The sequence below is a fragment of the Apodemus sylvaticus genome, chromosome 1 (genome assembly GCF_947179515.1).
Source record: "Apodemus sylvaticus chromosome 1, mApoSyl1.1, whole genome shotgun sequence".
Lineage (NCBI taxonomy): Eukaryota > Metazoa > Chordata > Mammalia > Rodentia > Muridae > Apodemus > Apodemus sylvaticus.
In genome coordinates this window covers 60,049,503-60,118,664 of record NC_067472.1, presented here as the reverse complement: position 1 = coordinate 60,118,664, position 69,162 = coordinate 60,049,503, and the positions used below count along the sequence as shown (strand labels likewise).

Sequence of the window (69,162 nt, the reverse complement as noted above, 5' to 3'; positions counted from 1 at the left end):
CACGGACCTCAGCCATTCCTGCCAAGTGCCCAGTGTGGACCTTGAGTGGATAACTCTATCACTGAGTGTCAGAGGCAGAATCAAGGAGCTATATGAGCTTCAGGGCCCTTGGGGTTAGGGTGGGGATGTTGTCATGGGGACTTTGGTGGCCCCTTCCCATTACTCGATGTCAAGAGAGGAGGCTGTGCCCTCCACCCAGCTGGTGGGCAGACTCTCTGACCATGTGACGGCGGGGGTGGCTGTGTCCGAGTCTGTCTGTCTCCTTACTAGCCTTCTGCTTCTCTGACTCTCAAATGGTTCCTTAATTGGCCATTTGTCCCTTAAATTAGGGGCGATTAGGATCAACCCTCAAGCAGTGTTTCAGAGGGTGGCTAAGGGGTCTGAAGTCCCTCACTGGGGCCCCAGGCTCCACTGACTTAGTCACAAAAAGGTCAGCCCTCTGGCCTGGCATAGATGTCTGGCTGACCTCTGACCTCAGCTTGTAAACCTGACTGTGGAGATTGAGACTGGAGGGACTCCGGGCATTACTGGACAGTGCCAGGGCATGCAATGGTAGGCAGACTTCTATGTCAGATCCTTCTGTGCCTCCATGTCCTGGGCTTTGCCTGAGGGTGCAGCCCAGTCACAGGCAACATAAATACACTGGGCCCAGAACAGTTCTTTTGCCTGCTTCTGGGACCCAGGCAAGCCTACCAAAGCTTTGACAATAGGGTCAGCTATAGCCTCCACAGTCCTAGCAACAACTATACCCAGTTCCTAGGTAGGCAGCTGGGTCTCCCAGGCCCCAGGCGAGTCCCTAGGACAGCATTTCTCAATCCCTTGGAAGTGGCATATCAGCTACCTTGCATACCAGATAGTTACGATTCATAACAGCAGTAAAATTGCAGTTATGAAGGAGCAATGAAATAAGTTTATAGTTGGGAATCACCAAAACATGAGGAACTGTATTAAAGAGTTGCAACATGAGGAAGTTTAAGAGGCACTCCTCTAGGGAAATGTATCAGGTTTAATTGGCCCAGGGAACTTCCAGAGCTTCCATTGTCTATCTTCCCTCATCCTGGACCCGAGCACAAGGTTGTGTGTATGTATGTGTGTGCATGTATGTGCGGGTGTGTGTGCATCTCTGAACAGTCTGCCTCTGTACGCCTGCACACAGGCGGGCATGATCCCACACATCTGATCAGGCAGGCAGGCCTTGTACAGCTGTGCAGGTTGTGGCCTGCACAAGGACTCCTGGCTTCTGTCCAGTGTTCCCACTGTTCGACATGCTACAAGCCCAGTGCAAGCAGCTTCCTTTCCTGCAGGACAGATGCTGCGGCAGCCGGGCAGCAAGACTTCAGAGCTGTCAACTCCCCCGTTTGGGCTAGTGCCTACCATCTGAAAGGCCTGTGTCAGCTCCCCTCCTTCACCCCCTACACCTGTCTCTCCACTTCTCCCTCCCCCCATCTCTAATATTTTTATTTTCTGTGCATTGGTGTTTTGCCTGCCTGTATGTCAGTGTGAGGGTATCAGATCTTGGAGTTACAGTCATGAGCTGTCACGTAGGTGTAGGGAATTGAACCCGTGTCTTCTGGGAAGAGCAGTCAGTGCTCTTAAACCACTGAGCCATCTCTCCAGGTCCTTCCTCTAGCTCTCTTATCACCTATGATGATTTTGGGGCTGTCAGCTCTTACTGTGTGCCCCCACCAGAGGCAGGCAGGAGCAGGCAGTGATGTTTCCATTACCCTGGGCATGACCCACAGGACCAGGCCAGGCTGCCCACAGGAACATGGGTCCATCTGACACCAGCCTCTATGAGTTGACCACTACAGCAGGTGGCCTATTAGGCAACTGAGGAAGGGGTCATGTGACCGCTGAGCTGGTTGAGATGAGCACCCAACTTGAGACTCTTTTAACACTTACAACCTTAACAGGCCATGTTATCCCAACTATTGGGGAAGCTGAGGCAGGAGGTTGAAACATTTGTGTGAGCTATGGGATGACTTCAGGGTTAGCCTGGGTTACTTAGCAAGACTGCCTCAAATAAAATGCAAAGAGGGCTGTGGATTGTGTCAGTGGTATTGTACCTTTGATGGGACTCACAATAGTGAAAAGAAATAAACATTACATAAAATAAATAAACAAGAACTGCCAGAAGCCATCCTAGGAGGAGGCATGTCATGGACTGTGACCCCTGAAGCATCCCTACAGGTCCTTTATGTCGCCAAGCTCAGAGAAGACCAAAGCACTTAGTTTCCAGAGCTGCCTGGCCTTTGGTGGCTTGGCTTGGCTTCAGCCTCAGTTCCCTCCCCATGGGAAATGCAGGGCCCTTCCTCCTGATGGCCCTGTGTAGTGTGAATTCCAGGCAGCCCTGACATAGTAGGTAAGTGGTAGAACTGAGACTATGATCCCTGTGGGATAGAAGGTGACAGTCTCACCTGGTGTTGGTGCCCAGTGCTGGTGGGTAGGCAGGTGTCAGCCAACACTCACCCTGGTAGTGTACAGGGTCACACCCATCACTGACTCTGCAGAGGCCACTCAGCCCCTGGAAGGTGCCTGGATGGCCCCTCTGATGGCTACTTCTGAAATCTAAACCCACTCCCAAGCTTTGACCCGTTCAAAGCTCAAGACTGGTCCAGGTCCCCAACCCAGGGGCCCCAAGGCAATCATCTTGTGGAATGCCACACCTCAGAAAAGTAGCAGCCCTCTATGAATTGGCTCTCAGTGTCCATAGCTGCCATCACTTCTGGGCAGCTTCTGGGCCTCTGAACTCTCTTGAGATTGCAACTCTGTTCCTGGTGGCAGGTGGGTGGCCTCAAGTGCTTTAGAGTTGGCCTGTAGCACCCCGGAAGGACAGAGCAGTCCCTCACCCAGGACAACCTCAGAGCCCCGGTGGCCCAGCCATTTGTCACCAAAAGCCAGAGCAAGCATGGCTACTGTCCTGCACGGCTCAGAGCAAAGTGCCCAGGAAAGAGGCCCCTCCCTGGATTCAGACCTCCAGGTGTGACCAAGGACCATAAATGACATTCTTCAGAGTTGTTTGGAGGTGGGAATTAGAGGCCAGCTGTCAAGCCATAGCCATGCAAAGCTTGGTGATGGTCTCCAATCTATTAACATCCAAGTGGAAAGTACTGGTCCCACCCCTCCATAGTCACCCAGCATTCAGAACACTGAGGAAGGAGGGCAGAGCACAGGGTGACAGCACAGAGGGGGACTCTGGGAGTCATCTTAAAGCAGATGCCCACAGGACAACAGCAGCCATCACCAGGAAGGGCCTGGTCACCCCAGAGCCCCCCACCCTGTGCCCTTCCTGACCCCAGCCTGGCCTCCCTGCCCCAGGGAGCCTTCCTCTGCCCCTTTCACTACAGCTTGCTTTGTAGTTTAACAGCCCAGACACACCTCTCTAGAGAGCCTTTCATCTTAATGCTCTCTCTCTCTCTTTCTATGTGTGTGTGTGTGTGTCTGTGTAGTGTGTGTATGTATGTGTTTCTGTGTATATGTGTGTCTGTATGTGTGCTATGTTTGTATCTATGTTTCTGTGTGTGTCTGTGTAGTATGCATGTGTGTCTGTATATTTCTGTGTGTCTGTGTCTGTGTCTGTATGTCTGTGATTCTCTGTGTATTTGTGTGTCTGTTTCTCTATGTGTATTTGTGTCTGTATGCTTGCATATCTGTGTGTGTGTGTGTGTCTGTATGTGCACATTTTGCCCTTTCCTCCTTCATCAAATCTCTCAGAGTCACTCCTGTGGGTGTAAGAACTATCCATGTTCTTCGTTGTATAATATTCCACACTGCTGTTGTCTATTTCTCTCTGCCTCCTCGAAGAACCCATTTGGGGTCACAGTGATGTAAGAACTTGGGATTCCTCAGTTGGGAGGAAAATGCCTGTGGTGGCAGTCAGAGCCAACAGACCTCCATCTGTACCTCACAATGACAAGCGCTGATTTTTCAGCAGACTTCCCCACCTCTCATAATTGCATGAAAATCTTGAAAAGTAAAATTAGGCTCAGGATGTAGCTTGGCAGGTAAAAGGGTTTTACCTAAGGCAAGTATGGGAACTTGAGCCCAACACCAGGGCCCACCCGGAAAGGCCAGGCGCCGTGGCACACCCAGTCAGGGGATTCTAGGGCTCTCTGTTGGGCAGTTCGGCATTGGGTCAGCGAAAGATTCCATCTCAAAGGAAGTTGGCAGCATTCCTGAGAACAGCACCCGTGGTCTTTCTCAGACTTCTACCTACATATATACTGCAAGGAGATCCCTGAGTTCAAAGCCAGCCTGTCTACAGAGTAAGTTCTAGGACAGCCAGGGCTATGAAGAGAAACCTGCTCTCACACAAGAAAACATAAATAATTAAAAAGAAAGGACAAGTTTGGTTATGCGCAGATTAAAAAAAGTGTACATACAGTGCAAGGACAGTTCAGGACAATGCAGGACAGTGTGCGGACAGTGCAGGGACAGTACAGGACAGTGCAGGACTGTGCAGTGACCGTGCAGGGAGAGTGAGGGGACAGTGCAGCGACAGTTTGTGACAGTTTGTGACAGTGCAGGACACTGCGGGGACAGTGCAATGACAGTATGGGTACTGTGTGTGGACAGTGCAGGATGGTGCAGGACAGTGTGGGGACAGTGCAGGGACAGTGCAGGACAGAGCAGCACAATGTGGTGACAGTTTGAGGACAGTTCAGGGCAGTGCAGGACAGTGCGGAGATTGTGCAAGGATAGTGCAGGACAATGCAGGGACAGTGCAGGACAATGCAGGGATAGTGCAGAACAGTGCAGGAAAGTGTGGGGACACTGCAGGACAGTGCAGGGACAGTGGGGGACAGTGAGGGGACAGTGCGGTGATAGTGTGTGGACAATCTGGGGACAGTGCAGGACAGGGCAGAGACTATGCAGGGACAATGCTGTGAGAGTGTGGGGACAGTGCAGGGACAGTTCAGGGACAGTGCAGGATAGTGAGCCCTCCCTAGAAGATAGCCACAACTGCCACCAAACCCTGGTGGCAGTGTGCTACAAGAAGGTGTTCCTTGTGGACCAATAGCTAGTGCCTGCTCCAGTACCACGGGTTTGTGATTTGTTCCACCTTGCAAGTTACCATGGGCACGCTTCAGCCTCTGTCCAGGGGCCAGCGGTCCTCCCCGCTGCTGTAATCTGGCTCAGGGTGTCTGGGTAACACCAGCCTGCTGTCCGTTTTCTTGCGGTGTAATCCAGGCTGGCCAGCTGCCTGCTCCTCCGCTGCCCACCACAGCCCGGCTTCTTTCATGCCGTGGATACTCACGGAACACCTGCAACGCCTGAGCACCCGCCTAGGAGCTGGCGAGCAGCTGAATTTGATGGTGGTGGTGGTGGGGGGGTGTGTGGGAAGAGGTCACTGCCTGCCCTGTGAGGGGACAGGTACAAAAGGGAACTCTAAGGAGAAAAATAAACACACAAACTAAAGGTCATGCTGCACCGCGGTGGAGTTGCAAGCTGGGCGCTCTGGCCTCACCACACTCAAGGTGCCTCTGAGGAGCCTCCAGTTATCCAGGCATGACCACCATGATGGCCCCACCCACCACCTGTCAATCACCTGAGGAGTTGTGTGGCTCACTGTTTGTGCCTTCCTGAATACCTGGCCTTACGGCAGGGTTTCTTTCTGTGCAACCCTGGGCCGTTCGTTTATCTTTGCAGTCCAGGCTTCCTTGTAACCTCCTTGGTAATTGGCCAGTGGAGTGGAGAAATCTCGGTGGTTAAAAGTACTGTTTACAGAGGACCAATCTCTGTTCCCAGTACCCATGTTCTGAGGCCCAAAAAGTTCCTGCAGCTCCAGCTCCAGGGGCTCTGACACCCTCTACTGGCCTCTGTGGATACTGCACCAATGTGCTCACACCCCCTCCACAACATAATTTAAAAATTAAGATTTTTTTTAAATTAAAAATAAAAGAAGCCAGTCGGGGAGTGGTGATGCATGTTTTTAATCTCAGCACTTGGAAGACAGAAGCAGGCAAATCTCTGTGCGTTTGAGGCCAGCCTGGTCTACAGAGAGAGAGTTCCAGGATAGCCAAACCCTGTCTCGAGAAATAAACAAATAATAAAGAAAAGCCACAGCCCTCGTTGTAGTGTGTAGTGTGTGTGTGTGTGTGTGTGTGTGTGTGGTGTGTGTAGGTAGTTCTTAACCTTTTCTGGGCCCTCCCCTTGCTAGCTAGGCCTGGCAACGAAGGAGAAGCAGCTGCTAGGCCCGGCATGCACATCCAGCACTGAGAAAGCAGAAGCAGGTGGATCTCTGGGAGTTTGAGGCCAGCTTGGTCTAGTCACTGAGTTTCAAGTAAGCCAGGGCTACACAGTGTGATACTGAGTCAAAAGAAGGGGTTGGGGGACATAAAAACATTTTCATCATCCCTGGAAAGGTTCTACAGAGTGGAGAGCAACCTGGGGAAACTGAGGCCCAGAGGAGACCCAGGAAGTTTCTGGGTCTGAGGAAGACCTGGTCAGCTGACCTGCTGTGTGTCCTGTGGATCCCCTGTCAGCCCCTCAGCAGCTGGACCACAGGTGGTAACTCCAATTTGTTCCCTACCCATTAACAGCCTGAACTGGGAGCCTAGGCCCACCAGCTTCGGGAGCTGACACCCCTATTCTTATGCAATTCCCCCTCCCTCAGCCCTGCAAGTGTCACCTGGCAAACATCTGTTCTGTGAATCAAAGCCTTGGGGACTCGCCAGGTTTGCCGGGTCCCTGAGAATCTCAGGAGCCCTTTGGAGACAGCAGCCGGAGCTGCGAAAAGTTAAAAGGCTCCTCAGCAGGCACAGAGTAGGCCGAAAGCGGCTCCAGGAGGTCACCGCCGGGGCTGCCGAGGCAGCGGTGGAGCCAAGGCTCAGGTTCCACCCAGGGCAGCGCCTCTGACCCTCGAAGGAAAATACCAGGAAGGTTCCGGCCGGAGAAGCCTGACTGGAAAGCCATTGTGCAGAGACCTAGGGCTTTGTTTAGGAGGAAGGTGACATTCAGGGACGTGTGAGACGAAGCTGTCCCTGTGCCTTTGACCACTGGAGCTTCACTGACGTCCCCAAATGTGCCTACTCAGTGCTGACTGATGGAGTCACTCAACCACGTCACGGACTCCTTTGTCTGTGGCCCCGGGTCACTTTGAAAATATCGCTTGTAGGCTTCACAGCTTCTGAGCTGTGACAGGAGAACAGTCTGTTCACGATGGGGAATGTGAGAGAAAAGATGGGAAGGAAGACAAGAATGAACCAGCCTCCTTCTTTGCCCAGCATGACTGTAGACCTTCACGGGCTGAGAGCCCAAATACTCGCCCTGCGGCAAAGCCCATAACAGAGAGAGGCTTGCAGACAGCACTGAACTGGGTCCCAATGAATATGGCTGCACACTTAAAACATTATTTTGAGACATTGTGGCCATTTCTGCCTTTGGGTGTGAGCACCTGAAAACCTCGGCACAGCCTACATCTTTACCCGCCTTACCCACCGCCCGGGGCCTGCAGTTCTGGACTCTTCTCTTTCCAGATGGGCAAGGCTCACAGGCTTTTGTGGGTCCATCTTGGTCCTGGTGGGAACTGGAGATGGACCCTTAGCACAGGGGGTTGGAGTGGGTACCTCAGTAGGCACTGGAAAAGGACAGCCCTGCCACTGGGGGTCTCCACTATCACCTGCCAGGCCAGCTGAGGGGTAGGAGGAAGCCTTGTCCTTCAGCTCTAGCTGTGCCAATCCTGAGGGGACCTCCTTTGTGCTCAGGTGCAAGAGGCTTCCTAGGTGTACCTGGGGAGAAGCCAATGGCTTTGCAGAAGATAGGGGGTCCGTGAAGGAGTCCAGCCTCCTGGGCCCTGTCCACGCCCTCCATGTTGCTCCTGACTATAGGACTATAGGACAGTATAGTATAGGACTATACTGCTCACAGGGAGTTCCTTGATGATGTCCACACTCTGGAGAGCCCCGTGCCCATCACTTCTCCCTCAGGGCAATGAGGGAAGCACCTGGCAGGTGGGGAGGAGCACTGACTGGTTGGCTTATCCTGGGCCTAATGGTGGTCCCCAAGATGCAATCTTCCAGGCCCATAGGTGGATGTCCACATTCAAAGGAACTTTCTGCAGGGAATGAAACAAAAAAAAACGTCAAGATAGGCTGGGTGAGGTGGCATGCACCTTTAATTCCAGCGCTTGGGAAACAGAGGCAGGTTGATTTCTGTGAGTTTGAGGCCAGCCAGAAGTACACAGTGAGATCTTGTTTCAGAAGGAGGAAGAGGAAGGAGGAGAACACACACACACACACACACACACACACACACACACTGGCAGCATCCTTGTGGAAGGTAAGGCTAAGCTCAAAGACATACAGCCAAGAGCATGACAGGGAGAGCCTGGAAGGAAGCGAAAGGGCAGAGAATGCTTGGAGATAAAGGCCAAGGACAAGGAATCCTTCCCTGAGCTGAGGGGGACTTGGACCATCAGGAGGCAGAGAGGCTGAGGAACAAGGCCCCAGAACCTAGAAATGAGTAAGCCTGCCTGGATCTGTTCTTTATTTTATTTTAAACCCAGGTCCTCTGGAAGAGCAGCCAGTGCTCTTAACTGCTGAGCCATCTCTCTAGTCCCTACCCCGCTTATTATATCTGTTGTTGTTGTTTGTTTCTTTGTTTTGTTGTTTTTGTTGCTGTTGGTTTGGTTTGGTTTTTCAAGACAGGGTTTCTCTGTGTAGCCCTGGCTGTCCTGGAACTCACTCTGTAGACCAGGTTGGCCTCGAACTCAGAAATCCACCTGCCTCTGCAAGTGTTAGGATTAAAGGCGCGTGCCACCACTGCCCAGGTGTTTTGTTTTTCAAGACAGTGGTTTTGTGTGTGTGTGTGTGTGTGTGTATAGCCCTGGCTGTCCTAGAACTCACTCTGTAGACCAGGCTGGCCCTTGAACTAACAGAGATCTGCCTGCTTCTGTCTCCAAAGGACTGGGATTAAAGGCGTGCACTAGCACTGCCCAGCTTTGAAATGTCTATCGAGCTGAGAAAGGCATTGAACTCCTGTCCTGCCCTTACCTCTAAAGAGTTGAAATGAGCGGTGTGCGCCATCACATCTGACTCTTGCTCATGTCTTGATCCCTGGCGTCCTGCCTTGGGTACACTGAGGAGTCAATATCTATGAAAGCCATTGTTGCTCAACGGTCATCGGTTCTCCACTCTGGAAGGGGGCCATACAGGGGCCAGTGGCCCTGTGTTCAGATCCCAGCCCTGCTGCTTACCATGGCCAATGTGAGGGAAATTGTCCCTTCATGCTCAGCATAAGGATCTGCAGTCACTTGGGAAGATAGACAGTTTCCATAAGTAGCTGTGGCCATTCTCACAGAGGCTGATCATTGCTTGGAGACTATGGAGGGTTCTGGAATAGGAAAAACACCATGCTGCCCTTCAGGAAGGTCTTCAGAGTGAGCCCTGGTGAGTAGGCAGTGGCTTGTGGGTCTTCAGATGGTGCAAAGTATGTCTGTGGCCATAGTTACTCAGATCATCAGATAGGATAAGAACATGAGTCAAACTTCAGCACTGAATCCCTAGGGATATCATATAAACACACGTAGAGCCACCAGGCCCCAGTTCAAGAGGAACAGAGACTGTGACTCTAAGTGTCTTATGAGGAAACTTCCAGAAGGATCTCTTAAAACAAACAGAAGGCGTGGGAATCAGGCACTGAAAATGGGGAGATTGCTCTGCCCACAGGGATGCATTTCTACCCTAGTGATTCCACCCACCTTGCTAGGCTCCTAGCAACATCACCAGCGCCAGTTCTATGGGTGACTGAGCCACATAAGTTAGGGCCTCACAGGCCCCAGCTTACTGGCATCCTCGACACTGGGCCTCAGAGGGGTCAACCTCCGAGCTCTGGCTAGCACTGCACTCCACAGTCTCCATTTAAAGGACTGACAGCCAGCACAACCCAGAGGAATGCAGCCTAAAGGGGCACAGGATACCGAGCAGAGGAGGCAAAGCCATCCAGCTATTGGATCATTTCCTCTCCTGACCTGTCTCATGGCTGTGGGATGGCGCCCTGTACAACCTCACCCACGCATTGGCTCTCACACCCTGGCCTGCTCTCGGTGGGAAGCCAACGTGAATGGAACCCCTCAGAAGAGCACATCTCCTTGGGGATGGGAGCCCTTAGTGGTGAACCCAGGGATAACTGGCCGTGAGTTTCTTCACCAGCCCAGCTCAGCCCGGGCTTGCCTGTGGTGGGCTTGCCTGTGGTGGGCTTGCCTGTGGCGGGCTTGCCTGTGGCGGGCTTGCCTGTGGTGGGCTTGCCTGTGGTGGGCTTGCCTTCATTCTCTGGGGGCCCAGCCAAGCTCAGCAACAACGGCCTCTTGTATTTTCTAGAGGGCGAAGCTGGGTCAAAGGTCACTTCCAAGACACCCAGGGGATCCTCCCGACAGATTTTTGTAGGTATGACTTAAAATAAAATATACCCTCTCACAAGTTTCCATTTTCCAAGCTGAAAAAGAGTCCTGGAGACACTGGGTGACATCTACTTCCAGGAGGTGAGTATGGGAGCCCTTAAACACCCGGGAAATGGTTTGCTGGGTTCATTCTGTGTAGTGTGTCTCAACAATGGGGAAAAAGAAAAGAAAAAGAAAAAATACACGTATACAGCAGGTTCTAAATTAATGCATCTTTAAAATTCAAACATAACTCCACCCTCTGTCCTGATTTGAAGGGAACAGTCACTTATGTGCCTGTGCCTACGCCATAGTGCATATCCAAGGTCAGAAGAAAACCTGTGGGGCTCAGTTCTCTCCTTCCACTCCTTGGAGAGTGAACTCCATCTTCAGGCAAGCACCTGTATTTGCTAAGTCACCTTGCCAACCCTCTCAGAGCACCATCTGAGTGTTAACAAGTTATTCCCACACTCATGGTATGGAACATTCTGGTGTCCTCCAGCTACCCTCTTCTCCGTTAGCGGTCTGTCTTCTGCCTTTGGCTGTGGACTGCTCTTCTGACTCTTTTCCTAAGTTTGACACTGATGACTCAGGCCTGTCACCCCAGCACATGATAAGCGGAGGCAGGAGGATTGCCTTGAGATCAGAGCCAGCCAGGGTCTCATAGTGATTTCCAGAACAGCAGAACAGTTAGGGATAGAAAGAGACTCTGTTTCAAAACAACAACAACAACAACAACAACAATAACCACCACCACCACCACCACCACCAAGCAAAACAAAATCCAAAAGCCAAAATCAGGACCTGAAGTCGAGAGGAAGATTTTGAGGAGGACTCTGGGGGAAGGGGGAAGGGTGTCTCAGCAGTTAAGTTTATTTGTGCTGGGCGTTGGTGACGCACACCTGTAATCTCAGCACTTGGGAGGCAGAGGCAGGTGGATTTCTGAGTTTGAGGCCAGCCTGGTCTACAGAGTGAGTTCCAGGGCTACAAAGAGAAACCCTGTCTTCAAAAAAATAAAAAAATAAAAAAAAGAAGTTTTAAAAAAAATTTTAAAAGAGATTTATTTATTTCATGTATGTGAGTACACAGTCACTGTCTTCAGACACACCAGAAGAGGACATCGGATCCCATTACAGATGGTTGTCAGCCACCATATGGTTGCTGGGAATTGAACTCAGGACCTCTGGAAGAGCAGCCTTAACTGCTGAGCCAGCTCTCCCTCCCCAGTTAAGAAGTTTACTGCTCTCCCAGGGGACCTTAATCCATCTCCCAGCACCCATATCCCCCAGCTCACACCCAGCTCCAGAGGTACGTCACACCTCTGGCCCGCTTCTCTGAGCACCTTCATTCATCAGTACATCCCCTCACTCACAGACAGACAGACAGACAGACGATTTTTAAAAAACTATGTGGAACTTTCAAAGAATAAAAAATTTTGTGGGCTTTTGTTTTGTTTTTGTTTGTTTCAATCAGCAAAAAAAAAAAAAAAAAAAAAAAAAGCCCCTAAGCCACGCCCTTCTGGCTATCTGTCCTGTATGGGCCCTGAGAAAACAGCAGAGGCCACAGGAGTTCTGCCCACCGCTCCCCACACCACAGTCTGTGAGGTGTCAGCTTAGAAACCCAGTCTCAGCACCACACAGAGCTCTAAAGATTCTTGGGGACTAGATCTGCATTCAGAGGTCACAGAGAGCAGCCGGCACCCCTCAGCGCTCATCAGGAGTCTAGAGAGTAGTAACAGCGCCCCCTTCTGGCCAAAATCTCTTCTTTTTCTTTTCCCCTTTTTTTTTCCTCGACTTTCTCCCGGGGACACCCCCAAAACCTAGGAGTGGTGATCAGAATCTTCCCGGCGCGCCCCCTCACGCTCTGTCTATGTAAGCCTCGGTTTCCTTCAGGATTCACTCCCACGTTGCTGTAACTATAAAAGGCCAGTTAGACTCTCGCTCTCTGTGTGAACAGCCCAGGCTGTTCCATACACGAACAGAGAACAGAGGACTCCCATGCGCATTCTTCCACATAAGACAGGTCAAGCCCCAAGGCAGACTGATGTAACTGGGGCAGAGTTCATCATGTGCCCAGGGAGTGGCCGGCTGTGGATCCGCTGCCACCCCTGTGCCCTGAGACAGACCATCCTGCCTTGTCACATGCAAGGCTCCATCATCACTTCTCCACGATGTGCGTCCTTGGGGGCATCCTGTCACTTTCCAGGGTCCCATTTTCTACCCTCCCTGGAGAAGAATGTTCTTATGGGGGCCCTACAGACGTTTCTCTGAGCACTCCATTACCAACAGCGCCAACTCCTGGGAGTCCACGAGAAGGGAGCAGAGTGGGGATGGGGTGCTGCCACCTGCATGCCACACCCTTAAGCCCAATTTCTGGGGGGGGGGGGGGAGGACTCCTCAGTGAAGCCTCTGCCAACCTCCCCGATACCCTACATTTATCACGGACATTAAAACAAAAGCGGCAGGAGAAGACAATTAAGATTAATAGCCCGCGCTGTCGATTGAGAATCACAAGGGAGAAGTAATTAGATTTTACAGGAGACACCGTTCTCTAAAACAAGCCTCACAGCATGGGGGTCCCCGATCCTGAGAGCCTTCGGTGATGTCTTTTTGTAATGGCTTTCCTGGTGACATTCTCCCAGAGCTCCGTCATTAATGCCAGTCACTGATGGCGTCTGAAAGTGGCGTGTTCCTCATTGAGATTCATCAGATCTGCCATTTCTTTACTGTCCCGCCCCTGCAGACAGACCTCCCATCACCACGGAGCTAGGCCAGTACCTTTTTACCCAAACCAGCCTCCCGGGGCCCCACACACAGGAGTTGGGGAATTGGAGGCATAATGAGAAAGGATAAGCGGTGAGCCGAAGCCCCCCTGCGAGGACCCTTTCTTCCGGGCCGGGGAATTCTCTGCAGGCTGCCTCCTTTCTTTGCAAGAGCGGCTCAAGGAGAGGCCCCCATTCTCCCCGCCACCTGACCCACCGCCAGCAGCGTCCACCGTTGCTCCTAGCTGGCCCCCTCCTCAACCGTACGCAGCTGTCCCCCGCGCACAGACTCGGGGGGCCTGATCACCGACCCAAGAGGGGACCCCGCGGCCTGCGGTGCCTCTGCGCGCTGGTCAGCCCACCCTTCTCAAAAGTCGCAGCCCCAGTGACGCTCGCCTTGTGGAGTCCACCCGCGAGGCAGACAACCACTGGCAGCACAGTGAAGGCCGAAACTGGGGCTGAAGCGCCACCTAGTGCGCGAGACATGTTCCCACGAGGTCTCCCCTATGTATGGCAATATTCATGAATAGGGAGCCTAGGTCTGGGGCCGGGAGAATGCGGGAGGGTCGGATCCGCGAAAGCATGCTAAAGGAGAGATTCAAGACTCAAACGGGGCTGCGGAGGCAGATCTCTGTGTGCCTTGTAGTCTCTAGTGACTGTCCCACGTGCATCCCTCTGAAAGCTCAGGGCCTGAAGACCTCAATAATTAATAGTAGAAATTAAAATAGCCTATTCAGTAACCACCAAGATACTGTGCATTGAACACTTGCTCCCTTGGCCGCGGTCGCAAAAGTGGGGGCTCCTCCTCTGCCAGATCTAGCCTCCTGGGCGGGGTCACTGGGCTGGGGCTGAATGGGTGTGTGCGGGGGGCGGAGACTTGATGCAATTAGAAGAAGAAATGTTGGGACGCAGGATTCACCCACCCGCAGGCCGAGACGAAACGTATATAAGGCCGTGTGCCCGGAGCCGCCCCGCCGTCGGAGGAGCAGCGCTGCGCGCCCCGCGCCCCAAGCGCCCTGTTGTTTTGTGGGCTGTGCCTGCCCTGCGCCTGCAACTCGAGTCCCCGACGCATCGCAGTCTCCGCGCCACCTTTGTAACCGCCTTCACGACCCCGAGGTACCATGGCGAGAAAGTGGAACGGGAGTATGGTGGCCCGAGCCTTGGTCCTGGCCACTCTGTGGCTGGTCGTGTCTGGGCGTCCCCTAGTCCAGCAATCGCAGTCTGTGTCAGATGAAGATCCGCTCTATCTCTACGGCTGGGGCAAGGTTACCCGCCTGCAATACCTGTACTCCGCTGGTCCCTACGTCTCCAACTGCTTCCTACGCATCCGGAGCGACGGCTCAGTGGACTGCGAGGAGGACCAGAGCGAACGAAGTGAGTACCATCCAGCGCGTCCCCTCGGGTCCCTTAGGACCCAGGAGCACGTGGGTGTGTGTCACCGGGGCCTTAACATCCTCCAACCCCTGACTTCCAGACTGGAGGTGAGGAAGGGCGATGCGGTGCGGCCCCACCGCACCCACGTGTTGCTGGGTCCTGGTAACTTCTTCCTTCTCTTGCTCGCAGATTTGTTGGAGTTCCGCGCGGTCGCTCTGAAGACGATCGCCATCAAGGACGTCAGCAGCGTGCGGTACCTCTGCATGAGCGCGGACGGCAAGATCTACGGGCTGGTGAGTGTTCCTCCACGCGGCGGCGGGGTGCTCGGGGCCGCGCTGGGTCCCTATTTGTCTTTGTTTTTGTTTTTCACCTCCTGCTCAGGTCCAAAAGGAACGTCGAGGGCAAGGTACCAATGACAGTGGGGCTAATGTTACTCTTGTCCGCCCTGCATAAAGTGATGGAGGGTTCCCGGCTGGAGCGGGGGAACAGGGAGGCCAGCGGCGCTGCTAAGCCTCGCGAAGGCCTGGCTGGCTGCTGAGTCCTATTCAGCTTTCGGCTCCTTTGATACTGAAGAGGAAAACCCACCTCTGCCCTTTTCACCTTTTCATCTCCAGACTTTACGTGTGTGGTCCTCGATTTCCTCCCTCTCCCTCAAGTAAAAAAAGAAAGAAAGAAAGAAAGAAAGAAAGAAAGAAAGAAAGAAAGAAAGAAAGAAAGAAAGAAAGAAAGAAAGAAAGAAAGAAAGAAAGAAAGAAAGAAAGAAAGAAAGAAAAGAAAAGAAAAAAGAAGAGGAAAAAGGAAAAAAAAGGAAGGAAATGTCTTTTCAATCAATTTCTATGTCCTAGGTACATCACGGTGTTGTGTAAAAATTAGATACTTTAGAAAACCCCCAAGATTCTCACCAGCTTGGAACCTGGAGGAGCGGGGTGAGGAGCGCTAGCTAGGTTCGCTGCAACCCCTGGAATCGGGAGTATGTAGGCTAGTGCTCTGTAGGAATAGAGTTCCGAGAAGCCTTCAGCCCCTACCTCAGGCAGTCCCTGTGGAGGCTGTGTGAGGTCCCTCGGCTGACGCCTCCCATCTAGCCCCGGGCTTCTGGGAGAAGCTGGGGTAGAAAGAAGTTCTCCTCGTGGGAAAGGATGGCTTACCGGACTCAACGTGTTCGTTGTTTTGTTTCTTTAAGAATCTCAACATTGTTTGTGGCTCTTATGTCGATTTATCCACCTGAAACGTTCAGAAAAGAGAGAGAGAGAGAGAGAGAGAGAGAGAGAGAGAGAGAGAGAGAGAGAGAGAGAGAGGCGGGGGGAAGAAAGAAAGGAAGGAAGGAAGAAAGAAAGAAAGAAAGAAAGAAAGAAAGAAAGAAAGAAAGAAAGAAAGAAAGAAAGAAAGAAAGAAAGAAAGAAAGAGAGAAAGAAAGAAAGGGTTCTGTAGAGAAAGGAAGGGCTGCCTAGGAGCCTGTTTACCAAGGGGGGTCCGCAGCCCGGCTGAAAGCCAACAGACCCCAGCCGGGCCCTGGCCCGAGCAAACCTCCTGCTGGTGTCTTCCTGAAGTCTTTATTTGTGACGAAGGTATTGGGCAGGGGTCTGATCCCCATTCTGCACTAATGTAAATAGTGTAGGAAAGCCCATGGGAGCTATGCCCCCGCCCATTTCCAGTGCCGCCCTGGATCTGGTGGGCATAAGTCATCACAACTCTCCTTTTTAAAAATAGAAACCCCATAATCCATTGTTGCTATATGAAAAAAAGGGGTGACCAGTTGTCCATATGAATACTCCAAGAGAATTCATGTAAACTGTGTTTATCAACAGTTCACATTTTTCAGGGAACATGGCCCCAATTGCCTGGTGGCTCTGTCCTAGTGCCTTCAGCCAGGGCAGGAATTAGCCTGTTATCAGAGCCTTATCTGCCCAAAGTCTTCCACCTGCAGTTCAGTGACCTCTGTATGCACAGCCTGTGTTTATTGAGCCATGTAGGCTCCCCAAGGGGATGTGGCCCCAGTCTGGGCCCAGACTGCCACTGGTACCTCAAGCCTGGGACTAGGAATATTCTGGCACTGGGCATCAGGATCAGGGACAGCTTCCTACAGCACTCATTTCCGGCCACCCATAGAGTATGGGTTTGGTTTATCTGCAGGGAGCTGTGGATTATCGGGCAGATCCTGGCCAGCTGCTTGTGAGGGGGCTTCTTTTCTCACAAGGGTAGGAGACTCAACCACCTCAGCATTAGAAAGGTCAGGACAGGAAGGATCTCTTTTATCCCCAGTCCCACGCAAGGCTGCAGTTACTACCCAGAAAATGTAATCTGACTGGGGCAGAGTCTTGGAAAGCCAAATGGTCAGATTTTAACATCACTAGTTAAAAGCCTGGAAGACTTGCACGATGCCAGATTCTGCATGCATAGTGCTCAGCCTAAGGTTGGGGTGGATAATTGGCACAATCCAACCTTCTGGAAGTGGAGGCAGGAGAATTGCTGAGAGGTAAAGGCCACAGAGTGAGACCCTGTCTCAGAAAACACGACTGGGCTGGGGAACTAAGTTGGTGGAGTGGTTTGTCTAGTGTGCTCAAAGCCTTGGGTTCAACTGAGCACTGCATAACCCCAGCTCAGCGGGACTCATCTGTCATCCCAGCACTTGGGAGGTGGAGGCAGGAGGATCAGGAGTTCAAAGTCAGCATGGTCTGGGAGGTATCTGTTTCAAAATGAAAATCCAGGCCTGACATGGTTATAGATGTCTTTAATCCCTGCACTTGGGTGACAGAGGCAGGTGGATCTTTGAGTTCTAGGCCAGCCTGGGCTACATATGGTAAGAATCTGTCTCAAGAGAAAGTTGCTGGATACTTCTGGGATGAGCTAACAGACAACCTCATGGAGCCCAGGCTGGTCTTGAGTTCTGGATTTCGAGCGCAGCCATGCCTGAATTTCTGTGTGCTTAAAGGCAGTTGGTAGAAGAGCACACTGCTGGTTACCATGGGGACGGGCTCTGTGGTGCTTGCTCATGCGCACAGCCTCTTGTTTCTTTCTCCAAAGATTCGATACTCGGAGGAAGACTGTACCTTCAGGGAGGAGATGGACTGTTTGGGCTACAACCAGTACAGATCTATGAAGCACCACCTCCATATTATCTTCATCAATGCCAAGCCCAGAGAACAGCTCCAGGACCAGAAACCCTCTAACTTTATCCCTGTGTTTCACCGGTCCTTCTTTGAAACCGGGGACCAGCTGAAGTCTAAAATGTTCCCTCTGCCCCTGGAGAGTGACAGCATGGATCCGTTCCGGATGGTGGAAGATGTAGACCACCTAGTGAAGAGTCCCAGCTTCCAGAAATGATGGGGTTCCAACAGGTTGGAGAAAGCCCCAACATCCCGTGAACTTCTTCCCCTTAGGAAGCTGTACATATTCTAAGTCTCACGTGGATCCTGTCGTGTTAGTGGCTAGACTTGATCATGAACCTAAGTTGACAACCTGCCTGGCTGCCATCCGAGCCCCACTCACTGCCTTGGGAGGCTGCTGACTTGTGCCTGGGTCACTCCAGTTCTGTTCGAATGCCTCCACTGATGGGGAACTGGCTCCTCTGAAACATTCTTAGTTTTGAGCCAAATCTGTGACTTGGATAGTTTTAGCCAGGCAGCCAGAAGATATGAAGTCAGGTAACAAAATTCGTGCATAGAAAGTGGGCTCTGAAGTGTATGTTCCCTACATGGATCTCATGGGATCTTAGTTTGCCCCACTCCCCGCCCCCTCACCCCCTCAAGTGTCTCCTGGCCAGAATTAATGAGGTTACAAACTTGGAACAAAAGGCAGCCTAGAAAACCTTGGGAGCCTCGCAGGAAGGTTTTAGGGTTAAGAATTGCAGCTGACTACGAAACTTCCCTTCCTTCACCTGTAAATAGACGTGACCCTTAGCTGTGTGCATACCTGTGCTGCCACTTGTGCCCCAGGAGCTTGTCTTGGTCCTGTGACTCCAGATTTCCAGGGCTTGGATCTGCTCCTCAGACCCTTCCCAGAGTTCACCGGGGCTCTCCAACCCCAGAACAGGTAGCTTACGAGCCATCCAGTTGTGTCCCCGGCTCCTGGCTCTTAGCCCTGCTCACCAAACATTGTGAACCAACGCATCTGCTGCCTGTGTCAACCTGTGCCCTCTCATTTACAAACAAGCAACAAGATTAGGAAGCCCCAAATTCTGCAGTGGCAGCAGGGAAGCTGTGGAGTCCTTTCCCGGCGCTTACGTGGCAGTGTGATATTTATAAGTAATTTATTGTGTGTGCGTCTTCTATTTTCTTACTTTATTTATGCCCCAGATCATATTTATGTACATGACTTGTTTTCTACATTAAAAAGGAGTTGGTTTGTATCAAAAGTTATTTGTTCTCCAAGTGGGGTGCAGAGAGCAGGCACAGGAGGGGGCCGCACGGATGTCAGGGGCTTAAAGGGGGCCTGGTGCCTTCGTTGACAATGGGTGCCTTCCTTTCTAGCTGCTAGGACCTCTCATATCCAACCTCCAGATGAGGCCAAGTAGAGACAGTCACTTAAGTCAGAAAGCCCACCCACCACACACACCCTTCTCTGGGTCTTTCTAGGACAAGACTTCTCTATTATACAGCTCTGGCTGTCTTCGAACCCTAAGTAGACCGAGCTGGCCTCAAACTCAGAGATCTGTCTGCCTTTGACTCCTTAGTGCTGGGATTAGTGGCATGCACCACCAGGCCCGGGTGTCACTTAAAGACAGTCTCTACGTCCAGCATCAAGTGCAGAGGGAACCTAGCTTCATGCCTATGTCCTGATGTCTGTCCAGGCTGCCTCATTGGGGAAGTCAAAGCTTGCTTAAACTTTTTGGCAAATTCCTCTGCCATGTAGCAACCAAGTCTTTACCATGGGGCTAGCTAGCTATCTGCTGCCTACCTCCCCACACCCACACCCCCACCCCAGAAGCAAGGCAGGCTGGGAACGCAAGCCTGATTGACGCTGGTGCTGTGGTCAGATAGAACCAGGAAGCAGTGGTGGGTGACGGGGACAGGTCGATGTGGCCATGTGCCTCAGCTGGTGGCTTCAAGAACAATGACTGTTGAGTCTTCTGATTGAGGAGGGGCAGGAGCAGGGTGGCTCTGAGGGGACAACGGAGGGTCTTTGCTTTGTGAGAGGAGCAGAGGGGAGTGTCTTCCCCACGGGAAACAGAGCTCAGACTTTAGCCTTTTACCTCTTTTGAATTAGGAACTGACTCTGGAAAAAGCTTCCAAGGACCAGAAAAGGAGAAAGAGGGTGGGGGTGGGGAGAGGCGGAGTGGCCCCGGGAATTGGAGCCAGAGATGGAAATGGACCTGTCCTGTGACACTGCTGAGGTTTGTATTTTGTCCTGGTCCCCATTTCCTGCCAGACAGCTCCTGAAGTCCTGGGAGTCTCAGAGAAGACGCGTCTTTTGGTATGCTAATGGTCTTGCTGAGCTGGAATCCTCTACTCTGGGTGAGCGCCACCTTCCCTGACTTCAGGGAGGCCGGAAGAACTGACGTTGGACTGGCCTAAAATGCCAAAGCTGGCTATCTGACCCACCATACCTATTCCACAACGTTTCCATTAGCTCCTGGGAGCCTCTGAACGAGCAGCTCAGGTGGCACACACGAGGTCTGGGAAACAGAGCCTTCTCCACACACCCTGACTGCCGGCCTCTGCCCTCCAGTGCCCTTCACAGTCAGAGCCCGGTCTAATCCCAGCCCTTGGGGGGCAGGTTCCGGCAGATCTCTGAGTTTGAGTCCAGCCTGCTCTACATAATGAGTTCCAGAACAGCCAGAGACCCTGCCTCAAAACCAGAACAAGACAAAACAAACACCAGTCTGCTGATTAATATAGCAAATTAGTGGAAACCCAGGAAGAGGGGTTTTAGATGGGCACCGGAACTTGTAATCAGCGGGACCAAAGCCTGGGAGGACTTCTGAGCCGGGGCTGGCAAGTCACACCAGCAGGCTCTGTTGGTGCTGCCTCGGGCAGGCATGGCAGAACCCAGGTGTGGAGGAGGTGAGAGGCCCGGAAGGGATCTGCACTGTAAACAGATAGTAGGGAAAACTGAAGGTATACCTTTTCTCATTCCCGGACTCCCCTCCCCCACAGCAAAGACCACGTTGAAAGGGATGTTGCTGGGGGCGGGGCTCTGCCAGGTTGTAAGTAATCACATCACATGCTGTGTCTTTTTTGTGCTATTTTGTTTTTTGTTTTGCTTTTTTGAGACAGGATTTCTGTGTGTAGACTGTCCAGGCTGTCCTGGAACTTGCTCTGTAGACCAGGCTGGCGTCAAAATCACAGAGATTTGCCTGCCTCTGTCACCCAAGTGCTGGGGTTAAAGATGTGCTCGCTCTGCCACTCCGGACACTTGATGCTCTTTTATGGCCTGTTCTTCACAGAGGTTTTCCTCATCTGCTTTTTTTTTTTTTTGGTTTTTTTTTTTTTGGTTTTTTTGAGACAGGGTTTCTCTGTGTAGCCCTGGCTGTCCTGGAACTCACTCTGTAGACCAGGCTGGCCTCGAACTCAGAAATCCACCTGCCTCTGCCTCCCAAGTGCTAGGATTACAGGCGTGCGCCACCACCGCCTGGCTCCTCATCTGCTTTTGCTTTAAGGGATTACATCACTGCAGGGCAAGGATTCCTGCTGTGTATGCTCATACTTGTGATTTCGTGTTTATTGTTTTCTGAGACAGGGTCTTCTGCCTCAGTTTCCTATGTGCCAGCAGGTAATTTTGTATCATTCCTTCCCTCCCTCCCAGAGTCCTCCCTACTTTACTCTTGCTTTCTGCCCCAGCCCTCCCACAGTGCTCCCACTGAAGACAGTGTGAACCACAGGACAGGCTCTGCAGATAGGGACACGTGGGCTGTGTTTGGTGTCCACCTTGATAAAACAGCAGTAAAAAAAAATAGTTTTAAAGTCTTTTTTGAGGGAGTGGGATGGAAAGTGACTTATGGTCTCACTCTGTAACCCAAGCTGATCTGGAACCTGCTGTGTAGCAGAGAACTGGCTGCAATGCTGCCTCATTCTCCCAAGATGGGATTATCTGAGGCATTGTGTCCAGATTTAGACTCCTTTCCCCCCAAAAACTGATTCATTTACTTTTATGTATATGGGTGTTTTGCCCGCAACAGAGGATATATACACGGTGCCCTTGGAAGTGGGAAGTGGGCATCAGATCCCCAGAGTCACAGATGGTTGAACCTGGGTCCCCTGCAAGAGCAGCATGTCCTTAATCACTACATCATGTCTCCAGTTCGTGGACGGGTTAAAGTTGATGCTAGCGATGAGAGCCAGGGCCTTGGCCAACGGCTGGGGATCTCGTCAGACGGGGTCTGCTTCAGGCTGGCGTCCAGCTCTCTGACCTTCTGCTTCAACCAAAGCACTGGAACGATAGCTAGAAGTGTCTACCCAGCTGCAGGAAATGTGCTCTGTAGAGAGTGAGTTCTATTGTCACATGCTGGATACTGTATGATGTCGTATGCTGCACTCCGTATGCTGCTGTTAGTTTGGTGAGGAGGTAATGTTTTATGTCTAAACAGAAAAAACAAAAATCTCAGGGCTGCAGGGAGGGCTCATCAGATAAGAGCATCAGTTGCTTTTGCAGGACCCAGGTTCCATTCCCGCTGGCCACACAGCAGGTCACAACAGCCTGGAGCTCCAGTTCTAGGGCACCCGAGACCTCTGGCCTCCATGAACACCTGCACACATGTACAGGCACACACACATACATGCAATTTATTTTTAAAAAATCTAATACATAGATAATTTTGTGGTGGTGCTATAGAATCAACCCTCACACCAGGACCTCACACACAGTAATAGGCAAGAGCTTTGCCCCTGAGCTACAGTGTCCACCCAACAGAGCAATATCTGTATCTGTCAGCAATACCAAGGTAAGTATTGTAGGCTGTGAGCAAGTGTATAGTATTGTCATCTCTGTCAAAGGCCTGAGGGAGAAAACACTCAGTACCCACATGTACAAGTCTGTCTACAAATACCTGAAAAAAACAAAAACAGAACAAAACCCAATGCAGACAGAGAGGTGAGGTGTGGGGTGGTTTTGGAGATAGGGCTTCACTGTGCAGCTCTGACTCTCCTGGAACTCCCTTGTGTAGACCAGGCTGGCCTTGAACTCAGGGAGATCCTCTTGTCTCTGCCTCCTGAATGCTAGGATTATCGACATGTGCCACCTCGTCTGCAGATGTGTAGGGTTTTAATGCTATTCTCTGGGCTGGAGATGGGACCCAGAGCTTCACAAGCCTATATGCGCTCATCGCTGAGCTGCGCGTTCCGGCTCCTGTCCCAGGCTTGCCCTCTTTGTGCCTGCCTCCCGGACGATGTTGCAACGCTGCCCGCCCTGCATCCGCTGCCCACCCCTGGTTTCTCGCTCCATGTGGAGCAGCATGGTGAGACTTGCAGTTGATCCAGGAAGTGTGAGTGGCCTCCTTCACGGTGTCCCAGAGGCTCAAGGCTGGCTCCTCATGATGGCTGCTCAGCGTCGCGGTTACACGAGCCTCATGTGAATTCTATTTCCGGTTTCCTCCTGCTCCTTTAGGATCTCTTCCTCTCCTCTTATGACCTCCTGTCTATGACACACTGACATATACACGCATATAAATACATAAATATTTTTTATTTATGTGTGTTGCAAGCAGGAAGATCAGGTCAGATCAGCTGTCCATGAAAGAATGAACACAAACATGTGTGCCATAGCCGCCACCCAGTGCAAAGGGCATTGCCAAAAGAAGGCACAAGATACAGAGCAGTCAGGGATGGGGCGCACAGGTGGGCCACGGCCGAGCGAGCGAAAGGCTCCGGGTTCCGTCAGAGCATCTTAAAGAAAGGAAGGAGAAAAGGAAGGAAGGAAGGAAGGAAGAAAGAAAGAAAGAAAAATGAAAGAAAAAGAAAATGAACAAAAGAAACAGGAAGTAGTTGCCTCAGGATGAGAGAGGTGGAAGAAGCCAGTGAGCCAGCTCAGCAGCTAAAAGCACCGCCTGCTCTTCTAGAGGTCATGAGTTCAATTCCCAGCAACCACATGGTAGCTCACAACCATCTACGGGGATCTGATGCCCTCTTCAGACAGGCAGATATGTGTGCAGCAGAGTACTCATACATTAAATAAATACAATTTTAAAAAAGAAAGAAAGAAACCTTTAAAGAGAGAGAGAGAAGAATTCTTTTTCTATAACCATCTTTTTTTCTTCCAAAACTCTTTAAAAAGGAGCTGGGGAAGGAATAAACTAGAAATCATCATGTAAGAGATTCGGGGCAACAAGAGGGCTCACTGAGTAAGGGGCTTGCCACCAAGCCAGATGACTGAGTTCTGTCCCTGGATCCCTCAGGGTAGAAAGAGAACTAACCCCTAAAAGTTGGCCTCTGACTTCCACATATGTGTATGTGCACAAAATAGACTATAAAAAACGAAACCAGACTCAGAAAGGCAAACATTATGTATTCTCTTTCATACACAAAATCCAGATTTGAATCCGTGTGTGTGGAGGGCGGAGAGACTGCTCAGCGCTTAAGGTCACTGGTTGCTCTTGAGCGGGGGTGGGGGTTGGGGGGGTCTGGGGGGGTTGGGGGGTGGGGTTGGTTCCCAGCACCTGCCTGGTGACTGGTAACTGTAACTCCAGTTCTAGGTGGATCTGACACCCCCTTCTGGCCTCCCCAGGCACTGCATGCATGTGGTGCACACACACACACACACACACACACACACACACACACACACACACAGGCAAAACAGTCACACACATAATTACACTTTTTTAAATAAGAAAAAATATTTATGTATTTATATGCATGTATATGTCAGAGTGTCATAGACAGGAGGTCATAAGAGGAGAGGAAGAGATCCTAAAGGAGCAGGAGGAAACCGGAAATAGAATTCACTTGACCTGGAGAAAAAGGCGAGGGCTGGGGAGATGGCTGATGCCGGCCTTTTTTAGGGGTTAAAGCATTTGTCTGAGTCATGAAGACTGGCCTCAGTTCCTCTGTCATGGGTAAGTATGGCAACTCCAGCCTCTGAAGACAGAGACAGAGGCTCCCCAGAGCAAGCCAGGTAGGGAGGCCGTGCATATAGGTGAGCTCTGGGTTTAAGTGAGACACCGCCTCAAAGAATTAAGTGGAAACTGTTGGAGGTTCCCAGCACCAGCCTCAGGTCTCCACATCCATGTGTACACACATGTGCGCGAACACACACACACACACACACACACACATACCCACACACATACACACTTAAATATAAAAATTCCCTCAATGACAGTACTCAGAAGGCAGAGGGAGGTGGTAATAAGTTTGAAATTAGCCTGATCTATATAGAGACTGCCTAAAAAAAAAAAAAAAAAAATCCTGGTGTGGTGGCACATGGCTTTAATTCTAGTACCAGGGATGCAGATGAAGAGGCAGGAGGATGTCTGTGACTTTGAGGCCTGTCTGGTCTACTCAGTGATACTACTAGGATAGCTAGGACTATCCTGATAGTGAAACCCTGACTCAGAAAATGAAAAAACAAAAAGTTAAAGGGGTAGTAACTACGATGACCCAGGGTTTTCTGGGTAGGTCCGCGAGGACACAGGCTTCAAGAGCCAGGCCTGCCCACCTTGACTTCAGGGGCTGACACTGCCACCTCTTACCCCTTCATAAGATTTTGTTCTGACAGTGCTAGCGGACATTAAAAAGATCTGACCTCTTATGTACCCGGTTCAGGAAGGTGGAGGACCAGAGAGGCCCAGGGGTTTGTGTGCCTCCTGTGGTCTGGTGTCACATATTAGGCAGGGTGAGGAAGGGGGCAGCACAGCCTGCAGTGACCAGCACAGCACGGGCCAGTCTAGACATCTTGGGGATACTGACATACCCTGAGCTGAGGGAACCCCACCCAGCGTGTCTGTTGGCTGAGTGTCTAGCTGTGGCGGCCCAGGAATCTCAGGGTGGGTCCTAAGTGACACCGGCCAAGTCCTCTAGTTCTAAGAGTAAAGCACTTAGAGTCGTGGCTAGCGGCAGAAAGAAAGAAATGAGGCTGAAGATTTTTGCGGGGAAACCCCGATGGGCAGCGCCGCGGAGCTTCGAAGCGCAAGCGCGCCTCCTAGTGGTCGTTCACGGAACTCGCTGCGCGAATCTGGTGTGCAGGATCTGCCGGCTCGTCCAGAAATGTCCCCTGCGGAACGGGCGTGGGCTCAGAACCTGCAAGCTGTAAGGTGTCGCGATGCAGGTCCAATGGGTGCATGACACGCTGGGCCCTTAGTGCAGTTTGATCTGCGGGTGGCTACTGCTTCTACTCGCCTAAAGCTGCAGACAATGCCTAGGAAACAAGAGGTTCTCGGAAGGCTCTACTATATAACCAGAGCCCACAACAGCTAAAGAGTGTTCAGTCCCTTCCACAACCCTAAGGTGCTATGCATCAAGAGTTTGCTGGGATGGTGGCTCACCTGTCACCACAGCACTCAGGATCTTGGGATCATTAAGAGTTCAAGGCCAGCCTTGGCTACATCGTGAGTTTGGGTTACATAAAGCCCTGACTCAAAAAGTAAGCAAAAACGGGTCTTGGAGGAGACAGCACAGCAAAGTTAAGACACTGGCCACCAACCCGGATGTCGTGAGTTGGATTCGTGATCCTCGCGTGGTGGAGTGTGTGACCACAATCCTGCAAGTCGTTCCCTGACTTCTGCATACATGCCATGGAATGACCCCACCCCACCCCCATAAAGAAACTTAAAAAGAATTAAAATAAACAAAGAAGGAAAAAGAACCCCACCTGACAAACAAAATATTACACCCCCAAGAAAACAAAAACCCAAATTAAAATTTCTTTACTATTTAGAGTACTTATTTGTACAACCAGAGATAAACCAGGGTTAAATACAGATGTTATTTTATGCACACCAAGTGCCCAGTCAGCAATACAAAAGAAACTCAAAGGCGGGCGCCTGGGCTAGCCTTCCCTCTAGAGGTGGGAAGGAGAAGCACAAGGAAGGGCACTTGGGAATTTAGTAGTTCTCAACACTTGGGTTGCGACCTCTTTGGAAAGTCGAACTACGCTTTCACAGGACCATCAGAAAGCACAGATACTTACATTAAGATCCATAACAGTAGCAAAATTACACCTACGAAGTAACAACGAAAATAATGTTATGGTTTGGGCCACCACAACACAGAAACTGTCTTACAGGGCCACCGCATTAGGAAGGCGGAGAGTCAGGGTTCTCAGCTCCGTGGTGCTGTCAATGTTCAATCATGCCTTCTGCACTCGGTCAAAGTGGCAACTTTGGAGAAATCTGGTAGACAGATCCCTGGTGTTTTGTTTAATTGGGCTAAGACACCCCTCTTATCACAACAGCTAAGCAGTTCTCACCCTTCTTCCTCCCTCCCGTCTTTTGTTCTTCTGAGACAAGTCTCACATAGTCCAGGCTATCCTTAACCAGCAGGTATCCAAGGATGGCCACTAGCTCCTGGCCCTCTTGTTTGCACCTGCCAAGTGCTGGGATCACAGGATTTGCCACACAGGCGGCTCTCGCCTTCTTAAACTTAAGAAGCCACGCACTGCCAAGGTTTAAGGGAAGAACTACAGTAAGAACTCACAGAGCAGAATGCCCACTAGACTCACTATCCCGAACTCCATTTCCCAAGCTGCCTTGCTGTTTGGGGGTGGGGCATGTGATCATCTCTGGCCAGTAGGCTGTGAGCAGATGCTCTCTGTTCCCACTCTCTTCAGCTCTGTTCTGCAGCTTGCCTCACGGTGGCACCCTTGTCCCTGGTGAGGAAGTAGAACCTGGGGTCCACACTGGCATCCCACTGGGTGGGTGTATTACTTCAGAACCTTCATCCCAGCGTGACTCACGGTGAGGTGCACCCCACAAGCTGTGTTGGAATACTTCCCTATTCGGTAGGGCTGTCTTACGAAGTGTGACCTTAGGGATGAGGAGTCTAGAGGCAGGCCTTGAAGGATATGAATTCTGGGTCCAGCTTTCTGTTTCCTGATCCCCACAAGATGTGAGAAACTACTGTAGACTTCTGCCTCAGGCTTTACCCACCATGATAGATCGCACCCTTCTAAAGCAGGAGCCAAACTAACCCTTCCTACCTTCTTTCTGTCAGGTATTCTGTCACAGAACCAAGTCGTGATGTCTCCTGGATGCACAGCAGGTCCGGGCTCCTGAAGTCCCTCTGCTTCTATGTAAGCAGAGCAGACCTCCCCGAGAACAGTCTAGGCTCACAGAGGTTACTCCTGGGGAAGGCTCAACTTCTTTTCCCTGTTTGGAGTGTCCAGAGCCCAGCCCCAGTTTGGCAGAGCACAGTTGACACCCTCAATCTTAGCCAGCACCACTCTGCCCAGTGGCACTCTGCTGTTTGCCGTCTTGGGGCTACTCGAGGCAGAGATACCCCTGCTAGCCAGGACTCTTCTTCAGCCCAGAAGGTGTTCAACAATACACCCTTCTATGCCCTTCACCGGTGTGCTGTGGCTTGTAAGGGGTTCCCTAGCAGGCATGTAGAAAATGGTACTTTCTGACAGGCTTCCGGGACTTCCTTTGGGAAGGGGGCTTATGGAGAAAGCCCAGGTGGCTCGAGATCCTTGGTTCCCCTCCCAGTTACCTCTTCTTCCCAATCGTGTACTCACTACCCTGGGAAGCAGCCCTTTGAAGTGAATGGTTAGTTAATGGCTTCTTGTTAAGAATTTGTTTTTGTTTTGCTTTTTCCTCCACTGAGTATGAAGGTAAAGTGCTCATTTTCGAGTGTCGAGACCCAGAACATACATTAAGGACAAGCATCCCATCGACCAGTGCTACCATGTGATCCCGGGAGTCCTGCCCCTTAAAGCTGCTCTCAAAACCCGTTTATACTTCTAGGGTCTCTTCTTGAACCAAAATCAGAGCAAACGACCCACCTTCCTTTTAGCTTGCTAGTCCCCTTTCTCACACAATGCATGGCTCCAGGCCCTCACTGTAGGGCAGTCCTCATGGCCAGGGTTGACTTGCCACTTACCCACTATTTTTGTGCAGATATAACACTGAAAAAAGAAATCAACTGCTGAGTCAGGCGGTGATTACTTATACCTACAACCTCAGAACTCCAGAATCTGGGGTAGGAGAATTGTCCTGAACTTGAGGCCAGTCCAGGCTACAAAGACCTTGCCTCAAACAAAACAAACAAACAAGCAAGACAATAATAATTATCATTGACTGTAGTGAGCACATTTCAATATTGAACTTGGGGGAATTTGCTTTTGACTTGGGCTGACTTCACTTTTCTCTGCATCTGAAAAAAATATAGGGACGGACAGTTTTAAAAGTGCTTAGTCTTAATGTGGATTTCTGGAAGCTGATGTGCCATCCCTTTTTATATACTTGGTCAAAAATGGAATATTAATATTTCATTCTAGTAATAGTGGGGATTGAACCGGGAGCCTCATGGATGCCAGGCAAATACCCTGCCACTGAGCCATAGCCTCAGTCCAATGGAAGTGTCTGGAAACCGCTGGCCTAAATAGAACACACACAGCTCTCCAGACACCTGAGGACATGCTTAGGAGGTCTGCCGTTGACTGTCCCCAGTTATTCTCATGCCACGTGTCCTGTCCAGTGTTATCATTCGCGCTGTGATTCTCTGGTGTGATTCTCTGGTGATTCCCAGAAGTGGCTGTCACATGAGTCCCTCCAAAATCTGACATCAGCAAGTGTTTCAGATTTTTCCCATCCAATTTTAATATGTTCAGTTGCTAAAATGAACATCCTCAAGTTTGAAAATTAGGTAAGAATTTAGAGATCAATAATATGTGTGTACCTTTAAAAAGTACTAATTTTGACTCTTTGGAAGCACCTTTGAGTGGGCTGGGCATTGAACCCAGGGCCTCAGGGATGCCAGGCAAGTGCCCTGCCACTGAGCCACGCCCCCAGGCCCCCCCTCCTGCTTTTAAGGTACCAGTTTTAAAGTCTGGACCTTATTGAGAATGAAGCAATCTACAAACATGACACTGAAGATTCAAGGCTGTATAAAGGGTCTCTTTGCTCCGGATGTTGAGGCAAGCTGGATTCAAAACATATTTAAGATGGAAATCAAGCCGGGCAGGGGGAGAGAAACAGAATCAATAGTTTGGATTTTTGTGATATTTTCCCACACTTTGCATGTGCACACACACACACATACACACAAAGTTATGCTGCCCAGGAATGGTGATGACACACACCTTTGATCCCTACATTTAGGAGGCAGAGGAAGGCAGATCTCTGTGAGTTTGAGGCCAGTCTGGTCTACAGATCACGTTCCAGGACAGCCAGGGCTACACATAGAAACCCTGTCTTGAATCCCCCTACACACACACACACACACACACACATACAAGTTATATTGTACACACAGGCTTTATCTGTAAGTGGTCCTCCTTTCTTCCTCCACTACAATAACTATTTTCTTATTGCAAAAGCTACGTTTTGTTTTATTTCAGCTAATAATGTTTATCCTCAGAATTGTATGTTAAACACACAATAAAAAGTGAATTGCCCCAGGGGCATGTTGAAAGCATAAAATTGGGTATAGTTTGGGAGGGGGATATAAATTTATGAGGAAAAAACAGGGAGGAAATGTAACAATATTAACAAAAAAAAAAAAAAGGCAGTGATCAGGGGGCTGGAGAGATATATTACTCTGCTCGCCTGTTTTTCCCGTTCTCTGTATTATAAGGATTTTGTGACTTTATTTAGTCATGAAAAAATGTAAAACTGTAAAAAGTAAAAGTACAAAAATGTAAAAGGAATAGCACAGGATGGACCTCATTTTTCCTTTACAATTACACGTCCCTGGGGGTTTTAACATCCAGAAGTGACTGACGCGTATTGTCTGAATATGGACAAGGACACACGGGGAGGAAGTCCGAAGGTCACAGGGATTCCGGACTCCTCACCTGGCCACGGCTAACATTTGTATCTTGTGTGAACTAAAGTGAGTCTCCCAGGGCCTGGCAGCATTGCTCTCCACGGCGTCACCAGATGCAGCTAGGTTTTCCAGTTCTCACCACAGTGCTCATTATAGGATATAAAGTCTCCACGGGTCTCTGACTGTTTCCTTCAGACAAAAATCAAACAAAATTAAACAACCAGGTCAAAGGGAACAGACTTTCAAATGACCTTCTTATCCTTTTGAACCATCTGACCAAAAGTCAGCTCGAATTGATACATTGGTGAACAATGAAAGTTCCCTTTAATTCCACCAAAACAGAGGGCAAGGGGCGTTTTTAAACATCTCGGAAGGCAGATGCTGCTTCCGGCTGCTCTTTCTGTCTCCCTTCTGTCCCTTGTGGGACTCCACCCACTTTAAAGGCCAGACACCTGTTGCTCAGTTTAATGACATACAATAGGCCCATTAGTTTGCTATTTTTCTCCTGTTCGGATGAATTTATTCATCCATTTCCCTTTTTCTAAACAATTTTATTTTATGTTTTGAGATATGGTCTCAGCCTTTAGCTCAGACCAGTCTGGAATGCACTCTGTAGCCCAGGTTGGCCTCAAATTCATGGTGGTTCTCTTCTCTGTGGTCCAGCCTGGCCTTGAACTCAGAAATCCGCCTGCCTCTGCCTCTCAAGTGCTGGGATTAAAGGTGTGCACCACCTCTGCCCAGTGAAAAGTGCCTCTTCTACTGAAGAATGCTTCAACTAGGGATTTTTTGTTGTTGCTGGGGTTTTTTTTTGGGGGGGGGTTGTTTTGTTTTTTGTTTGGTTTTGGTTTTGGTTTTGGTTTTGAAGACAGGGTTTCTCTGTCTAGTTCTGGCTGTTCTAGAACTCAATTTGTAGACTAGGTTGGCCTTGAACTCTCAGAGATCCACCTGCCTCTGCTTCCCAAGTGCTGGTATTAAAGGAAGGCCTTTGCCACCACACCTGGCCTCCTTTTCTTTGTTTTTGGTTAACTCTTTACTTGGTGTGAACCATTCTGATGAGCAGTGTGAGCAGTGTGGGGAATTCACTGGACTTTTATTTTCCTGACAAACCAATACTTTCCCATCACGGGGAGTGCTTACTGCTCTATCCTCCCCTGAGTTTGTGATTCTGTTTATCATGTGAATTTTACTCCTAGGAGATTTTTTTTCCTTTCTAGTCTGTCCCCAGGCTTCTCTCTTCTCTAGTCAACACGCCGCCATGCTCAGCACGAGACTCAAATTTCTCTTCTGGCACAGTAGTTCTCATTTTCAAAAAGCATCATGTTATAGTTAAGGATTCATTTGTATAGATGAAATTCAGAACTGGAGGTAGATCCCATGGAGTTATGGAGTTGTGTGTGTGTGTTTTCAATTATTAGCCCTCTAATAAATTATAATGAAGTATCTCTGACTCTTTCATACAGAAGCTGATTAACTTGTTAGCAATTGTTGTCTAAGGAACTTACCGTACTTTGGAATACTCTTTAAAACTATACTTTGGAAGGCATCTCTGATGGAAATGATGAGAAAACTAACTTCAATTTCTGCTTTGTGGGATTGGAGCTCTTGGACAAAGTAGCTCCTCCTGCCGGCCAGCCCTCCGGTACCATCTGATACTTGACTGTGTATGAAATACTTCAGTTTTGCTTTAAATACTGGCAGCAAGAGCTAACGTTCGGGGTTGGGGATTTAGCTCAGTGGTAGAGCGCTTGCCTAGCAAGCGCAAGGCCCTGGGTTCGGTCCTCAGCTCTGTTAAAAAAAAAAAAAAAAAAAAAAAAAGACAAAATAACAAAAAGACCAAAAAAAAACAAGGTAACTGGCACACACAACCTTTTTCATTTTCAAAGACCCCCCCCAGGACATTTTCAGGGCTGGGGGCAATATTTATTATCTGCCCTTTAGGATATCGCAGTATCAAATTGTTTCCAGCCCCGGCAGTAGGGAGGCTCCCGGACAGTAGTCAGATGCGGTGATTGACAGCCCGGTGACAGCAGAGGATGCCGAACGCTCCTCCCTCCTCCTTGAAGCCTGCCCCCAGAGCCCTTCCTCCATTTCCTGGGAACGCCCCTGTGCCAGATCTTTGGTAACTTTTCTCATTTCTTTAAGACCCACGTTTGTGAATTCGGTCCCATCTGTTTGGATTTTGAAAATAAAAGCAGGGTTCGTCTGGGCCCCGCGCGCGACCCAGAGGACGTGCCCCAAGCGACAGGACCCGCCCCACCGACCAGGGAGCGAGAGGTACCAAGGAGGAGGAGCAAGGCTTCCACGGGCTAGCCCCGCCCACGCAGCATCTACCCATGCGCAGTGGCAGTGGGGTGGACTTTTTTTTTTTCTTTCTTTTTTTTTTTCTTTTTTTGGCTTCTTTAGCTTGCCGTCCTTACCCGCCCTGCTCCGCGCGGCATACACGGAAGTGGCTTCTTCAATCTGATAATCCCGGCGTTTGTGGTAGTGTCTCTTCAGGTGGCGATTACTACACAGAATGACAGGAGTGCGAGGGCCCGGGGAGAGCCGAGACACCGCCATGGCCATGGAGCAGGACATATTCGATGCCGTCGTGATGGCGGATGAAAGGTGGGTAGAGAGACCGGGCTCCGCCCCGCCCCGGCAGCTGCTGGGCAGTCCTCAGGGATACCCGCCTTCGCCATCTGCGAGCTGCCACTTTTTCTTGTCCTTTAATTGCCGCACATACGGCGGTATTCATGGATCTGCTGATGGATATGTCGGGCAGGCCCCTTTGGATCCTGAAAAGTCCCCCAGGGAACGCCTGGGCGGGGCGGTGGCCCAGGTCATCTTGGCCTCTCCATGCCGGCTGCTCATTGTGGGTTGGGTACCTCCCCGCGTGACTGCTCAAGCTCGGTTTAGGGAGTCGGGTCCTGGCAGATGCCACCCCACCCCCAATGGAGAGCTGATCACTGCCTCACATGGGCCTTCCAGAGCATTCCTTCAACAGTGCCAGCAGCGAGTTACTGCCAGATTGAGGGTTGAACTCTTAGAGACAATAATACCCATCTACTCAGAGCATCCCAGTGGTGGCATACTCTCTTGATCTTGGGACATTTTCTGTTCCTCTACAGAGGTGTGAGGAATCCTGGGTCCTTGGAGTGTTTTAGAAACAGCTTGAATGGATGACATGTAGGCCCAGCTGCACCTTCCCCCTCTCCTCTATTTTCAAAAGTAGATTCCTAGTGTATTCCAAGCTTGCTTGAGTTTGTGTCTTTACATTTACCTTGTGGGTTCTGGTGCTCTGCTGGGTATGGGTTCATGCAGCCTACTCACAGTTACAGATGATAACCTAGGTTTCTAGGACTGGGGCTGTAGTTTAGTTAGTAGAGTGCTTGCCATCGAATGAAGCCCATATGCATCATGATTTCTCTTGATTGAGATTAGAGGCACACACACCTGTAATCTCAGCATTCAAGAGCTGGAGGCAGGGCTGCATGGTTTGGAGGTCAACCTTTGCGACATAGTGTGATCCTGTCTCAAACATGGGAGCACTGGGCACAGTCATGGGCCAGGGAGTAGGCGAGCTAGACCTTGAACCTGTATTTTGACTTGAGTTTTAAGCTTTTCCTACCACCCAGCCTTTGGGTCCAGTGGGAGCTAGATAACACAAGGCAGGAAGAAGTATCTGGCCTGATGAAGTGTGTTTCTTTTTCACAGATTCCATGGGGAGGGATATCAGGAAGGCTATGAAGAAGGCAGTAGCTTGGGACTTGCTGAAGGAAAGCAGTATGGCGTGTTACATGGAGCCAAAATTGGATCTGAGGTAAGTGGGAGGGCCACCTAGAAGTGACATAGATGAGTGTGGTGGCCCATACCTGTGGTCCTAGCATTCAGGGAATTCTAGGCCAGCTTCAGCTAGATAATGAGATCCTGTCTCAAAAACCAGGCTGGGGAAATGGCTCCACAGCAGAGTGTGCACCAGCATGCATAAGGCTGTGGCTTTGAAACAGTGCCTTGAGGAACAAAAGCACAGAGGCACTGAACCTTTTCCTCAGTGGCTGCTTCCCTTGCTGTTGATGCTGGAGCATCTCACCTTCCCCACTACAAGGCCTTTGGTGTAGATCCATCGCTCAGACAGAAATTCTTAGCACAGAATCACCAGAGTTTGTTATGGGAGCAGCACAGTGCCATCTCGTGTCTTCAGCCAGTTCAGGCCTCACCCAGATGTGTGCCATGTTCACAGTGACATCCCACAGGCCCCACAGCTTTTCTCCCCTTGACTTTGTCCTCTCTTAGCTCCCTCTTCTAGATCACTGACCCTGACTGGCAGAGGAGGTCATGATAGTATCAGATACCTGATGCCACAAAGCAGGTCCCCACATACTTATGGGTCTCTGAAACGACAATCTTTGGCCATGCCACACAGTACCTAGGGTCAGCAGGTAAGCAGCCATGCCAGAAGGGCTCCAGTCTTATCCGAAGGCCTGGCTGGGCTGGCCAGGGATCTAATTGAGATTCTCTGCTCAGGTGTCCTCATGACACGCCAGAACAAGTAGCCAATGAGAGCAAGGCAGAAGCGGCATTGCTTTTTCTAGCCAATCTCAGAAACTAGACTCAGAAGCTGAACACTCTGCTTTTGTCTGTTGTTTATACACAAACCGGGAGCCAGCTACAGCATGGGTATGGAGGCTGGGCATTTCTGATGTTAGCTTGGTGCCTGGCCGCCCCACTGGGGCTTTCAGTGTACAATTTTCATTGCCCCAAACTCACAGCTTCCAGAATGGCTGAAGACGCAATGTAGAAGCCTTCTGCCGAGCCCTGTGCTTTGAGATCTTGGTAATTGGTGTGGTGTAGCCCAGTACTTACTGCCTTCACCCTGGGCTGCTTTTCAATTCACAGATTGGATGCTACCGGGGTTTTGCTCTTGCATGGAAGTGTCTCCTACACAGTGGCGCTGGTGAGAAAGACAGGTGAGGCTGGGGCTCCCTGCCTCCTCTCCCTCCCATCCCCTTTTCCCTCTCAGTCTCTCACCAGCACACTATCTGTGCAATGGCCAGGAGAGCTCTGAGTGTCCTAATGATAGGACTTAGTTATCTTGCATCATTAGTTCCAAATCTCATCTGTGGCACATAGAAAGTAATAATGGCCACCTGGACTGTTGTTACTCAAAGAATAATAAATAAAATGTGCCAGGCGCCCCATAGATAATCAATGAAAACTGGATGATGTCACACCCTGCGGACTACCTTGCTGTCCGTTTCCCACCTGAGATTCTGATACACAGACTGCAATAATGTCAGTGGAATGAGGCCTCAGAAATGCTGGCTCTGCCAGGGGTGGTTGGTGCTGCATGGCTTTAATCATAGCAGAGAGAGGCAGATCTCTGTGAGTTCAAGGATAGCCTGGTCTACATGGCCAGTTCCAGAATAGCAGGACAAAAAAGAAAAAAAGAAAAGAAAAGAAAAAGAAAAACAAAGAAATGTTGGGCCTGTCTGTGGTATATCAACCAGAATGCAGGTTTTTTTGTTTTTGTTTTTGTTTTTTGTTTTTTTTTTGAGATGGGCTCACACTGTGGCTCAGCCTCGCCTCTAATTCACAGGCATCTTTCTGCCTCAGTCTCCTGTGTTCTGGGCTTATAAGCATATAGTACCACAGGCAGTCAGAATTCAACCTGAAACATTCCTTTTTGGCACACACAGCCCCTAGGGAGTGTTACTGCCCCTTGAGCTGTGTTGGCTTTGGTGCCTCTGCCTGCCCTGGCCCTATGAGCTGCCCCATGTGCCCGCTTCCTGAGGCTGGGAGGGACCCTGAAGTGAAAGGTGTATTGTTCTTGTATGCACAAACTTAGGGTGAGGCTGGCATGGTGTAGTCCTCCTGCTGCTGGCCTGGCCTGGCCTAGGAGGGCCGGGAGGAGGGAACCAGCACAGCAGGCTGGGAGGACAGCAGCCCCCTGCCTGTGGGACTCTCCCTTTTCTTTGACACTCTTACAGTGTCTAGGACCCATGCCATATTCAAAAGTAAAAGCAAGGTGCTTGTGGTCAGTTGTGGGCTCGGGGTTCCTCCCTACATGTCCATCATACTGAATCCTGGCTGTCCTGGAACTCATTATGTAGACCAGACTGGCCTCAGATTAAAAGAGATCCTCCTGTCCCTGCCTCTTAAGCGCTGGGATTAGAGGTGTGCACCATCATGCCTGGCTCTCTACTGGTTTCTTTAGTATGAGCAGCTAACAGGCAAGGGGACTTAACTTGGGTACCTTAGGAGTGACTGGGCAGCCTGGTCTCCAGGAATCATGTTGGCTGTTCATGTCACCACTGGGTGGCAGTCACAGCTGGGCCTGGCTGCCATCCTTTCTGTAGAGCTCTCCCTTGCACCAGCCTGCAGTTCCCTAGGTAGAGGAAGATCCACCCGGTGAGGGTCGTTCTGCAGCAAGTGGGGGCTAGCATTGCCTAAGCAGGGAGGCGTGCTTGGCCTGCCCAGTGCTCAGAGGATGCAGTGGAGTGGGGTCTAGAGTCTCCTGGGTGACAGCCCTGCCCCCATGCATCACAGCAGGAAGCTGAAGGTGGTGGAGGCTCTGATCACCCTGCTTCAGGACTTTCCCTATGATGATCCCACTTACGAGACGCTCCATGAAGACCTGGACAGAATCAGAGGGAAGTTCAGACAGGTTCGTGTCTTTAACCTCTCTACAGGATGTGCCTGAGGGGGCTTTGGAGGCCGCGTTGGCACAAGCCCTAGGGTCGTGTGATAGTTGTATTGGGCAGTGTATGCGCAGGTGTAGACCCAGAGGAACTTGTTTCCCTGCTCCTTGTAGAACGACTGAAAGGGGCCTGGGGATGTTGTGGCGACATCGCCTTTGGGATTGTTCTGGGACAGGGAAGCTGATCAGAAGTGCAGGAGGTGTAAGTCATGGTCTCTTGGGTATTTTCAGCTGTGTTCACTGCTCAACGTGCAGCCAGACTTCAAGGTGACTTCAGGAGGCTCTGCACTTGCGTTTTGAGGATCCACAGAAGAGCAGATGTCTGCACATTGTCACAGTCATTAAAGGCAAGCCTGAGAGGCATCCGTTGTTCTGGGGGAAGACCAGTTTGGCCTCGTCCCTGAGGCTCTGCCTGGGTGGCTTGCAGAGGTCTGACCACCCTGCCATCTGCGGGGGCAGCACACTCAAGAGACTGCTTGCCACTGGCCTGAGTGAGTGGTCCTGGGTACGGTTACCCTGAGGGTGGGACTCATAGAGACAGGCTGCTGTGAAATCTGCTCGTGGGAAGCCATGACGGGGTCTTTGCTGTCTGCTGAACCTCTGCTGGCCACGCTTGGGCCCCCTTGGTTCCATTCCACCCTTCTGGCAGCCCCGGGGTGGATACCATGCTGGCTGAGAGGCCATGAGGTAGACCCATCTAGTCTGAGCACCTGGCGGCAGAGCTGGCTCCCACCTCAGCTCCATGCCCTGCAGTACCACATGGTGCCTCTGCCTCCAGCATGTGTTGGCATTGCCCACACCACTGGAGGACCCAGATTCCTGCTGTGGGCACAGGACTCAGGCTCCATTGGGTTTGGTTTGCCTCTGGATGCCCAGTTGAGAAGACAAGGCCAGCCTGATCCTTAGGAAGCTGGAGCTGGTAGCCCTTGTGCTACCCCTAAACAGCTCTGGGATGAGCTCTACACTTTAAAAGGTGGCAGTAGAGCACACGCCTTTAATCCCAGCGCAGAGAGGCAGCAGGCTGATCTCTGAATTTGAGGTCGGCCCAGACTACAGAATGAATTAAAAAACAAACAAACAAAAAGTGGTATTGGGGGAACTACAGGGAACCAAAGCAGGACTACGTGGGGGCCGGCACATGCGTAGGGCTTGCCTCGGCGACACTGTGCCTCCTTTAGCCGCTGCTTGCGTGTCTGTCACCGTATTTACAGGCAGGTATAAGGTGAGCTGGCAGGAGTGGGCTCAGGGCTCTCAGGCATTTCTGTAGAGAGAAGATCTTTGTGTTGTATGGATGCATCACCTGTCAATCATGGCCTGTGGCTTAGGCAGGAAATAGAGGCGGAACATCTGGGAGAGAGAAAGAATTCTGGGATACAGAGGTGGGAGATCTGCCAGGGAAGATGTGAGGAGACGGACACATAGTGCCTGAGCATAGGTAACCAGCCATGTGGCAGAATGCAGGTTAAAATAAATGGTTATCTTTAGTTATGATCTAGTCAGAGCAGATGTCCAAGTTTTGTAAATTTGAGTCTGAATCTGATTTTTGGCAGCATGAGGCTGTAAGGAAGAACTGGGCCTAACGTGTACACATGTCACAGGTGTGGGCACACATGACAGCATGTGTTGACATGCCCTCCTTTGGGTGGCCCAGCTATCCCTACTTCAGTTCCATGTTGTGACAGGGTCACCATGGATGCATGCCACTTAGAGTTTGGGGTTCTCTTTGATTTTAATTTTCTTTTATAGTCACTACATAGTCCAAGCTGGCCACAAAGGGTGATCCTCCTGCTTCAGTCTCCCAAGTGCTGGGATCTTAGGCCTGTGGCCCTAGGACACTGTTTTTAACATCATTTTACAGCATGAGTAGGGGGACCTTTGTGCAGCTGGAGCTGTTCCCTCCTTCCATCAGCAGAGCCAGTGGGGGTGCTGGGGCCGGGGCCTGAGGCTTAGGGCAGCACGCATCCGGCCTCCTGAGCCTGGCAGCTGCCTCTCAGGTCTGCAACGCCGCTCTCCTAGCGGCTCCCAGGATCACGCTTTCTCCAGTGGGCTGCTCGGGGTACTGAGCTCGGAGGGCTGTGGCTGCTGTTATAATCATATTTTCCTTTCCTATTATATTTGGAAAAAAGAATAAATGGTATATTTTAAAGCAGTAGCCTGTCTGGGATCATTTGTTCAGACAGCTGCTGCAGTCCTTCAGTGCCAAGATACTGAGTGTGAAGATGTAGGTTCAGAGATGTGGGCCTGCTGCTCCTGTCATGGTCACACAGGGGTGGGTCAGTCGTTAGCTCCTCTCTAGTCTCTGCCCCTCTCCTCTCCCTTCTTCTCTACCTCCTATCCCCTCACCTGTGCACATCAGGTGTCCGCTCTCTCACCCATCAGCAGAACCATAGCCCTCTGCCTCATAACCTGACATGCCCCTGTACCGGCCTTGACCTCTGCCCTCTTGACCCTTTCTTGAGGTCCCCATCTAATCCCCAGAATGCTTTGGTTACCCCAAAAGGACTTCTAGATCACAGTTGAGACAGACTGCAGGACCATTCTGCATGTGGGCGTGCCCTTCCTCCCACCACTGAGACGGTTGCACTTGCTGTGAAGGGGAGGACATAGGTCGTGAGGAGAAAGCTGTGCTCTCGGTGCTGGTACCACACTGGTACCACACTGGATGCTGGTACCACACTGGTATTACTTGGACTGCCTGCCATAGACAATTGTGGGAGCAGTGGCGAAGCTGCCGCTGAGGGTAGCAGAGTCAGGCACCAGTGGGACCTGAGTCATTGATAATCCCTGAGCTTCTGGCCAGTCTGCTGCCTTCTCAGACCATGTCCTGTGAGCTCTAAGTGTCCCCACTGCCGGTCTGTTTTCTCTCACTCATCCCACCCTGTTCTGTCTGGCAGAGTGACCTTCCTATGACTTTAACTTTGACGTCATCCCTGATGAGCACCACTTTGTCACGTGCTGGAAGCTGGAGGTCTGAGGCAGGGGCTCTCTTTCTGGGCTGGCTCTCCCCGAGTGTTTCCACTCAGCTTCTGCCTGCTTGACAGGCAGCTTGGCACCACTTAGAACCCTCTGGTAGATGCACCTCTGGGCGTGCCTGTGAGGGCCTTTCCAGGGAGGCTTAACTGAGGAGGGGACCTGCCTTGAATGTGCTGTGTCCTGTGAGGTGGGGTCCTGGACTGAAGACAAAGGAGAAGAAGAGCTGAGCTTAGTGCTCACCTCTACTTCCGGGCCATGGATGTCTTGTGACCATCTGCCTCAGGGTCCTGTTGCCGTGCCTCCCACCATAATGATTGCGACCTTATAAACTTTATTCCCTTAAGTTGACTTTTTTATTGTTTTTTGGTTTTGGGTTTTTGTTTTTTGTTGTTTTTGTTTTTGATTTTTTTTTGTTTTTTTTGTTTTTTTGTTTTTTATTTTGTCACAGAAAAGTAACTAAACACACAGGGAGGGCCTTAGGCCTGCAGAGACACTGTATAATCCCAAGCAGGCAAACTGTCTGTGACTGTGAGACTAATTGTAGCCTGAGCCTAAATACAGATTGAAGTTCTGTATAAAGCTAGTGTTAGTGAGGATTTTTTTAAAATATAAAGTTTATCGCCAGGTGGTGGTACATACCTTTAATCCCAGCACTCAGGAGGCAGGGGCAGGCAGATCTCTTGAGTTCAAGGCCTGCCTGGTCTACAGAGAGAGATCCAGGACAGTCGAGCCTGTTAAGTAGAGAAAATTGTATTTTATGTATATACGTTATTTGCTTCCACCTCATGGGGCTGCAGAGTTCAGAAGAGAGCTTTAGATCCCTTAGAACTAGAGTTCCATGTGGTCGTCAGGACCGAAGCTGGGTCGTCTGCAAGAGCATCGTCAAGCCCTCCATTTCCCAGCCCTGCTGGTGCTGACGTCTGGTTGTAGGATGGTAGTGTTGAGACAAGGGAGGCCAAGCACCCAGAAACTTGGGGCTCAGTTCCTCCTTATTTCATATTTACCCCAAACCTTTTCTTCCTCTGCCTCGTAGTAAGATGAGGAAACTGGAAGAAGGGGCCACAGTTCTGTTTGCCAAGCCACTAAGTCTACACATCCAAACTGCAGTCGGCAATGTGGGCTGGCGGAGCGACTGTAGGTGGTCACAGTAAGGGCCAGTTCCCAGCAGGACAAGGCACGATGGCGTGAGAGTGGTTCATGGCAGCTGCTCCAGCCTGGTTTCTCCCTCAATTGAGCTGATGGCATGTCTTGAATCTAGCAGATCCAGGTGTCTTAGTCAGGGTTTCTATTCCTGCACAAACATCATGACCAAGAAGCAAGTTGGGGAGGAAAGGGTTTACTGAGCTTACACTTCCACGTTGCAGTTCATCACTAAAGGAAGTCAGGACTGGAACTCAAGCAGGTCAGGAAGCAGGAGCTGATACAGAGGCCATGGAGGGATGTTTCTTACTGACTTGCTTCCTCTGGCTTGCTCAGCCTGCTCTCTTATAGAACCCAAGAACACCAGCCCAGGGATGGCACCACCTACAAGGGGCCCTCCCCACTTGATCACTAATTGAGAAAATGCCCCACAGCTGGATCTCATGGAGGCACTTCCCCAATTGAAATTCCTTTCTCTGTGATAACTTCAGCCTGTGTCAAGTTGACACACAAAACCAGCCAGTACACCAGGGAGACAGAAATAGCAGTGTTGAAAGGTTGTGGGATGCTCCAGACCACATGTGAGCTCTTTGATAATGGCTGCCACCTTCCGGGAGCCCAGAGGTAAGGAAACACTCAGTTGCCTGTGGAGGTGGCAGGGAGACTTCCTGGTAGGGAAGCTCCCATGTTGGCTTTGGGGTTCCACCTGGAGATGACCAGAGAGTACTGACTAGAAAGACTGCCCCACTGACTCAGTGGCTCCCAGCTTTATGAGCAGACCCAGGAACTGCTGTGTATCTCAGGAAACTGAAGCCATGGGGCTGACAGAGCTAATGAGGTGTGGGACCCCAGAGTGGCCTGGGGCTCTGTGTTGTAGTTCACTCCACCTCCATCTTATGATGCTGTAGAGATGTAGTGTAGGTCGCTGTGGCAACTAGTCACAGAGATAACCACATGTATGGTCCTGGTAAGGGAGGGATGACACCTCTTAGGGGACGGCAGGGTGGGCCCTGGGATTCCAGCAATGGAGATCTTAGGGGATTCTAGAGTATTCAGGAAGCAGAAGGTTGACTAGAAACAGGCCCCTTTTTGTAACTCCCATGAGATCATCATCTGTAGCTGTTTGCGGGGGTGGGGTGGGGAGTGGGGTGGGGGGTGGGGGGACCCCTACATTCTTATAACTCACCACCTAGAAACTCATTGGTTCACCAAAATTAGACTTATACTTTGGTCTGTCACTAGGGTCCCATCTAAGGTGAATAGGGCTTTGCTCACATCTCTTAGAAGTTAGGGTGACCTCAGGTTAGTATTCCAAGTAGGGAAGTCACTCCTTGCCTTTCTGTGGTCAGCTTCCTAGAGGTGCTTCCCACAGGCCCTGGCCACTCCTGGGTTGCAGCTCTGGGATGCACACAGTGTGCTCTGAAAGAGCCACCTGGCTCACATCAGCCGTCTCCCCACATCTTCCCTGCAGGCTTTGCATAAGGCAGGGGTAATGTAGTGCCCAGCTTCTGAAACTGTGGATCCCAGTTCTGTGTGGGGGTCACAAAAACCCAGTGTAGGAGTCACACACACACACACACACACACACAGACAAAACAAAAAAATAAAAACATAAACCAGGACCAGGAAAAGATTTCTGAACAAGCAGTGAGTAAAACAATTAATTAGAAAAAATCAGATGTACTGGGCCTGGTGGCACACATACCTTGAATCCCAGCACTCAGGAGGCAGAGGCAGATGCATCCCCTGGAATTTGAGGCCAGCCTGGTCTATTTAGCCAGGCCACCCAAAGCTACATAGTGAGATCCCATCAAAGAAGGACACTGAATGCATAGTCAAATCTAGGGGTGTTCCTACAGATGCTCACCCTTGCTGTATCCCAAGACTTCACTGCAGTCTCAGTTCTGCACTCTGTACTGCATGGAGTTGTTCCATCTGTGCCAACGCACGGCACCCAAAACCCCGTCAACCCAGACTGGTGGTGTACAGTGTCCGTCTTGTACACAGCTCTGTGCTCTCACGGAGGCATGGCATTTCCTTATAGCAGGTCACGGCTCTAATGTGTTGTAATCTCAGGCCTCAACATGTATCAAATTAGTATAACTATGTTTTGTACTGTATTAGAATGTCTGATTTTTAAAATTGACTATTTTCATAAAAACTTGCTCAGTGAAACTTGTCTCAGGGTTAGGACAGAATTTTCCAACAATCTCTGAACTGACCCAGTGTACACTTTTGCTCTTTGTATTATGTATCCATGTGAAGGGCTACTGTCATCGTTGGCCATTGTAAAATCAAAATGTTCGCCCAGCTCTAAAAAACTAGACTATTCAGCCAAGATTTCTTCTTTGTAAAAATTTTAATTATGTGTGTATGCGTGTTTTACCTGTATATACATCTGTGTACCGTGCATGTGCCTATAAAGGTTTGAATAAGGTGTCAGAGTCCCTGGACTGGTTGTGAGCTGACCGGTGAGTGCTGGGAACCAAACCTGGGTCTTCAGGGAGGGCAGACAATGCTCTTAACTACGGAGCCAGCCTTCAGCCCCCTAAGGGATTCCCTTGACTAGGTTACTTGAGATGGGAACATCTATTCTAGGTGTGTGCGGCATTATGCCCTGGCCTGGGTCCTGGACTATATAAAAAGGAGAGAGTGAGCTGAGCTCTGGTGCTAGTCTTTCTGCTGCCCACTACTGCAGTGTGAGCTGCCACCTCAAGCTCATGTTGTCATGCTTCCCCTGATGGACCTTTACCTGTGGACCAGACACTCCATTCCCCACTGAGGTTACATTTGTCTAGTATTTATCCCAGCGAGTGGGAAACGCACTAAGGCAGGTGTCCAAAAAGGCCCAGGTATTAGAAACTTGGCCTAGCCACTCAGAACAGAACAAGTACAGTAGATGCCCTGAGCCTTGAGCTGGCCACGCGCAGATGGCCCCTAGGGTGGGAGCTCTCAGTTTTAACATGACTCCCAGCTGATATGGGCTACCTCAGTTGTCTCTTGGGGACAAGTCAGAGGCTGAATGGATGCTCCCCTCCAGGCCCAGGGAAGCTCTTCAGTAGAGCATTCTATATTCTCTCTACCCTTCTTGTGTGCCTTGATTAACAATGCCCCCAGATGTGGTCCTCAAGACTTGCAGCCCTGAGCTGCCTGCCCACCATCCCCCACCCCAGGCTATTGTCTGCTGGTCCTATGATGTGGGGCTGGGTGGTAGGGCCCTGCAGGCCAGGGGACTGGGAACAGATTAGAGGTCCTGTGCTTGCTGTGCCCTCTTGCACAACTGTTTGATCAAAGACATTCCTGGGATGACATCCCTGAGCAAGGGAGGCCAGCTCAGCTCAGCTCAGAGCTAAGGGCACTGCATCCCACCAGCACTGTGCTGTGCCCATGTGGGGCCCTTGAATACAGCATGCCCACCTCATGTTAACTAGCCTGTGCACCCCACCCCAGACACACACAGACTGCTCTATCAGCTCAAGTCTAGGTTTGCCTGGCAAGCATACCTGGCAGTGCCAGCTCCCAGCACTGGCCTTACATGGCCTGCATAGCCTTGCCACCAAACACAGAGGCTACGTCCAGTCCTCCAGCCAATAGGCATTGACTGTCTCCTGGGATGTTGTGGCAAGGGCTCTGGGGCGTTCCAGGGAGGACACACAGTCCTACTCTTCTTCCTTGTGTCCCACCCCTGGGAGTCCTCGGCTCCCACTGCTGGCATTTTGTGCACCCCAGCAGCCCAGATCCTCTGTGGGGTTGGTGAAGTTGGCCTGCAGCCCAGGACAAAGTGCAGCAGTTGAGCTGACCCGTGGACAACAGGCTAACTTCTTCACACTTAGTCCTAGGACGTGAGGTCAAGAGGGGAGAGGCCACACAGAGTCACCTGTACAATGCCATGCCAAAGCTCACATTCACTGAGAGTCCTGTAGGACAAGCAGAAAGGGAGGCTGGAGCAGGTCCAGGCAGTGGGGCAACCCAGAATAGGGAGCCAGAGGCAATCCTCCCGGTTCAGGGAGCTGAGGCTCAGAGAGGCCAGGCAGGTTCAAGACCTTGGCTCAGCTGCGAGAGGTGGGGTGCCTCAGCAGGATGGGAGCTGCCTGCAAAAGAGAAGCCCGGCCAGGACACAGGGCAGGGGACCATGGAGCTAGCTGGTAGGGGCAGAGAGAGAACCAGCCACTGAGCTTCTGAGAGGAGATAGCTGGGTGTGCTGGCTCCCCGAATCATTATCTCTGAGGGCCCTCAAAAAGCTATTGTACTATCACCCTAAGAACAGGAGTCTATACACCTCAGCAGGGGATCTACCCTCCAGTGTTATCAGTTAAACTTGAGGGTTAGAGCATGGCGTGCCCAATGGTATCTGGGGTTTCACTGCTGAAACCAAGGAAAGAGGCTTGGATATCAGCCATAGTTGGGCATCACAGACCACTGGATGGAGACAAGCCAGTTGTACCGGAAAGAGATGGCACCGTGGTGTGGGCCCTGAGCAGCTGATGGTGATGCTTGCCCATTCCCCTTGGTGTCCTTCCATGAGCACCCTTGATGGCAGTGGGAGGCAGCAGCAGCCTGCACCTGAGTGGATGGATACTTAGTCCCTTGTTATTTGTGTCTACATTCCTAGGGCCACTCTGCTGCACTTGCTGCGTGTCTGCTTCACCCCAAGCGCATTTCCTTGTGTCCGACCTGAACATGATGAGCTCTCTCCCCAGTGCTTCTAAGAACCAAGGGGAAAGCACTCTTCCACCTCAATGCCCTTTGGCCTTTTCCTGGAATGCTGAAGGCCCCATGCCCATTCTCCTGGACGCCATGTGGCTGTGGGCAGAAGGGGTCTACCGGTTCCTGGGTCACCACCTCTATAACAGGCTCTGATGCTTATTTGGAGCTGAGCTGACAAAAAATACCTCTCTAGACCCTGCCATCAGCACCACTTTGGCCAGGATGAGGACTGCACCTTCATAAGCCTCCGCTGGCTCTGGTGTTCCTTACACCCTCGTGGAGTAGGTTGCCTGGCAGGGTCACTGTGGGGCTCCCTCCCTGTCCCTTTCTGGTTTCATCATTGGGTGACACCCTTCATGCCAGGCGTCATCTACACCCTCCACCTTCCAGAAGGGCAAGGGCCCGCCTGGCACCAAAACAGCCCCAACTGGAGACCCAAAAGCTACCTTGTAGAAGCTGCTGCCCAGAGCAGACCTGGGTCAAACCACCTGTCCCCACCCAGAGGACAGCACCGGAGTCTAGCCAGGCCACTCCGGTCTCCAGGAACTGTGTGAAAGGCCACCTTGGGTCTTGGCCCTAACACTAAGCATCGCTCTCTGGGCGCTTGGCAGCACCTAAGAAATGGTGATTCACCCAGAGCAAACACCCATTTGCGCCAGACGAGGGGCAGTGAACGCGGGTTCTGTTGATCTTCCATCTGCAAATAAGCGGGAGGGTGAGCTGGCAGCGAGCGGCCTGGAGCCGCTTCTGATCAGTGGCCGCCGCTGGCCTCCCTGACGCCAGAGGCTCCCACTCTGCTCTTGGCTGCCACCTGCAACCACCCTTCCCTTTGGGAGTCCCGGGTTGGTGCCAGGGATGCCACCAAACACCCCAGGTGCAGAGGACAGGTTGGCTCCCACTTGGCTATGGCACCAGGATGACATACCCCAACTCCTGTCCCCAGGGCCCAGAAAATACAGACAACAGTGAGATTTTACCAATTTTATTTCTAGATTTTTTTTGTCTTTTTTTTTTTCCTGGACCATGTTGGTCACATGTCTGTGCTGGGAAGCGCCATGGTGTGTCAACCAGAAATACACAAAGCCAACCTGGCCACCAGCCAGAGCCCCTCAAAGCCTTTCATGTCACAGGGCAGACTCCGTGGACCCACCACCAGCCTCTGGCCTTTTGGCCAAAACCTCACCCCATCACCATGGACACAGCGGCCCTCAAGGGTCCTGCCTGGTTGGGGTGTTAGTTAAGCTGGCGGTGACCTTTTGGTTTGGAAGCTTGCTCGGGAACTTGGGGGCCTACAGCACTGCAGCTGGCTTTGCAAAGGCAGAGTCTTTACATTAGCACAATGCTGTAATTAACACAAAACAAGACAGAACACTAGAACCTAACAGATTAAATGATGCACCGGAGACTCAGAACAAATCCCTCCGGGCCCAGCAGCATGGTGGCACGCAGGACAGGCCGCTACAAGTAACAATATTGATAACTAACAGAACAATACAGTTGCCCTGACTGCTGTGACGCTATGTCCCAGATCAAATGAAGGGCCCAGCGTGACAGGATGATCCCCATCAGGGTCTCAGGATCCCTGGAGGCAGACCGCCCACCCGCCCGCCAGGCCCAGGCATGGCTAGGTGATACATGAGGTATTGTGAACAGGAACCTGTTTTTTTTTTCTTTTTTCTTTTTTGGAATACAGCGGTAATCACATTAAGCCAAAATTGATCACAATAAAAAAAAAAGTACAAAAAAGGGCATCTGTAAATACACTCTTCTATGAGGAAATTAAAACTTGAATATGGCAGTCTATGACATTGTAAAAAAACAAAACAAACAAAACAAAACTGACCCTCCAATAGCAGCGAAAACGACGTGAAAGATACAAAGCGACGCGGATCTGGTTTTGAATACCTGGGGTCCTGGGAGTCATCGGTAGCAGCGCTGTGACAGGAACCGTGCATGCGCGTGCGCAGCCGGTCCCATGTGGTCCCCACCCTCACCTCCTCCCTCCATCCCCTCTCCATGTGGTCCCTACCGTTACCTTCTCCCTCCATCCCCTCTCCACCTCCTGCCAACTCATCCTAAATAGAAAGGCACAGAGCCAGAGGTGCCCAAATTACCTACTGTTGCTAACTTGGGTGTGGCGGCAAGAATGTGCCGGAATCAAACTCTTCTGGAATCCCCTAATTTTCCTCAGTTTGGATGGCTCTTCAACGGGGCCAACTGAGTTGAAAAAGTCAAGCAGACCAAATCTCTGTCTTTGTGGTTTTTTGAGCCCCCTCCCCCCCAAAAAAGACCAATCTTTCAGACATGGCCCTAAACCTTCGCCAGCAGGGCAGAGGTGTGCGTTTGAATCAAGGGAGCTCACATTGCATTGAGTCACACTGGGCACGGGCAGCCTTTCCAATAAATACTCTTCTGTAGCCTTAAGTATATAAATTAGACATTTTAGTGTTTAAAAGCCTCCTGTGTGAAAGACTTAAGAGTCGTCCCGAATCTCCTTGTCCAGGTCATGCCCTCACAGTTCCTACTTCCAAATACAAGCTGGCACCAAAGGGTCCCTCCAACTTTGCAGGAGAGATCCCGGTGGTGCGAAAACAGAGCTCTCACTTCTCCACCAAACAAAGCTTCCCAAGCACCTCATGCTACCAGCCCTGCACACCTGTTGTGCAGCCATCTGAATGCATGTGTGGACATCCGCCAGCCATCCCACTAGAACCCCTCCCCAACACACAGCCACACCCCAGCAACACTGCCTCCAGCTAGCTGACCAAAAGTGCTTTGAAATGGAATGGTTTTGGAACACGGAGAAAGAAAACACAACAAAACAAACCACACACAAAAGAAAAGCTGTGGGTTTAACCTGATGTGAGCGGGCTGCAGGGCCGTCAGGCAAAAACCAGCATCTCTCTAAACAGAACTACAAAATAGGAAGGTTACAAAAATAGAATATATTATGTCACTATTTCATCCCTACCGCTGTGTGGCTGTGTGGCTGGCGCTCTGTGAACCTGCAGGTTGTTGGGGGGTGGGGGGAGGGCACATGAAGAAGAGCAGGAGTGGGGGGGTGCCACACGCCATTGAGACCACTAGAGGTCGCACTGACCATCAATAAGGTTAAGAGGTCTGCCCGCCCCTGGGATAAAGCACACGTATCAGGTAACAGGGCTGCAGGCACCGAGCGAGCCGGAGGTGAGGCTGAGGCCTGGTCAAAGCTGTGCCTTTTCAGCAAAGCGGAGTACATTTCTCTATCTAAAAACTCTTCTACTTTAACAATGGTTTGCCATATTTTTTTCCTTCCTTTTTTAAAGCAACGTTTCTTAAGCATTTTTTTAAACACATAAAAGAATCAAAAATCCTTCTCAAGACTTCCTTTGTGTTAATCCTATTCTTAGAACAGACAAGCACATTAATAGAAAACTAGTTGATTACTGGGGTACAGAATTCTATTTTTGTAGCACCCCCTGCCTCCCTACACTCAGGGTGATGCAAATTCTATCTCTCTCTCTCTCTCTTTAAGACAGCTTCAGGTATTTTTTTTTCTCTTTTGCTTAAATCAGATAGAAAGGAGAAAGATTAAGGAAAAACAACCAACAAAGAGAACCAAACTTCCCCTTCTGGTAACATCATGTCCCCAAGGGGGACATCGTCAGGAGGACCCACAGGCTGGCTCCTTCCTCTTCTCGGGTGCCACTACTTGGTGGCTCCCGCCTGCCCGGTGGCCCTCAGATGTCCACATCTCGCACATCGGTAGGTGTGCAGGCCAGACCGGCCTCTTCCTCTGCTTCCCGCTCCTCGTCAGTGGCCTTGGGGTCGCTGTTCTGCTGGGCCTGGCGCAGGCTTGACTCCAGAAGGGCTTCAATCTGTTCCTGGCAGGCACGGAGGCAGTCCTGGAGAGGCGGGCGGAGATGGAGGGGGTCCTTGTTTAGCCAGAGGCCGGTGGCCAGGGCCTTGACCTGCGAGGCAGGCTTTGCTAAGGGCAAGGCTTGAGGAAACTCCCCAAGTCACCCCCAAATCCAGTGAGGGATGAAAGCCGCCAGAGACTAGAAAGCAAGAGTGCCCCTTCTGGGTCCCAGCCTGGAAACCTCTGCCTCAATGCCACAATGGACAGCTGGCTAGCATCCACAGGACACTCACTTGCGTGTCCACTCTAGGTCCACCCAGCAGAAATTCCTCCCCAGCCTTCCCCAACCCTACATGACATTTCAAGACGGGAGGGTCCTGGGAACTCCACCCTTTGGATGCAGTCTCTCTAGGTGCTTCCAGGAAGAGAACCCACGCTTCCATGGGCACCTGTGACAGGTTCCACACAGCTGAGGAAGGTACCCCTCCCTCTCTAGGCTCCGTTGTCTCAGGGCTGTACCTTGTACTCCCCCAAACTCCCACAAGGAGCATCTATCTCTCACTCATAGCTTTTTGCTCTGGGTGGCCTCTGAGGGAAGCCAGCCCCAGCATCAGTGAGGCCTGGAACGCATTTCCCCAGGAATGAGACTCATGGACTGAAGTCTGAAGCTAGGGCACGGCCTACATTCCTGAAGCCAGGAGGACTACTGGGGAACACCTGGGAAGCCCCCACATTCAGAACTTGTGTATTATCCCCCCTTTGTTTGATGAATACCATGGCTAGAGGGCGGCAGGGTAATGGTCCCGTTTCACAGATGGAGAAAGTGAGGCCCAGGTGGCCTGGTATGGACCCACAGACACCCTTCCCTCTCTGAAGCCCGAGGGCTCCCACCTGCCCACACACCCTATTTTCAGTTCTCAGGAGCCCTAGACACTTAGGGGAAGGGGGCTTCATGCTCTACAACTGAGAGGTGTAGGAATGGGGGATGGGGTGTCCCTGTGGCTAATGCCAGGCAGGGCAGAACAGCTGTCAACACCTGGAAGCCTTCCACATGCCAGTGGCTCTGACCCACATTGAACCCCCAACTGAAGTTCAAGCCAGAACTGGACTTCTGCCTGTCCTGTCTGTGCCAGCTTGCAGGGCCCTAGAAACCTTCATGCTAGAGCTCCAAACATGATCAGCCACACTCCTCAGCATAAAGGTAGTTACTTACATGTGGTACAGTCTGCCTGATGCAATCCCCCCCCCCAAAAAAAGTTCTAGAATATGTGGGTCCATACCGGAGTCCTTTGTGACTCAATCCCCAAAGACTGCACTGAGGGAGATATGGTCCTGTGGAAGTGGAGCCAGGCCGCAGCTGTACATGCCACTACTTCTATGCACGTCACAGGGGCACTGTCACCACACCACAGCCCTCTATGCCTTTGGGACCTAAGACTTCTGGAAGCCTCCCAATGCTGAAGCCTGGGAAGAGGCTGGTGGGGGGCCCAGGCTTGGCATCCCTCAGCTCCAGCCCAGTCACACAGGGCCTTGGCACTGCCCTCGCCAGGGTTCCCTTGCCAGTTGTCGTCTCCTTGGATGAGACTTACTCACCGGGTCACACTTGATGACTCTGGAAAGGAAGTGCGTTGTGCGGTAGCAGGAGAGGAAATTGTTGGGGCTGCCCAGGTTCAGGCCTTGCATCGCAGCCACCACACTCCCAGCGGCTACCATGGAGGGCGGGTTGGAAATGAACTTCACATCTGCAGCAGAGAGGAACAGAGGTACCTGTGAGCAGGGACAGCCTCGGGCCGGTCCTCAACGGAGGATAAAGATGTCCAGGCCAGAGCCTTGACACTACCTGTCAATAAGGCCTTGGCTCAAGCTTTAAAAAGCTGAGTGGCCGACCCTCCCTGGCATTCGCACCTGGTGTTCAATCCCCACACTTGCAGCAAACATCAAGGAGGGGTCGGCTATGGCGCCTTGGCCCTTTAAGAGGACGGAATCTATGAAGGTGTGGTGCTTTCACATCTGCATCCCACTATTTGAGCGGCTGAGGTGGGAAGCAGGGAAGATCTCTGTCTGTTCCAGAGCCAGTCTGGCACACCCCAAGGACTAGAGACAGACATTCACATCTTAGAGACAGGAGAAAGAAGAGATGATAGGACCAGCTTCCTCAGAGGTCAGGCTAGACTCCATAGAAGGGAGTTCCCGTTTAGAGGCCCTTCCACAGAGCCCTGCATCCTTGCATGAAGCGTTCCCGGCTCACTGTCCCAGGCTGGGGAAGAGGACACGTGACGCCAGTCCAGGTAAACCCGGTAGGAGTAGCCTCAGAGGGAGCTGGGAATAGCCACTCCAGCTGTCCAGGCCAGGGTCCCTTGTGAGGGGACTCTCATATGCACATGTCTCAACTTGGAAGTAGTGCCAGCATCGCAGCTGTCCCCACTATTAAATGTCGGAGTTGCGTTCTCCCACAGGACTGCAGTGGGGTGTCATTCCACACAACCCTACCAAAGGTGAGCCCGCAGACTGCGTCCCGATCACGTCCAACAAAGGAATAGTGACAGGGACAGCTGGTCACTTGGCCTGCAAATCAGGGCTTCCAGGCCAGAGGAGGATGCAAGAATAAACAGATGTCAGCTCCCATCAACCGTCTCGCATCACCCAGAGCCTGGGGTCATCAAGGAGGCTGGAAGGAGCTGACTGGAAATCAGGACGGGAAAGAGTCGCTGGAGTGAGGCAGCCAATAGTTTTGGCTGTTAAAGGGACCCAGCAGAAGAGCAATGTCCAGTGTCACCAAGGACAGTTCACGATAGTGAGCCCATTGAGCCAAGACCTTGCTATGGAGTCAAGTTCAAACCACAAACACCCCTTTTTTACAGGGAGTGAGACTCCGACCACCAGCAGGCACATGAACCGGGAGTCCCTGGCCCCTTCCAGAGCCTGACTTTCTCCCTCACACGTGCAGTGGTAAGATCCGTTATGTCCTGTAAGGATCCCTAACATCTGCGTCTTCACACTGGTTGCTGCTGGCCTAGGTGGCCCCTGGTTCAGTGGCATGTCTAACACCAACAAACATTACTAACTCAGTTTCCCACTGTCTGTCCCCATTCACACAAGCGTGTACTCTGGCCACCCGTGTTAACAATCCCAACCCTGGTTAGCACACTGCTCATAGTCAGGAATCCAGGTCTGGGGGAGTCAGAAAGGAAGTTATGTCCTCCCATCTCCTATAGGGGGAACCCCTGCCACACAGATGGCAGATCTCCCGGCCTTGATGCCAGCTAGCATCTTTTCCATTCACCGTGTGATGTTAAAGTGGCCTCTTCCCAAAGTGGTTCCCCGGGACAAAGGAGCTAGTTGCTGCTACAGAGAATCGAAGCCTCCAGGCCACAGGCCACTGGCCTACTGCAGTCCACCCAGCTGTCCCTTACCTCCTCCACCTGTCTTTTAGGGGCTCTTAGTGAACCCCATCTCACACAAAGGCCATATAGGGAGCTGGGAGAACAGAATCCAGCTGCACACAGACGTGGCGCTCATCGCTGTCTCTGCTGGCATCTAGGGGTCCCGGGAGGGGCGCGTTGCTGCCAGAACCATTCTGAGGGAGGTTGTGCCCCTCCATCCCCATGTTATCTCTGGGAAACTCTGCTGCCTCTCTGAAGCCACTTTCAGCTCCATAAAAGGAGCCTGGAGCTTCCAAAGGCTCTGCTCTCCTCAGAGGAGTCCCAGCCAGCTGCCTCCCTGCCTGCCAGCGGGGCCACCCCCACCCCTTAGATCCTCCCAGCTACCGATGGCCTTGGTACTCCCATCTGCTACCCCCTTGTTCAGTACACCCCTAGGGAGGGGCTGGCACCCCCAGCAGGTAGCTAGCAGGCTAGAATCCCCAAATGATCACACCAGCAGCTCATCAGAAACACCAGTCCCGGGGACCGTCAGATATGAGAAGATGTCACGGAGACAGCAGGGGGAGGAAGACACTCTACAGGCCCCTCTGACATCATAGGCCAAACAGCTATAGCAACTGAGGTCTGATCAGGGCCACGGAGGAAGGGGGTCCTCAGCAGGGGAGATTGCTAGACCCCCTCAGCATTGCTAAGCCTCCTGGGCAGGGTTCTCAGTTAGAGGTGGGGACCAGCTGTCAGACATAGTGCTGGGATCACCCAGAAGTAGCAGTGTGTCTGTGTGTCCGTGTGTGTTTCCATGTGTATGTTCCTGAATGGCTGTCCACTCTGACTTAAGTCAGCCTATCTACCTGGGGTCTGGGGCCAGGAAGGGTCTCTTGGAGGAGTCATAGGGAGTTTATTCTTTCTCTGCCTCCAGCCAGCCCTCCCAGGACTCAGCCACAAAGAACTGGCCTGCAGCACCCCTGGTAGGGCCTCTAAGTTCCTGAACTGGCCACTCTGTTCTAGGGCTGTATTGCATGTAGCACGTGGGGCTGAGGCTAGACCATTTGCCCCACCAGTGTAGACACTCCTAGCAGGCAGCTCAGCCTGGGAGAAGCTGGGGGGGGGGCTCTATAGCTGGGGCTCCTTGAGAACACAGGTAGGGCAGGAAGCCTAGAAGCTGAAGCAAAAACCTCTTCAGAAAGCATGCCGTGGCCATGCCACTTCTGGCAGCGGAAAGGTTGGCACAGGGACTCTGTGCCATTCTGCTAGGTCTCCAAAGGCACTAGCCAAGAGAAGGTGCCAAACAGTATCATTTATCTCCAACAAGCTATCTGTACCCCGGGCTCAGAATAGATAGCAAGGAAAGAGGCATTAGGCCGGGAGGCGCAAGCAGTCAGATCTTCCTGGGAAGAATGGGGGTGGGGCCCTACCTGTGGCACAGAGGGCCACAAAGGTCTGCGCATGCTTGCGGATGATCTGCTTGTTCTCATCCGCCTCTGGCATTTTGGAGAGGAAGTGTTCGATGAAATCGTGGGGAGTCATGGCGGCCAGGTTCCATTTGAGCTTGTTCACCAGAAGCAGTTCCATTTGCTGCAGAGAATGAGGAACACGGTCAAAAGGAAGGCAGGCTGATTCGAGAAGGTCTAAAGTGTGGGGACAACCCGGGACCTCATACAGGTAAACAACAAAATGTGCCTGTAAAGGGACAGACAACAGGCTGGGATAAAAAGATCTCCCCCCGCCAGCGCTGTGGCCTGCGCGTCGCTAGGGGGCGCACACCGTCCACATTTCAGAGTGGTTTCACTGCAGACGCGGTGGGGAGTCCAGTCCAGAAAGGGGGCGGGCTAGAGGTAGAATGGGGTTGGCATTCTGCTCACTGCCACTTCGGTGTCGTGCAGTGTGGGTGCCTCCCTTGGGGCAGGAGATCTGTTCATGGATGGCTGGAGTGCCACTTGTACCTCCCACCAACCAGGGGGTCGAGAGCTAAGGAGGGATTGAGGATGGTGGGTTCCGCGGTTACCAGCAGCTCCTCGGGCCGGATAGAGTTGTCAGTGTAGATGCACAACTTCTCGGCAGTCAGGGGAATGGTCTCCTTCATCTTAGAGGCCACGAACATGCAGGTGGCCCCCAGCAGCTGCAGACGGCTCTTCTTCAGGGGCTCCAGAGACAGGAAGCGATCCAGGTAGTTCATGGCCAGCGGAAAGACCTCCTCTTCGCACTTCTGCTCCTCGCAGACCTGCGGGGACCCGGACCCTGACCGTCAATGGGGGTCGGGGGTCGTGGCTCGATATGACTCTAAACCCTTTTCCTAGAGTGCATAGTGAGGGATTCCGGTGGCCAACTCCCGGGATGCGCTTCTGCCCCGCGGGTTCCCAATGCCCACCCACCCTGAAACTGAAAGGGAAAGTCCTTGAGCAGCTGGCGGGCGGGTCAAGGCAGTGGTGGCTACGGAGACCCCCGTTCCCAGTTGAAATTAGGAGGCCACAAGCCAGAGTCCCACCGCGGGGCTGGCGGGGCGCCGGGGGCTGGGCTCTGCTCGAGCGCACGCGAGACACAAAGGTGGAGTCCCAGGCCGCCGCGCTGCATTTCCCAGACGTCATCTTTTCAAAAAATATTTAAAAATATTTAAAAAATAACTAGGTGCCTAAAATTGACCTGAAAATAACCATAGGGCGACCCTTGATCCACGCCGAGGGTCAGGAGCTCCTTGGACATTGGGGGGTGAGCCACAGCAACTGAAATTCCGGGGGCCCCCCTTTTGCTGGGTGCGGGCGCTGTTTGCCTCTGCAAGGGCATTATGCCTCACTTTAAAAATTATTTTAAAATATTTTGGGACCCCTGAGTCTCCTGCTGAACATCTGAAAATGTGCTTCGCCCTTCCCCGTTTGACCTACAGAGGTTTCCCCAAATGCAGAACTGCACAGACAACGGTCAATCTCAGTGACTAGGGGGCCACGCGACCTTGCAGCCTGGCGTTTTCTCTGGGTTAGGGAGAGTGTACGGGGTACCCAGGGGTCTGCTGTTTGAACAAAGAGTCCCCTCTACTCCAAATATTCCGCACAGTGTCCTATTTAGTGACTTCTGGCCGCCACGAGGCCCCTCGTGCCTGTTCCAGCGTCCCTACTGCCGCTCCCCGCCCTGCCCCCAATTATTAATAAACACTTTTGCTTTGCAATAAAGGAGCAAAGATGGCGCATAATATTGGCACGGGCGGCCCTTGCATACGTGTCCATGGATATTAATTTAAAAATCAAATTTATGCCCCCTCCCCCCTTAGCTGGCGAAACGCGCAGGGGCGGCCCCCGCCGAGGCGCTGCAGGAATGGGGCACAAGCGGGGGCCACAGAAGAAGCTCAGCCTGCACCCTGTGTTGCCGCTGACACCGAACTCCCTCGAAGGCACTCCTCCCCGACTGCCCCCCCACCAGGAAAAGGGATTCCCATCTCCCCAACTCCCAAACCTTCCTCGTTCAAAATGACCCGAAGTATCTATTTCGAGAGTCCGGAGTTCCTAGCAACACACCGGGAAAACTCCGAGACGGAAGGGAAGAGAAGGGAGGGCGATAGCAACAAGTTGCCAGGGGTCCCAAGCTGGCAGCCTGTACTCTCTCACCTCCAGCATCCAGGTGGCTACGATTTTCCGCATGGATGGCACAATCTCCTTCTGCACGCACTTGAAGTAAGATACCGAGGGCGCGCAGGTCTCCTCCGTCTTGAGCATGGCTCGCAGCACTCGGTCGTTGAGGAGATTGGTGTCTGGGTACGCGCGGCGGATGGTCTCCACTTCGCAGCACAGGAGCTGGTGTTCCATGGCGCGGCCGCCTGGGGAGGGCTGTGGTCTCGGTTGGGCTCCGGTGGCTGCTGCTGACGCGCGCTGCCTCGCGCTCTACTGCCGGTCTCCGGAGAGCGCGGAGTCTGTGGCTCTCTGCTACTGCGCCGACAGCCCTCTGGAGGCTGCAGGACTTTGCAACTTCAACAAAACTCCCCTGTAGTCCGTGTGACGTTACTGTTGTTAAGCAGAGATCAAAGCCGGGCAGAGAAAAGGGGGAGGGGGGAGGGCCGAGGCGGGCGCAGGGGGAGGGGGCTCGGGAGCAGTGAGCGGGGGGGGGGGGGTGTAAGCCGAAAGCCTGCCCCCTCCCCCCGCAGCCTTCGCAGATATGCAAATCGCTCGGACTGCTTCTCTCCTAACTGGGAAAGAGCGGGGCCAGGGGGAGGGGGCCTTGTTTCCCAAAGAGGGTCCTCCGAGACCTGTGGAGGTGGGGTGGCGGTGGCTCTGGACAGGAGGACAGCTAGGAGGGAGGCCAGGCCACACGCAAGCCAAGGAAGAATGTATGGAGGGGGAGCCTGGGGGCACAAGGACACGCTATTCTTAAACCGGGAGAATGGGTGCGTTTCCGAGGACGCCACGAGGGCACCCACGGGCGGACCCATTGCTTAGAAATCCCGGCGTCCCCGTCTTCTTTCAATTTCATCAACACGTGTAAAATTCAGGAACTGTATAACACGCGAAGATGCCAGACAAGCCCTGAGCTCTCGTGCAGGCTCCCTCCTGGCGCACTGGGGTGTCTGCAAAGGGCCAGAGGGGCATCTCTGAACTTTAAAGGGTCCCCAGCCTAACATGCACTAGCTCAAAAATAAAATAAAGTCCCGAAAATCCCAGCAACAGCTCAAGATGGTGGCCAATATTTTCTTCATTTATTCCTCCTCGCTGGGGGTAGGGTCTGAGATTTGCCTTCTTGCAGGGACCGGTTTATCCTGACCAGGGTCCCCCAGTATCCCCCCTCCTCCTATGCAGGCGGTTTGCCCAAGAAAAATAAACCTTTGAAGAAAAGGTTGAGACGCGATAGACTCTTTCCTAATTTATTTTTTAATTAAGAAAAGTAAATCGCTGCAAGTATTAGTTGCCCTTCCAGGAACCAGACCACCGGAAGCTTCCCGATTGGCTTCGTTGGCGTGTGGGGGTGGGGTGGGGGCTCCTCCACCTTTAGAATTGCAGCTGGGGCAGTCTAGAGTTGGGGTGGTGGTGGTGAAAATCAAGATCAATTTGTGAGCCGATAAGGTGATATTTAAAGAGAATCTATAGATGCTCGTGGTTAACCGAATAGACCCCTAAGTTTATAATTTATAGAGTCAAATAAAATATTTTTAGAATGAAGCGGCTCCACCACCTTGGTCCATTATTTAATTATCTAGTTTTGGGAAAGTTTTCACAATACCCGTCTCCAAGTTAGGTGAACTATTCACATATTTTCCCGGGAATACTTTCGTATCCCAGAAGAAATTGGTAAAGGAGCGCGGGTTTGTCTAAGGCGGTACGCAAGTCGCAAACTCCTCACCTTCCGAGCTAATTCCCCCCGCTCCCCCTTCCCCGACATTAGGGTCCCTAAAGACCGGATCCTTCGGGACAGTGATTCCACTGTAGCTCCGAAGGTGGTGGGTGGCCCGGGCAGAGCGCCCACGCTTGCTCTGGCCACAGGCCCCGCCAAGCCTGGGAGCCTTAGCCTAAGCACGAGGGCGGCCAGGCTGCCTTTTCATTCATAAAATCCCTACCGGGCGGCAGTAAGCATGATTTATGGGGCTGCGCGCTATCACCCGCGGCTGAGTGCCTGCGAGCTGAGCAGGCTAGCCTAGGCAGGGTGCGCCATCAAGGGCAGCGGGGCATAAAGGGGCTCGCCCACCCTGCAGCACGAGCTCGGGACCCGCAGCCACCCCCACCTCCACCACCGCGGGAAAGACCAGGAAACTGAAATTAGCATGAGCCAATCCGGACTCAGCTCTGTTACTAGGCGGACCGGGCAGATCTCCACGAGGAACTTCGTTGAGTTCTGCGCTCAGGGATGGGAGCAAAAGTGCAAGTCCGGTTGGCGGGCGTGCAGAGCCGTCCAGGAACCCGTGGGGGAGGCGCAGGAATTTGGGACCGGGGGTGGGGTGGGGGAGGGAGAGGAGAGCGCCCATCCGGGGAACCCCATTTGTCCGAATCCCGAGCCCTGGATTAAGAATTAAGATTTAAGAATCTCAGGGAAAGCGCCTGGTTTATTTTTCAGCAAAATAGTAACTTAAAACATACTTTCTTTTGCAATTTTAACTTTACATTGGCTTTTAAAAAAAATCTCGTGGCAGGAACTCTCCGCTCTGGCCTCACTTAAAGTGTTCTGCGCTTATTTGTCGGTGACCTTTTGGAGACAAAAAAGGCCACTTGCCCAATCGAGAAGGAGCCACGTTATTTGGAAAGAAAATCTCAAAGTAACTTTAATCCCCTTTTCCGATTTCCCGCCTCCTCGAACCCTACCCCTACCCCCACCTGACTGGGGCCAAGGTTCCCGAGAGAAAGAGAGCGGATTTTCTTGTGTCTTGCGTTTGCTACTATCCCTGGCTGTGGGAACTTCATTGAGAGGCGGGAGGGAGAGCGTTCATTGAGGAACCCTCGCCGCTAAGCCCGGGGCTCAGGTTAGGGTGCGGGGCTGGGCGGCAGGCCTGGGCCTCTGGCAGTAGTCCCTCCTGTAGAGGAGTGGACGCACCACCTAGGTGGGGTCACCTACAGCCGCATACCTGGCGGCAACTTGAAAGGACTCGGCTGTTTCAGTTCCAGTTAGCCATTGTTAATTTAGCCTTCAAGTCGCCCGAGAAAACGCTTGCGAAAATGGGCCCTAAGGTTCCGGAGGCACTACAGCTTCCCTCTCCGCACCCAGAAGGCGTTTTGGGGCGCGCGTGGCAGCCCACGTGCTAGGCGACTGCTCCGTCTAGGTTACCCTGAACCGATTTCCAGGAACCCCTAAGCTAAGGCGTGTGTGTTCAGCTCATCCCCTGTGCACACCTGGGACAGCTGCATTCTATATTCATTCCCAAGCGTGCATTTCCAAATAGTTTCAGCACCCATTCCCAACACCCAGAGCGAATAGGCGCGCACCATTGAATGAGCTCTGGAGCGGCAAACCTGGCTCCAGGGATCCCGAGGGCAGAGAAGCAACTTTAGGGAGGGGTGTCCGCTCGGTCTCCGGCTCTCTGTACGAGGTACCCTGAGCAGTCCGAACCCTAGAGCCCTTTTGGGATTAACGGACTTTTGGGCTCTGGCCCTTGGCCCTTTCCAGACTAAATGGGGGGGAGCGGGCACTCGGGCCAGGGTGAGCCACCCATGGCCAGGCAGGACCACGTGGCTCAATCGTGGTGAGCGAACCCTCGTACAATCCCAGGGCGCAGCTGCTGGAACTGGGGGCACGCAGCCTCTGGCATTAATCCCTCAGCACTCCGAAGGGCGGTTAGGGCTTAGAGCCCCTTTGACTTGCTTTCCCGCAAAGCCAGGCATCTCCATTCTTACTCCAGACCAGTGGGGGCTTTAGAATGGGGGACTAAGCGGGTTCCAGATCTCCGGACGCCGGCTGTCGCGGGGCCCAAACAGGGAGGGCAAACCTAGCCCCAGGCTTTGGAAAAGGCCGTCTAGCCTTCACGTGCTGAGCCCTCTATGGGGGTCCCTGCTCCCTGTGGTGCCTGGTGGCTTGGAAGCGCGGGCGGACCCCTGGCTAGCCTCCGCGGTCCCACAAATGCGCGCCCGGAACCCTGGGGTCACGGCTGGGGGAGCGCGCGAGGCCGCACCGCGCATTCCGCGCATTCCCGCCGGCCGGTGTTTCGCCGCCACGTGGTCGTCCTGCAAGCCGCGCTTACCGTAAAGCTTGGAGGCGTCGCGCAGCCGTAGCTCGGGAGAGCCTGAGGACGCTCCCCCAGGTGAGCTGTGGTTGTGCATGCACTTCAGTAGAGGCGCCAAGCCCGCGGGGCCCCGCTGGGTAGGAACTGCCCTTCCATGTTTATAAGGAACACTATACTGTTTTGGCTCTGCTGGTATGTGTAGTAAGGTGACTGATTATCTAAGGAATCGGACTGGTTATTGATAGCAGTAGAAGCCAGAGAGAAACTACAGCCTTTGCTCCTGAAAGTTGAGTTTTAATTTTCATAATTATTTCAAATCAGTGTGGGTTAGGCCAGGGTCTTGTCGTCAGGAAGCCAATCTGCAGAGTGCTTTGCATACAGAGAAATGTCTATAAGCCCGCTCTAACTATTTTAAAAATACGAGTAAGGATGAGGTTAGGTAGATGATTTAACAGGTCAGAGTGCTTGCTGTTTTTCCAGAGAACCACGTTGATTTCTAGCACCCATACGGGGCAGCCCCCAACAACCTGTAACTCCAGTTCCAGGGGATCCTACACATTCTTCTGGACGCTGAGAGTAGCCTCACTAACACATGCACATAGATACAACCACTAATAAACAAACAAATATAATTTAAAGGCAAAAATTAAGTCCACAGAGGACTAATAATGGGAACAGCATAATGGTTCTGGCATTAACCAATGGGCTGCCTGCCTCTGCCACATCCCCGTTCAGGGAGTAGTTAAGCACTGTAGTGGTTAGTTTCCATTGTCAGCTCCACACTAGACATTGTCAACCTCGAAGCTAGAGAGCCTCAAGAAGCCCCATGGGTGTGGCTGTGGTGGGTTGTCTTGGCTGTCTTAACTGATGTGGGCAGACCCCGGGTGGGAGTGGGTGGCACATTCCCTAGGCTTGGGTTCTGGACTGATTAAGAGTGGGAAAAGTAACTGAGCACCTGTTTATTTCTTATAACTTATTTATTTTTATTTTATGTACATCGGTGTTTGACCACATGTATGTCTATTTGAAGTATGTCTGTGTGAGGGTGTCAGATCCCCTGGAACTGGAGTTACAGGCAGTTTTAACCAGAATCCTCTGGGAGAGTACCTCTTAACCACTGAGCCATCACTCCAGCCGCCACCCCTGGATTCATATCTCCCTGCTCTCGGAGGATGTGATGTGACCACGAGCTTCAAGTTCCTGCCACATTGCCTTTCCTGTATAGGGGACTGTGAGCCTGCAATGCTGAGCCAGAATAAGCCCTTTCTCCCCGAAGCTGCTTTTTTGCCATGACATTTTGTCACAGCAGAAGAAATGAAGCTAGGCCAGGTCTACTGGGACTCTGTTTTTAACAACACAGTCCTGTAGAGGTCAGAGACGTGAGGAGACCTCCTCCGGGCCATTTTTAAACCCTGCTTTGATAGATGGCCCCTTTGCCAGCAGGGACAGGGCAGAAGTTGCTGGTGGACCTTTGGGGCTCTGGGGCTCCGTGGCTCCTGTCCGCCTCCAGTTTATCTCTAGATCAGATGACTTCCAGCCTCTGCCTATCTAAGGCAATCATACCCTCTCTGGTGGGATGGAGGAACAGGCCCCCCGCCTTCCAGCTTACCAGGTGGATACTGTCATCGCAGGCATTTGCCAGGGCAGGAAACCGGAGTGCAGACGAGTGGGTTAGCAGGTTGACAGTCCACAGACAGCTGGACACAGACATCTGTAACTCCAGCACTTCCAGGGGATGATGGGGTGCATGAGACCTGGAGATTCCACAGAAGCTCATAGGCCGACTCATTGCTTTAAATACCAGCACTTGCAAGGCTTCTGTAGGACGACCCAAGTTCAAGTTTAGGCAATCAGGGCTACATAGTGAGATCCTAGCACACCACACACACACAAACAAACAAAAGACCCAGAAAAGAAAAAAAACCCCAAACCAAGGGAAACCCAAAGAGATGTTGTCACAAAATGGAAAAGGAAGCAGACACCCACTGTTGTTCTCTGTTATGCACACAGGGGCCATGCATGCTAGCACATGCACACACACAAGAAAGAACAGAAACACACACACACACAGAGGAAAGAACAGGTACATACACACACACAAGAAAGAGCAGGTACACACACATACATACAGAGAGAGGGGGGAAGAGAGAGGGAGGGAGGGAGAGAGGGAAGGAGGGAGGGAGAGAAGGAGGGAGGGAGAGACAGGGAGAGAGAGAAAAGGAGGGAGGGAGAGAGAGAGAGGGGGGGAGGGAGGGAGAGAGAGAGAGACAGAGAGACAGAGAGACAGAGAGACAGAGAGAGAAATCTACCTACTGTCAGAACTAGATGAGGTAGCACACACCTGTCATCCCAGGACTAAGGGCACTGGCGCAGGAGGATGGTAAATTTGAGGCCAGCCTGCACTATCTGTGAAAAGGAAAAGTTACTCTCAAGCAAGCCCCTTCTTTTCAAGATGCCAGGAAGTTGGAAAACGTTTCTGTAACTACAAGAGGCAACACACAGAGCTGTGCTCTCTGGCGTTGGAGAGGCTGTGAGCAAATCTGCCCCCATCTCTGCTGGGGAGCGTGATGGTTTCCTTTGCCAGGCCATGGCCAAGAATAATTAAGGTAATGTGCATAGGACATTTAGCACAGCGAGGGCGGGTGCCTGGAGGTCTGTCCTGTGCCTTCATTCACGAATTTGCTGTTAGGCAGAGTGAATTTGAAGGCTGTAGTGTACTTCCTGTGGTATGTGGAATTAATTAAATGTTTTAGTTTATGTTCACAAAGAGAAACTTTAAAATGACTTCATGATGAATCAAGCCTCTTCCCTTTGCTGACTTACGAGCTCTTTATGGGTGTGAGATGCAAACCACAGAAGAAACTTTTAAATTGGGGAAAAGAAAACCTAGCCACAGGAGTCCTCCCTTGTTCCTGTTCTACTGTCCTTTTAATTCTTTATTGTTTGTTTTATGATTTTTTTCTTTTTTTAATTGTTGGTTTTTCGAGACAGGGTTCTCTGTGTAGCCCTGGCTGTCCTGGAACTCACTGTAGACCAGGCTGGCCTCGAACTCAGAAATCTGCCTGCTTCTGCCTTCCAAGTGCTGGGATTAAAGGTGTACGTCACCACTGCCTGGCCTTGTTTTATGATATATGTATTTTTTGTGTGCATTGCTGTTTTGCCTGCATGTATGTTTGTGTGAAGATGCCAAATCCCCTGGAATTATGGAACTGAAGTCACACAGCTAGGGGTTTTGATTGAGGTTGCACTGAACCTGTCACCCTGGGGAGAAGCGACTCCTTTACAGATGGCATCTGTTGTAAATGGTCCAGTGGCTTATGACTTTGGCAGAGCCTTCTGGTCACTGTTCTTGCTGTAGTTTGTCTCAGCAATATTCTCTGGTTGTCCAAGGCTTCATTCTCAGGGTGGTCCTATTGGGACGTGGGAGAACATCCAAGAGATGGAGTCAGGTGTGGTGGTGCACACCTGTGGTCCTAGGACTCAGGGGCGAAGACAGGAGGATTACAAGTTTGAGAACAGCCTGGGCTATATAACATGATTCCATCTCAAAAACAAAAACAACACACAAACAAACCCAAAACAAGCAAATGAACAAAACCAACTACCAACAAAACAAAAGCAAAGCAAACTCACAAACAAGCAAGCAAACATCCTAGAGACAGAACAGACAGTGCAGTCTGGCAGTCCTTAGGTTGCGGAAGGTGACCTCGCAGAGGATGATGGGACTACTCTTTCTCCTGTTTGCTGTGTGGTACAGGGCAGTTCAGTTCTGTCTGCTCAGCATTTCACTCTCATCATCTGCATTAGAGACTCAAAGTAGAACACAGTCCTGTTCTGGATTAAAACCGCCAAACTGTGAGTTCACATAATCTCTGTACTTTATAAGTTAATTACCACAGGTATTTCCTTACAGCAAGGGAAAGTTAACACATCTTCAAAGTCACTGTATGCTTCCTCTGTCTTTTACTAGATTTCTTCCTCCTCTTTTTTCTCTTCCCCATCTTCATTTTGGGACAGGGTCTCATGTACCCAAGTCTGGAACTTCTTATTCTACTGTCTCCACTCTCTCAGTGCTGGAATCACAGGGTGGGCCACCACGCCTCATTCACTGAGTACCGGGGATGGAATCCAAGACCACATGTGTGCTAGGTAAGCACTGGTCTCAGTTTGCAAGAGACCCCAAAACTGTCCTAAGTCTGAAAAGCAGGGAGGAGCCTGACAGATGCTGAAAGGCAGGGTCTGGGTCAGTCACGGCGGCAGTAGGATTAAATAAGGTCCAACAAGGGTTGGTGCTAAATTAGAAGCTGTAGGGATTAGAAAGCCAGCGTGTGTGTGTGTGTGTGTGTGTGTGTGTGTGTGTGTGTGTGTGTGTGTTTATTTCTGGCTAGTTTAGTTATCAACTTGGCACAAGCTAGAATCACCAGAGAGGAGGGAGCCTCAAACAAGAAAATTCTTCAATAGGATTGGGCTATATGGAGACCTGTAGGGAATTTTCCTAATTACTGACCAATGTGGGAGGGTCCAGTCCATTGTGGGTGAGGCCATCCCTGGACTGACAGTCTTGGGTTCTATAAGAAAGCAGACTGAGCAAGGGATGGGGAGTAAGCCAGTGAGCAGCACCCCCCTCCATCGCCCCCATGTCAGTTCCCATCTCTAGGTTCCTGCCCTGTTTGAGTTCCTGTCCTGACTTTCTCCAGTGATGGATAGGATGTGAATCTGTAAACCAAATGCTCCCTTTCCTCCCCAACCTTGCCTTTGGTCATGGCATTGCATCGCAGTAATAGAAACCTTAACCAAGATATTAATATCTACTGAGTCTGTTTAGTGTTGCCCGCATATTCATGTTTCTAACGGCCTGTTACTGGATAACCAATCAGGAGGTTCACCCTGATTGGTCTCTCCCTTTCAGCAGTTGCTGATTGCCTAAGGCTGTTCATCTAGCAGTAGAGCCCTATGAGGTTACCCTCATCTGCGTTGGCATGGTAACTAGTGTTGTCTGTCATCGGTCAGGTCTTGTTTAAGCAGCCTGGTAGCTGGAATTTCACAGGTGAAGCTTTCCTGGCATAAGTAGAAGACACTGTCTTGACGTAGACTTCCTGGTCCTCTGGATTGTGTCCTCTGGTTATTAATAGTCTTTCTGCTCCATCTTCCATGATGGTTCCCAAGTCTTCAGTGTGGACATTGTGTTGTAGATGTATTAGTTGGGGCCGGGTACCCCACAATCAGTGGATCTCAGCCTTTTGAATGTTTGTGGCTTCCTGTATTGATCTCCATTGACTGGCCTGGAGCACAGGATCTCGGGGGGCTGTTCTAAAGTATAACACTTTGGGACAATTTGTCAGGCAACAGATAACTAACAGGAAGGGAGGGCGGAGCTCCCCATGAGCCTTTCTAAGCAGACTTGAGGCTCACTCTACTGCCAGCAAACGGATGTCACCCAGGACCAAATCCCAGCCATGCTGCAAACTGCCAGGCCACCTTAAGGAACCAGGTCTTTTCTCATGGGGGCTGTGCTCCTCTCTGAAGGGGACAGTAGTGCCAGAGGGCGTGTTGCTCTTTAAGAATGTCCTCCCTTGCTTCCTGCCATACAGCATTCACGATATCCCCATCCCTGGGATCTCTCTCTGGTGTGTCTTGTACCTGACATCATGATGCCACATTCTGCTTAGGTGTTTCATGGTTCCCAAAGGTCCCCTAAAGACACATAACACCACTCCTATGTGTCCTAAACCATCTTTGCCCATGCCAGCTACTCCCCTGCATTAGACTCCTGTCCTGTGCTTACTTTCTAGCCCTCAGTCCTCCCAGCATTGCACCATGGTTTGGGGGCTGGCTGCTGGCAGCTCTTTTTCAAGCAACTTTACTGATAGTGAACACTGCCCCTCCCGTGTTCCTTCCTTAGTTTGGGGCTACCACTCTGCCCGATGGGACAGCTGCTTTCTAGAGGGGCTGTGTCCTCTCCATTGCAGCCTCCGGAGGGATGTGGAGGGACTCAGCACAGGAGGTACCCTTTGGAAAGGGAGCTAGCTGTAAGTGTGGAGTGTGTGTGTGTGTGTGTGTGTTAGCTATGAAGGGGCAGGGTTCAGGGGCTCTAGCAGGGTAGACCCCATGCACGTCCATTGTGGAATGGCTCGCCACTGGTTTTGCCTATTTTGTTGCCCCATCCCTTTACCATGGAACCCTGACCCGCTGTGCACAGACCTCCTCAGAGGCGCATTTACAATTAGAGAGAGGCCAGGGTACTCTGCAGGGCTGGCTGAGCCCGTGCAGAATTGTGAGGAGGGCACGGAGCTCTGATCAAGGCCGATGGGGGTTTGTGGGTTCTGCAGAAGACCTGTCATTGGGGGGCAATTTTGTGGCTTTGGTCTACAATTTTGACTCATGGGAGCAGGCACAGTTAATGCAATAACCCTGTAAACCTTATCTCTGCCAGCTGCCATTAAAGCGACCAGTGAATTCTCTTTCGAAGACCTTCTTGGCCAGACTTGGAATTTTACAAGAATGTCCATGGGGCCTATTTACCTAGCTTTGAGATGCAAATGCACACTCCCTTGAGTCAGTCTCTCTCTCTCTCTCTCTCTCTCTCTCTGTGTGTGTGTGTGTGTGTGTGTGTGTGTATGATTTGAGCTTTAATTATGTGCTGTGTGTATGTGAGTGTAGCTGTCCATAGAGTCCAGAAGGTGGCCCAGGATCCCCTAGGAGCTGGAGATACAAACAAGTGTGAGCCCTCCTATGTGTCAGCTGGGAACAGAACTTGGGTCCTCTGTAAGCGTAGCAAGCACTCATAACTGAGACAACTTTCCAGCCCAGAATCTCACTTTAAAATTATATTTTTATTTATGTATTTTGTGTTTGTGTGTGCTCTCATACATGCCATGACACATGTGTGGAGGTCAGAGGAAAACTCATGGAAGTCAGTTCTCTCCTTCTGCCATGTGGGTCCCAGGGATTGAATTCCGGTCTTCATCTTTGGCTGCTGAGCCATCTTGCTGGCTCTTAGGTTTCATTTTTGCCTCATTATCTGCCATTGTCTTAGTTTTACAACACCAGAATTTTGATGTCCTATCCTGAGGTCTTACAAAGTTAAGGGGCATGAATTCTTGGATTTGAAGAGCGAGGTTATCCTCGGTGGGGCGTTTATCTCATGGCCAGGAATGTCTTGGTATAAAAAACCAGGAGCATACATGATCTGTAGGACTTAAATGGTCTGTAGGACCATGGCTCTGAGGTTTGGTCCCCGTCTGGTGGATGCAGTTGCCTGTCGCCGATTGTGAGTTGCTGGCATCATCACTGGACTCATGATGGCTTTCCTAAGAGAGGGTAGAAGCACCTGGAAGTGGAGGAGGTCATCACGGGAATGTGGTCTTGGGGACTACATCTTGTCTGAGGCCTCTCTCCTTCTCTTCCTCCTCCTCCTGGGAGAGAGATGAGGGATGGGGGTGGAAGAGGACAGGCTAGGGCAGGGTTTAGCATCAAAGCTGAGTCTCCACTCTCTCAGTCCCGCACAATCCTGCAGGCCTGGGACTGTCCATGTCCTGTGATTCTTGGTAACATACTGGTGTCAACACAATCTTTTTTTTTTTTTTTTTTTTTCAGAGTCAGGGTTTCTCTGCATAGCCCTGGCTGTCCTGGAACTCACTTTGTAGACCAGGCTGGCCTCGAACTCAGAAATCTGCCTACCTCTACCTCCCAGAGTGCTGGGATTACAGGCATGCACCACCACCACCTGGCTGTGTCAGCACAATCTTGCAGAGCCTAGTTTTCTTTCTTAGGCTCAATCCCTTCCTCCCCAACCCTGCTCACCCCCGTGTCTAGTGTGGGGTGACCTCTAGCCCTGTATCTATGAGAGAACTAGAAGTCTCCAAACAAGACTGTGTCCTGGGACACTGAGGCCAACACAGTGCATGTGACTGTCCTTCCAGTGAAGGTGTCTGGCCCTGACCCTAAGATCTAATCGAGGTCAGCAGGCTGAGATGACTTCAGGAACAGAGAAGCAGACCTGGGGTCTCCCCTTTTCTGGCCTGGCTCCTGCAAGCCCTGATTGTTTTCTTTTTGTGTGTGATTTCTGATCACATCTCGGGACTATATAAGAACAGAGCCCAGTGGGTTTTGCCAACAAAACAGAGATCCGGGATAATGCCTGCCGAGGGAGGGTCTTGACTTACCAGCCGGGAGACTGCTTCCTTTCACCGTTAGTTGCATCACACCAGTAAGCCTAAAAAACCCAAAACAACAAAAACAAAACAAAACAACCCCAGCCCATCTAACTGAAACAGCGAAGGCGCTTACACTAGGAGGGCTTCAAACAATGCTTTTCACTGTTGTTTTAAGATGGGGTCTCACTATGTGTTCAAGGCTAACCTGAAAGTGGAGATCCTCCTGCCTCAGCTTCTTGACTGTTTAGGAGTACTTTGTACACCACATCTAAGGTTACTATGTAGGGGTAGATGCTTACAG

At 51.4% G+C, this 69,162-nt stretch overlaps 3 protein-coding genes across 6 annotated transcripts; 2 read left to right on the top strand and 1 right to left on the bottom strand.

Annotated features, from left to right (window-relative positions):
- The first annotated feature begins 14,260 nt into the window (after positions 1-14,260).
- Positions 14,261-17,834, top strand: Fgf19 (fibroblast growth factor 19). Its single transcript, XM_052194422.1, has 3 exons — positions 14,261-14,513; positions 14,703-14,806; positions 17,535-17,834. Exons 1-3 carry the CDS (start codon positions 14,261-14,263, stop codon positions 17,832-17,834), a joined length of 657 nt encoding a protein of 218 aa, XP_052050382.1.
- A 14,948-nt stretch (positions 17,835-32,782) lies between these two features.
- Lto1 (LTO1 maturation factor of ABCE1) lies at positions 32,783-46,762 on the top strand. 3 transcript variants are annotated; one of them, XM_052194454.1, is made up of 5 exons: positions 32,783-32,971; positions 34,061-34,166; positions 35,243-35,313; positions 36,896-37,010; positions 37,275-39,192. In XM_052194454.1, exons 1-5 carry the CDS (start codon positions 32,880-32,882, stop codon positions 37,341-37,343), a joined length of 453 nt encoding a protein of 150 aa, XP_052050414.1. In that variant the 5' UTR covers positions 32,783-32,879; the 3' UTR covers positions 37,344-39,192. The 3 variants fall into 3 exon arrangements, with proteins under 3 accessions (XP_052050414.1, XP_052050405.1, XP_052050422.1); XM_052194445.1 differs by having other exon boundaries at positions 32,785-32,971; positions 36,893-37,010; XM_052194462.1 differs by lacking the exons at positions 36,896-37,010; positions 37,275-39,192 and adding an exon at positions 45,769-46,762 and having other exon boundaries at positions 32,874-32,971.
- A 67-nt stretch (positions 46,763-46,829) lies between these two features.
- On the bottom strand, positions 46,830-57,069 carry Ccnd1 (cyclin D1). 2 transcript variants are annotated; one of them, XM_052194366.1, is made up of 5 exons: positions 56,678-57,069; positions 55,087-55,302; positions 54,497-54,656; positions 51,295-51,443; positions 46,830-49,813 (listed from the first exon to the last, which is right to left on the bottom strand). In XM_052194366.1, exons 1-5 carry the CDS (start codon positions 56,873-56,875, stop codon positions 49,583-49,585), a joined length of 954 nt encoding a protein of 317 aa, XP_052050326.1. In that variant the 5' UTR covers positions 56,876-57,069; the 3' UTR covers positions 46,830-49,582. The 2 variants fall into 2 exon arrangements, with proteins under 2 accessions (XP_052050326.1, XP_052050335.1); XM_052194375.1 differs by having other exon boundaries at positions 46,830-49,747; positions 56,678-57,061.
- Between the last annotated feature and the right edge of the window lie 12,093 nt (positions 57,070-69,162).

Excerpts from the sequence above, each read along its gene's own strand:
- Lto1 (XM_052194445.1), top strand. The coding sequence starts at position 32,880 with ATGACAGGAGTGCGAGGGCCCGGGGAGAGCCGAGACACCGCCATGGCC. Across the intron at positions 35,314-36,892 it reads GGCGCTGGTGAGAAAGACAG|CAGGAAGCTGAAGGTGGTGG; the intron begins GTGAGGCTGGGG and ends CATGCATCACAG. Across the intron at positions 37,011-37,274 it reads TCAGAGGGAAGTTCAGACAG|CTGTGTTCACTGCTCAACGT; the intron begins GTTCGTGTCTTT and ends GGGTATTTTCAG.
- Ccnd1 (XM_052194366.1), bottom strand. The coding sequence starts at position 56,875 with ATGGAACACCAGCTCCTGTGCTGCGAAGTGGAGACCATCCGCCGCGCG. Across the intron at positions 54,657-55,086 it reads TCCGGCCCGAGGAGCTGCTG|CAAATGGAACTGCTTCTGGT; the intron begins GTAACCGCGGAA and ends CATTCTCTGCAG. Across the intron at positions 51,444-54,496 it reads TGTGGCCCTCTGTGCCACAG|ATGTGAAGTTCATTTCCAAC; the intron begins GTAGGGCCCCAC and ends TCTCTGCTGCAG.
- Fgf19 (XM_052194422.1), top strand. The coding sequence starts at position 14,261 with ATGGCGAGAAAGTGGAACGGGAGTATGGTGGCCCGAGCCTTGGTCCTG. Across the intron at positions 14,514-14,702 it reads GGAGGACCAGAGCGAACGAA|ATTTGTTGGAGTTCCGCGCG; the intron begins GTGAGTACCATC and ends TCTTGCTCGCAG. Across the intron at positions 14,807-17,534 it reads ACGGCAAGATCTACGGGCTG|ATTCGATACTCGGAGGAAGA; the intron begins GTGAGTGTTCCT and ends CTTTCTCCAAAG.